This window comes from Stomoxys calcitrans, chromosome 1, assembly GCF_963082655.1.
Source record: "Stomoxys calcitrans chromosome 1, idStoCalc2.1, whole genome shotgun sequence".
NCBI lineage: Eukaryota > Metazoa > Arthropoda > Insecta > Diptera > Muscidae > Stomoxys > Stomoxys calcitrans.
This window is the reverse complement of record NC_081552.1, coordinates 207,476,160-207,548,248: the sequence shown is the minus strand read 5'-3', so window position 1 is coordinate 207,548,248 and position 72,089 is coordinate 207,476,160. Positions and strand designations below refer to the sequence as shown.

General features: G+C 38.4%; 8 protein-coding genes across 12 annotated transcripts; 1 reads left to right on the top strand and 7 right to left on the bottom strand.

The window, feature by feature from the left end:
* Positions 1 to 8,675: 8,675 nt before the first annotated feature.
* LOC131997394 (pupal cuticle protein C1B-like) lies at positions 8,676 to 9,070 on the bottom strand. Its single transcript, XM_059368368.1, has 2 exons — positions 9,059 to 9,070; positions 8,676 to 8,984 (listed from the first exon to the last, which is right to left on the bottom strand). The coding sequence occupies exons 1-2, from the start codon at positions 9,068 to 9,070 to the stop codon at positions 8,676 to 8,678; spliced, it is 321 nt and encodes a 106-aa protein (XP_059224351.1).
* A 27,869-nt stretch (positions 9,071 to 36,939) lies between these two features.
* Positions 36,940 to 37,426, bottom strand: LOC106093866 (cuticle protein 38-like). Its single transcript, XM_013261031.2, has 2 exons — positions 37,363 to 37,426; positions 36,940 to 37,287 (listed from the first exon to the last, which is right to left on the bottom strand). The coding sequence occupies exons 1-2, from the start codon at positions 37,372 to 37,374 to the stop codon at positions 36,994 to 36,996; spliced, it is 306 nt and encodes a 101-aa protein (XP_013116485.2). The 5' UTR covers positions 37,375 to 37,426; the 3' UTR covers positions 36,940 to 36,993.
* Positions 37,427 to 44,789: 7,363 nt separating this feature from the next.
* On the top strand, positions 44,790 to 45,250 carry LOC106093865 (pupal cuticle protein C1B-like). The gene is made up of 2 exons (XM_013261030.2): positions 44,790 to 44,864; positions 44,933 to 45,250. The coding sequence occupies exons 1-2, from the start codon at positions 44,853 to 44,855 to the stop codon at positions 45,248 to 45,250; spliced, it is 330 nt and encodes a 109-aa protein (XP_013116484.2). The 5' UTR covers positions 44,790 to 44,852.
* A 5,364-nt stretch (positions 45,251 to 50,614) lies between these two features.
* On the bottom strand, positions 50,615 to 51,802 carry LOC131997393 (uncharacterized). The gene has a single exon (XM_059368365.1). It carries the CDS (start codon positions 51,800 to 51,802, stop codon positions 50,615 to 50,617), a length of 1,188 nt encoding a protein of 395 aa, XP_059224348.1.
* A 2,563-nt stretch (positions 51,803 to 54,365) lies between these two features.
* LOC131997600 (MATH and LRR domain-containing protein PFE0570w-like) lies at positions 54,366 to 56,831 on the bottom strand. Of its 2 annotated transcripts, none has more exons than XM_059368594.1 (2): positions 56,186 to 56,831; positions 54,366 to 56,123 (listed from the first exon to the last, which is right to left on the bottom strand). In XM_059368594.1, exon 2 carries the CDS (start codon positions 55,944 to 55,946, stop codon positions 54,366 to 54,368), a length of 1,581 nt encoding a protein of 526 aa, XP_059224577.1. In that variant the 5' UTR covers positions 55,947 to 56,123; positions 56,186 to 56,831. The 2 variants fall into 2 exon arrangements, with proteins under 2 accessions (XP_059224577.1, XP_059224606.1); XM_059368623.1 differs by having other exon boundaries at positions 54,366 to 56,112.
* A 1,350-nt stretch (positions 56,832 to 58,181) lies between these two features.
* On the bottom strand, positions 58,182 to 59,515 carry LOC131997653 (uncharacterized). Of its 3 annotated transcripts, none has more exons than XM_059368910.1 (3): positions 58,703 to 59,515; positions 58,531 to 58,631; positions 58,182 to 58,282 (listed from the first exon to the last, which is right to left on the bottom strand). In XM_059368910.1, exons 1-3 carry the CDS (start codon positions 59,344 to 59,346, stop codon positions 58,239 to 58,241), a joined length of 789 nt encoding a protein of 262 aa, XP_059224893.1. In that variant the 5' UTR covers positions 59,347 to 59,515; the 3' UTR covers positions 58,182 to 58,238. The 3 variants fall into 3 exon arrangements, with proteins under 3 accessions (XP_059224893.1, XP_059224871.1, XP_059224845.1); XM_059368888.1 differs by having other exon boundaries at positions 58,182 to 58,631; positions 58,703 to 58,787; positions 58,845 to 59,515; XM_059368862.1 differs by having other exon boundaries at positions 58,182 to 58,631.
* Positions 59,516 to 59,539: 24 nt separating this feature from the next.
* Positions 59,540 to 61,555, bottom strand: LOC131997618 (uncharacterized). Of its 2 annotated transcripts, XM_059368726.1 has the most exons (3): positions 60,291 to 61,555; positions 60,149 to 60,233; positions 59,540 to 60,077 (listed from the first exon to the last, which is right to left on the bottom strand). In XM_059368726.1, exons 1-3 carry the CDS (start codon positions 61,471 to 61,473, stop codon positions 59,873 to 59,875), a joined length of 1,473 nt encoding a protein of 490 aa, XP_059224709.1. In that variant the 5' UTR covers positions 61,474 to 61,555; the 3' UTR covers positions 59,540 to 59,872. The 2 variants fall into 2 exon arrangements, with proteins under 2 accessions (XP_059224709.1, XP_059224665.1); XM_059368682.1 differs by having other exon boundaries at positions 60,149 to 61,555.
* A 2,927-nt stretch (positions 61,556 to 64,482) lies between these two features.
* On the bottom strand, positions 64,483 to 64,800 carry LOC106093864 (cuticle protein 38-like; the record flags this gene model as incomplete). The annotated part of the gene is made up of 1 exon (XM_013261029.2): positions 64,483 to 64,800. A coding segment is annotated over one exon (318 nt), but the record flags the coding sequence as incomplete, so codon positions are not given.
* Positions 64,801 to 72,089: the final 7,289 nt, after the last annotated feature.

The window sequence follows — 72,089 nt, the reverse complement described above, 5'->3', positions numbered from 1 at the left end:
CTTTGCCTTGGCACCTTCCTTTAGTCGAGAGTAATGCTTCAAGCCCACAATCAGTCATCAGAATAACACACGAGGAAGAGACAGTTAAACCAGACGGATGCACAGTTCATCCCCAGCCTTTAAGTAAAGTTGGTGTCTCCGATTCAGATAGCGACAGTATCAATGAAACAGTCATCGCATCGGAATCGAGAAATGAGGAAAGTGGAATGACGGTAGAAATGGGCGATGGCTCTGCTCCGGGGCACGACGAAGGAAACAGAGGAGAGGTAGCACAATCGGACGAAAGTGCAGGATGCTGGAAGGGATGGAACTGACATTCCAGGCACTTTTACGAAGGATGGAAGTGCTAAGACGCTGAAGAAAAAAAAGAGCTATCCGCTTTCAACCACTCTGGGAAGACCAAACCGGCCCTCTCCCAATGGAGACTCCAGACAGTGTCCTGCGGAGGGACACACAGTCGGAACAGGAACGATTTAAGCGCGCACGGTGCCAGAGTCTTCATGCAGGACTGTGACATCCAAAAGGATGACACAGCCATCACGAAAGTGGAAGATAGTCGCTGAGAATGGTAAGGAGCCTAACAAATCCGAAATTTCAGCAAAATCGGATAATAAATTTGGATTTTATGGGCCTAAGACCTTAAATCGGCGGATCGATCTTAAATCGGCGTCTTCGAACCTAACTTGCCTATAGACAAACAAGTAAGAAGGCGTTAAGTTCGGCCGGGCCGAACTTTGGATACCCACCACCTCGGGTATATATGTGAACCACATTTCGTCAAAATCCAGTGAAAAATGCATACCTTATGCCACATAGCAGCTCTATAGATATCATCCGATTTAGACCAAATGCTTATAAGTACAAGTCATTGTTCAACCGAGAGATCGGTCTATATGGCAGCTATTTCTAAATCTGGACCGATCTGAGCCAAATTGAAGACAAATATCGAAGGGCCCAACACAAGTCATTGTCCCAAATTTCGGCGACATCGGACAATAAATGCGCTTTTTATGGGCCCAAAACCTTAAATCGAGAGATCGGTCTATATGGCAGCTATATCCAAATCTGAACCGATCAGGGCCAAATAGAAGAAAGATGTCGAAGGGCCTAAGGCAACTCACTGTCCTAAATTTCAGCAAAATCGGATAATAAATGTGGCTTTTATGGGCCTAAGACCATAAATCGGAGGATCGGTCTATATGGCAGCTATATCCAAATTTGGACCGATCTGGGCCAAATTGACGAAGGATGTTGAAGGGCTCAACGCAACTCACTGTCCCAAATTTCAGCAAAATCGGATAATAAATGTGGCTTTTATGGGCCTAAGACCATAAATCGGAGGATCGGTCTATATGGCAGCTATATCCAAATTTGAACCGATCTGGGCCAAATTGACGAAGGATGTCGAAGGACTCAACGCAACTCACTCTCCGAAATTATAGCAAAATCGGATAATAAATGTGGCTTTTATGGGCCTAAGACCGTAAATCGGAGGATCGGTGTATATGGCAGCTATATCCAAATTTGCACTGATCTGAGCCAAATTGACGAAGGATATCGAAGGGCTCAACGCAACTCACTGTCCCAAATTTCAGCGAAATCGGATTATAAATGTGGCTTTTATGGGCTTAAGACCATAAATTGGAGGATCGGTCTATATGGCAGCTATATCCAAATCTGGACCGATCTGGGCCAAATTGACGAAGAATGTTGAAGGGCCTAACACAACTCACTGTGTCAATTTTCATCCAAATCGGTTATAAAATGTGGCTTTTATGGGCCTAAGACCCTAAATCTGAGGATCGGTCTATATGGCAGCTATATCCAAATCTGGACCGATCTGAGCCAAATTGACGAAAGATGTCGAGGGGCCTAACACAACTCACCGTCCCAAATTTCAGCAAAATCGGATAATAAATGTGGCTTTTATGGGCCTAAGACCCCAAATCGGAGGATCGGTCTATATGGGGGCTATATCAAGATATAGTCCGATATAGCCCATCTTCGAACTTAACCTGCTTATGGACAAAAAAAGAACCTGTGCAAAATTTCAGCTCAATATCTCTATTTTTAAAGGCTGTAGCGTGATTTCAACAGACAGACGGACAGACGGACGGACATGTCTAGACCGTCTTAGATTTTCACGCTGATCAAGAATATATATACTTTATAGGGTCGGAAATGGATATTTCGATGTGTTGCAAACGGAATGACAAAATGAATATACCCCCATCCTTCGGTGGTGGGTATAAAAACGAATTTTTGCAAAGTGTCAGCTCAATATCTTTATTTTTGAAAACTGTAGCGTAATTTTATTCCCACGACGAGGAAGCAGAAGACGACGACGCTTCTGACCCACTGCTGTCTATGTTCGCAAAGCACCTTGCAACTCATTCAGTGTGACTGTACTCTAGTAGTGACGTAGGGCCTAAGTAAGATTGGAAATGTAACCACTCCATGTAGCGGTTACACCTCACCGACGCCGACCGATGATAAAGGCGGTTCTGGCAAACCGAACAGAACCGGGGTCCGGGGTTCTCTTCAATCCCGACACGGAGCAGAAGCGTGCGGAGAAAGCACTCCGGGATATGCCTCTCCCATGACGAAAAAACGGCTATATAATTTTTTGATATTGGGAGGGGGGCGGACCCTCCCCTTTACCCACAAAGTACTACCCAAAAATAAAAGTGGATTGAAATGAAAGGTATTCAAGAGTAGAGTACGAATTTCATAACAAAAGTTGGGTCCAAGTACCTTGGGGGCCGCCCCAAAACTCCTTAAAATAGGTTTATTTGACGATCATAACAATATGGGACTCAAATTAATGGTATTCGAGAGTAGACTACGACTATGGTTAGGAAGTAGGAATATGATTTATAATTTATTGATAACGAAAGGGGCGGACCCCTTACCCCAAAAACACCACCCAAAATCAGAAGTGGACCGATATGGACAATATGGGTATCAAATGAAAAGTATGCGGGAGTAGATAACGAATCTGGCATACAAATTCATGTCGAAGTGAAGGGGGTCACCCCACCCACACAAAAAAGCACAAAATGGCCACATTAGCCAATCACGGATGTATGGGACTCGGTTTGTTTGTTCCGTATAGACTGAAAAACGGCAGAACCGATTTTCTCGAAATGTTCGCATATTGTGTAGATTGATCTGGAACGAAACATAGGCTATATAATTTTTCGATATTGAAAGGGGGACGGACCATCCCCCTTATACCAAACACACAATCCAAACTCAAAAGTGGACCGAGTGGTACAATATAGGTATCAAATGAAAGGTATTGGAGAGTGGAATACGAATATGGTATTGAAATTTGAGTCTAAGTACCCATCGGGCCACCCCAACCCCAAAACTCCCCCAAACAGGTATATTGAACGTTTATTTTAATATGGAGCTCAAATGAAAGGTATTCGGTAGTAGATTTCGAATTTGGCATACGAAATCAGATCGAAATATGGGGGGTCTCGACACTCCTCAAAAACGCCATTAGACCCATTATGACTACATGATTCTTGGCTGAACCAATTTTTTAAAAAATGTTCCATAGATTGTGTACGTTTGTGTGGAAGGAAACATAGGTTTTATAATTTTTAGATATCGAGGGAGGCGGACCCTCCCCCTTACCCCAAAAATGCCAACCATATCCGATGACCACAAATGAAATGTATTGGAGACCAAAAAACGAGTATGGTATTAAAAGTTGGTTCCAAGTACCCATCGGCCCCCTCCCAACCCCAAAACTCCTCTAAACAGATATATTCCGAAGTTCATGTCAATATGGGACTCAAATGACAAGTATTAGACAGTAGATTACAAATATGACATAAAACATTAGGTCCAAGTAATGGGAGGTCGCCCACCCCCAAATACCCCCAAATGGGCATGTTAGCCGGCCATGGCTATATGGGACTCAAATGAAAGATATTTGGGAGTAGATTAAGAATATGACATTAAAATTTGCGTTCAAGTCTAGGTGGCGCTTTTCCTCCTAAAGATACGTCAAATGGGTTGTTTGACCCATTATGACAATATGAGACTCAAATAAATGGTATTTTAGAGTATAAAACGAATTTGATATTCAATTATGGAGCCAAGTGTTTTGGGGTAGGTCCTAAAGCGCCCCCTAAACTGAACTTCATTTCCGTTGGTAGAAAAGAACGAATTTGCCCCAAAACACCCTCCAAATCGTTCATGTTTACCGGCCATGGCAATATGGGTCTCAAATTAAAGGGATTTGGAAGTGCAGCACGAATTTGATATCCATATTTGAGTTGAAATATCTAAGGTGCCATCCCTCCCCTAAAAAGTAATTCTCATTACCCTAATTTTTAAAAATATCAGGAATCTAGCAGGGCAAACTTCTCACACATCAATAAGTGCTTTCCGATTCAAGTTTTAACTCAATGATAAGGGTCCTTTTTTTATAGCCGAGTCCGAACGGCGTCCCACAGTGTGGCACCTCTTTGGGGAAAATTTTTTAAATGACCATGCATGGCATTGTATCTCGCAAATGTCGCCGCTTTGTCCGATGTTCTCGCCAGGACTCGAACGCGTTCAGCATCATAGGCTACAATAGCACGAATTCGATATCCGCATACAGGGCGAAGTGTTCCCACCCTAAAACGATAACGGAGAGTTAAAGAAGGCGCAGCGGAGCGGGCCCGGCTCGGCTAGTAACTCTATATAAACGAGATCTCTTATTCGATTGGCTGGTGCGAATCAGGGATCTGATATAGCTCCAATAACAAAGCAATTCTTATCCATAATCCTTTGTTTGACTGAAAAGATATACCCCAAAAGAGATACTCGACAAATGCGAATCATGGTGGAGGGTATATAACATTCGGGTTTCCGAACTTAGCACGCTTTAAATTGTTTAAGACTCTAATATGACTTTAGCAGACAGATGGACGGATATTATTTCTGGATCATCCTAGATCTCTATACATAAAAGAGCTCCGTGACTGACTGACTGATTGACTGATCAACGATCCGCGCAAATGGCTAAAGCTAGAATCATGAAACTTGGCTTGAATGTGGGTCTTGGGTCATACAGCCGTGATAAGGCGGGATTTTGTGATATTCGTACCAAATAGTACGAAATGGTGAATGTACCAGAAGTGGAAAAAACCAAATAGTACGAAATGATGATTGTTTACCAAATAGTACGAAATGATGAATAGTACAAAATGGTAAATGTTTGGAAGGGCCAGAAAAATGAATTGTTGCTCAAATTGAAGAGCGTTTTGAAAAAATAAGATTTGCTAATAAAATTTTTTCGTACATTTTGGTACCGAAAAGGACAAAAAAGTACGAAATAGCTTCTATTCCTTCACAGCGAACGGCGATAGTTAGAATTAAACAATTTGGTAAAAAATTTCGTGATCTTGAAAAAATTCAATATACGATTACAAATCATACCAGAAGTGGAAAAAACCTACTGTTGTGCTGTAATTGGTACTATTTGCAAACAGTAACACCTTGACAGTATATACCGGACAACTAGGAGATTTTCTTGAAATTCGTCTATTAGTGTAGCAAAACGTACAAAATTGAACTTTCTATACGAACTGAGCTAGGGCTCTGAAATTTGGAATACAGGTACAATTTGAGAGTGCATTCGGTCGACTAGTACTAGGTACTAAAACATGAAAAATGGTACTTAACAGATTGAGCTACAATTCTGAAAATCGGGATGCACTTACTCCTTGGCAGTATATATAGGGAAGCATTGAAATTCTAACATTTAGGTACTAAAACGTACAAAATGCTACTTTCTTTACGAATTGAGATGGAGCTCTGCAATTTGGGATGCAGGCACACCTAGGCAAAATCGGAATGCAGTAATTCTTTCACAATATATATCAGGGGATAGGGTCACAGGCTTTCAAATTTGGGTTACAGGTTCGTCTTGACAATACGTATTAGACGACAAGAATAGTTTTTGAAATTTGTACATTTAGGTGCCAAATGGTACTCTCTTTACAGAATGAGCTAGAGCTCTAAAATTTAGGATACAGGAACACCTTGGCAATATATATTAGGTGACTAAAAAGACTTATTTTGAAATTCGTATATTTAGGTACCAAATGGTACATCCTTTACGGATTGATTTACAGCACTTTAAATTGGCATACAGTTACACCTTGGTGGTAAATATTGGGCGGTAAGGAGATTTTTATACCCACCACCGAAGGATGGGGGTATATTCATTTTGTCTTTCCATTTGCAACACATCGAAGTATCCATTTCCGACCCTATAAAGTATATATATTCTTGATCAGCGTAAAAATCTAAGACGATTAAGCCATGTCCGTCCGTCAGTCTGTTGAAATCACGCTACAGTCTTTAAACATAGAGATATTGAGCTGAAACTTTGCACAGATCCTTTTTTTGTCCATAAGCAGGTTCAGTTCGAAGATGGGATACATCGGACTATATCTTGATATAGCCCCCATATAGACCGATCCGCCGATTTAAGGTCTTAGGACCATAAAAGGAATATTTATCATCCGATTTTGCTGAAATTTGGGGCAGTGTAAGGCCAGTCGACGTCCTTCTTGCAATTTGGACCAGATCGGTGTAGATTTGGATATAGCTGGCAGATAATCCGATCTCTCTACTAAAGGTCTTGGGCCCATAATAAGCCCATTTTTTGTCCGATTTCGCCGAAATTTGGGACAGTGAGTTGGGTTAGGCCCTTCGACATCCTTCTTTAATGTGGCCTAGATTTGGGTATAGCTGTCAAATAGACCGATCTCTCGACTTAAGGTTATGGGCCGATAAAATGCGCATTTATTGTCCAATTTTGCCAAGATTTGGGACAATGAGTTGTGTTAGGTCCATCGACATCTTTCTGTAATTTGGCTCAGATCGGTTCAGATTTGGACACAGATGCCATATGACTGATCTCTCGATTTAAGGTTTTGGGCCTGTAAAAGGTGTACTTATTGTACGATGTCACCGAAATTTGTGAGTTAAGTTAGGCCCCTCAACATCTTTCTGTAAAATGGACCAGATCGGTCCAGATTTCGATATAGCTGCCATATAGACCGATCTCTCGATTTAAATTTTTGGGCCCATAAAAGGCATATTTATTGCCAATTTAGCCAAAATTTGGGACAGTGAATTGCGTTAGGCCTTTCGACATCCTTCTTTAATTTGGTCTAGATCGGTCCAGATTTGGATATAGCTGTCAAATAGACCGATATCTTGATTTTAAGTTTTGGGCCCATAAAATGACCAATAGGCCGATCTCTCGATTTAAGGTCTAATGCCCATAAAAGACGTATTAATTGCCCTATTTTGACAAAATTTGGAACAGTGAGTTGTGTTAGGCCCTTCGATATACCTCTTGTGTTAGGATTTTCGACATCCATGTCGAATATGACTTAGATGGGTCCATATTTGGATATATGTAGCTACCAAAAAGACCAACATTTTGTTCTACAAAAATGAACAATGACTTGTACTTATTAGACCACTCAATGTCCGTGCCGAATTTGGTCCAAATCGGAACATATTTCACTGTAGCTGCTATGTCGGCATAAATTATTAAGTCCATTCATCCATGTCTGTTCGTCCGTCTGTTTGTCGAAAGCTCGCTAACTTTTGGAGGAGTAAAGCTAGGCTCTTGAAATTTTGCACAAATATTTTATTAGTGTAGGTCGGTTAGGATTGTAAATGGGCCAAATCGGTCCTTGTTTTGATATAACAGCCATTTAAACCGATCTAATGTCTTGACTTCTTGAGCCTCCAGAGGGCGCAAATCTTGTCCGATTTGACTGAAAATTTTCAGGTGGTGTTTTGGTATAACTTCCAACAACTGTGCTTAGTATAGTTTAAATCGGTTCATAACCTGATATAGCGGTCATATAAACCGATCTGGGGTCTTGATTTCTTCAGCTTTTAGAGGGCGCAATTCTTATCCGATTTGGCTGTAATTTTGCACGCGGTGTTTTAGTATTATTTCCAACAACTGTGCTAAGTATGATTCAAATCTGTTCCTAAAGCTGCCATATAAACCGATCTTGCATCTTGACTTCTTGAGCCGCTAGAGGGCGCAATTCTCTTCCGATTTGGCTGAAATTTTGCATGAGGTGTTTTGTTATGACATCTTATAACTGTGTCGTTGGGGATTGCAAATGGCCCATATCGGTTCAGATTTAGATATAGTTCCCGTATACAAACGACTATTGTCGTTTCGGATTTTCCAGTCAAAAATATTGACACGATCACACTTAAATTCCATCGCGTATAAAATTATATTTATTCCCTCCACCATACAGTGGGGTAGAAACGAAAAAACAAACAAGTAAAATATATGCCATTTAAGAATGGATAGAGATAACTTTTTGAAATTTAAAGTGGCTAAATCTGAGGTGTTATCCAGATCCAGGGTTTCAGTGTCATAGATTGACTTTATAGCCTTAAGGCAACGATTACCTACACTGTCATAAACTTTTCAAATCAATATTCCGATATTATGCCCTAAGTGCTAGCACTCTCACCTTAGACATATACATTTACACTTTTGCAACTTTTACAAATAGTCCACAATATCCCAGGCGATGGCTGTACCATCCAAAAAAAAGTTTTCAATTTAAATTTGCTTTGGCAATCACAGTCGTTTATTCAGATTCACATTCTCTGATTTACTTCTTCAATAAAAGGGGTGCGGCAAAATGAGTGGCTACTGGGGCGGCGGCAGCAACGACGGGAGCAGCAGCATAAGCGGCAGGGAAGGCAGCAGTATGGGCTATGGCGTGGGCATGATAGCTGGAGGCATAAGGAGCTACATAGGCGGCACGACCAACAACAGCCGCTGCTGGAGCAGCATAGGCCAAAGGAGCAGAGTAAGCCAAGGGTGCAGAGTAAGCCAAGGGAGCACTATAAGCCAAAGGAGCAATCACAGCAGGTTTGGCAGCAGCAACAGCCAAGGCAGCGAAGAAGCAAGCAGCGATCTAGAAACGAAAAGGATATCATTATTTCTCACCTTGATAAAGTTTTGAAGTACGTAGTGTTTTTAAGAACTTACGAATTTGAACATTTTGTTTGGGTTTTTGGTTGTGTTGTTGATTAGCAAAATAGAAAACTGATACCACAAGCCGCATTGAGCTAGTCTTTTATACCCAAAATACCAAACAACATTCCCCAAAGACATTCCATCTAACATACAGCCACAATTATGCATAGCACGTACGCCACAAAAGGTTGATGTACTTTCCCAATAAACCCATCCGAATATTAACTGCAAGAACTAGAAAGATCCAAGAGTGGTTAGTTTATGAATGGTACGAGTATTTGAGCATTGCTTTGGTTTTATGTTTGGCATGGCTTTGAAAATGTACTTCAATAACTAAAAACTATGTTTACTCTCTCGTCGTAAAGGATTAAATAGACAGCGGGAAGACTTCTTTTAACCCATTGATGCAGAATGGGTAAAAAAATTCCCAAAAATATAGCTGTCTTAGAAAAATTCTAGCTTAAGTTGAGAATGGCATATCCCAATGAGGGTTTCATTGGTGTAAAGTGCACGAATGAAACTAGTTAGATAAAAGGTTATATTTTATGGGATAATTAGTGTATTTGCAAAATCTTTAAGTTTCGACAAAAATTTTTCTGAAATTTCTTAGGAGGGGAATTCGATTGTATCTTGTTGCATATGATGGTTTCTGTATATACACAAGTAGGTTAGGTTAGAGTGGCAGTCCTTAGCCCATTTTAAGTCCATTGTGATACTACAATAGCGATAGACCAAAGCCTCTGGTGGGAATCGAACCCACGACCCCCGCACTGGCACTCTTAGCACGCTACCAACTCGGCTATTGGGGCCCCATTAAAACAAGTAAGGAAAGGCAAAGTCGGAAGGTGCCAACTATAGCCTTAATCTACCCCCAAAATAGAATCAATTTCGACCAAACTCTTTAGATCTTGTGGTATTCGTCGAAGCAATCGTTGTGTAAAATTTTGTTATGCTTGGTCAATAAATGCGCTTGCAGTGGCTCTGGTAGTGAACCTCTATCATCCGGGAATAGACGCTATTTTCGTCTTTTTTTACCCAACACCACTAATCTAGTCATTCCGTTTGTAACACCTCGAAATATTGATCTGCGACCCCAAAAAGTATATGTATTCTGGACCGTTTCGACGTTTTGAGTCAACCTAACCATGTCTTTCAGTTCGTCTGACCAAATCACGATAGCGATCAAACGCGTAAAGCAAGTCGCTTGAAATTTTGCAAAGATACTAAGTATTCATTTAGATCGTTCTGAAATGCAAAAGGGCCATATCGATTCAGATTATAATTAAGCTCACATATATAAACCGAACTCCCGTCTGTAACCCCATCTTCCGATTTGACTTCTTGAGCCCCTGGAAGCGATAATTTTCGTCCAGATTGTGTTCTGTTACGACTTTTAATAACTGTGCCAATAACGGTCCAAATCGGTCTATCTACCTGATATAGCTTTCATATAAACCGATCTTCCGATTTGACTTCTTGAGTAGTTACAAGCCGCAATTTTTGTCCGATTTAAGTGAAATTTTGCATCTAGTGTTCTGTTTTGGCTTCCAACAACTGTACCAAGTACGGTCGAAATTGGTCTATAACCTGATATAGCTCCCACATAAACCGATCTCCCGATTTGACTTCTTGAGCCCCTGGAAGCCGCAATTTTTTTCCGATTTGGCTGAAAATTGGCATATAGTGTTCCGTTATGATTTCTTACAACTGCGCTATGCACCGCTCAAATCAGTCTATAACCTGATATAGCTCCTATATAAACGGATTTCCCGATTTGACTTCTTGAGACCTTTCAAAAGCGCAATTTTAGTCCGATTTGGCTCAAATTTTGCACGTGGTGTTCTATTATGGCTGCTAAGAACTGTGCCAAGTGCGGTCTAAATCGGTCTATAACCTGATATAGCTCCTATATAAACCGATCTCTCGATTTGACATCTTGAGCCCCTGGATCCCGCATTTTTTGTCCGATTTTAGTGAAATTTTGAATCTAGTGTTCTGTTGTGACTTCCAGCAACTGTTCCAAGTACGGTTCAAATCGATCTATAAGCTGATATAGCCCCCATATGAACCGATTCACCGATTAAACTTCTTGAGCCCCTTAAAGCCTCAATTTACGTTTGATTTGGCTGAAATTGAAAACAAAGACTTGAGTTATGACTTCCAACATCCATGTCAAGAATGATCCGAATCGGTCTATAAACAGATATTGCGATCCCCGAATTTGACTTCTTGAGCCTCAGGTTCATCCGATTTGGCTGAAGTTTGAAGCAAAGACTTGAGTTATGACTCACAAGAGCCATGCCAAGTATGATCCGAATCGGTCTATAAACCGATATAGCCCCCATATAAACCGGTCCCGGATTTGACTTCTTGAGCCCTTAGAAGACTCAATTTTCATCCGATTTGCCTGAAATTTAGAACAAAGGCTTAGGTTATGACTTTCAGTATCCATGCCAAGTATGATTCGAATCGTTCTTTGTTCAACATTTCAGCTAAATCAAATGCAAATTGAGGCTTTTAGGGGCTCGGTGAATCGGTTTATATGGGGGCTACATCTGTTTATAGACCGATTCGGTTCATTATTAACCGATTCGGTTCAAAATTAAGGCGTCTAAGGGCGGAAGAAGTCAAATCCGGGGATCGGTTTATATGGGGGCTATATATGTTACTAGCCCGATTCGGATCATACTTGGCGTGGGCATTGGAATTTTGTAACACAAGTCCTTGTCTCAAATTTAAGCCAAATCGGATTAAAATTAAGGCTTCTAAGAAGTCAAATCCAGGGATCGGTTTATATGGGGGCTATATCCAAATCTAAACCAATATGGCCCATTTGCAATGCCCAACGACTTGCAACGGCAATAGAAAATATCTGTGCAAAATTTCAAGCGGCTAGCTTTACGCGTTCGACCGCTATCCTGATTTCGATCGACGGCCGGACGGACGTGGCCCGATCGACTTAGAATATCGAGACGATCCAGCATTATATACATTATGGGGTCGCAAATCCATATTTCGAGGTGTTACAAACGAAGTGACTAAATTAGTATTCCCCCATCCTATGGTGGTGGGTATAACAAACACTTCAAGCAAATCGTGTTAATATAGCGCCCTCTAGAACTCAAGAATTCAAGATCCCAGAACCTTTTTTAGCGGAGGTTTAACCCACTCTAATGCTGGCAAATTTTATGAGGTTTTATGCCATGTAAAAACTTCTCCCCAAAGAGATGTCGCACCGCGCCACTCCGTTCGGACTAGGCTATAAAAAGGAGGCCCCTTATCATTGAGCTTAAAAACTTGAATCGGACTCCACACATTGCAGTCCTTAGTGGAATGTTCGTGGGCAAAATTTGCTATATCAGGATATGAACCGATTTAATTCATTTTTGTCACAGTTATTGGAAGTCAAAACAAAACCCCTCATACAAAATGTTAGCCACAGCGGATAAGAATTTCGTCCTATAGAGGCGTAAGGAGTTAAGATCTGAGATAGGTTTATATGGCAGCTATATCAAAACATGGTAAAATTGAAAATCCCAACCGATCTACACTAATAGAAAGTATTTGTGCAAAATTTCAAGCGCCTTGCTTTTCTCCTTCGAAAATTAGCGTGCTTTCTTCAAACAAACGGGCGGACATGGGTCAGATGGACATCAAATGTTATGGCGATCAAGAATACATATACTTTATATTGACTTGGACCAATATTTCTATCTGTTACACATGGAATGACGGTGTTAGTATACCCCCATCCTGTGGTGGAGGCTATATCTACCTATATCTACTTCTGCTATACTGGGTGGATGGTTTTTTGTCTTGCTTATGGATATATTGCTGTTGTTGTTATATGTTGGCTTGCAAAGAGTGCCTTTCAATAACAATTTTGTACTTTGGGTCGTCGAGATTTCAAATAAGTTGTTGCAGGAAAATTAACAACTTTCGTAGTGTTTTTTTCGACCAAAGTTGTTGTTTTTCAAAATTATTTTTACTGTGGTGTGGGCTATATCAACCAATTGGTACAGAATATTTCTGCACCTAACTTCTGCTATACTTTGAATACACCTTGTATCTATAAAATTCCATTTCTTATGATGACAATCTTTACAGTTTTAATAAATCCTCCAAAAACCCCAACCTCCAAAAATCATATCAACATTCTCTTTTGCTCTTACGTTGACCCCCAATTAACGCAAATCCAGGCATAGGCGTTCTTCTCAAGTCACTTTGTCGTGCTGTTGAATTACCAGAAGCGTCTTTTTAATGTGACACTGGTAGCATTATTGTGACTTAACGACGACAAACACTTGGCCACATGCCTGGAATGCCTAATGAGGCAATGCGTTTAGGTGCGTATTTGCCCCCCACTCCCTATCCATCTCCTGCTCCTCCTCCTCCTCCTTTAGCCCCAACAGAGTTAATGCGAAGCTATCTATTAATGAACAATCATTGCCGACGTGCTCACAACAACTCCCTCCTACTCTTTGCACTTTTTTGAGACACATTCCACGAATTTCAATGCATTCCAAGTTGTTGTATTATTTATGACTTCGCTTAGCTACGCTTTCCAATAAAACGTTAAGAGAAAAACAAAAACAAAGCGAGCAAGAAAAGTAAACGTTAACACGCACCACACTAACCACCAACCATACTACCGACGAAGTACTTTTGCCGACCCTGACCTTGCTACAAATTTGCCATAAGCAAATTGAAACGGAAACGTTGTCAGAATAATTAAAAGTACTAATTACGTGTAATAAATGTCAGCTTGTAGAGGAGATGGAGAATGGAGCTGTACCAATATTGTCACTTCATGTAAAGCAGAATGAAAATGACACTTAATTTGGCCAGGGGTAATAATTGGAGATTTTTCGCAAACCTTGTGTTGACTCGGAAGCGGGGGACAGCTATAACAAAAGAATTTAAATATTTTTTATCTTATTTATAGCCGAACCGCGCCCACTCCGCTGTGCCTTCTTTAATTCTCTAATTATGGTGAGGACACTTCGCCCTGAATGCGGATATCAAATTCGTGCCATTGTAGACTGTGACGCTGAATGCGTTCGAATCCTGGCGAAAACATCGGACAAAGCGGTGTTTATCCCCTCTTAATCTTGGCGACATTTGCGAGGTACAATGCCATGCATGGTCATTTAAAAAAATTTCGCCAAAGTGGTGTCTCACTGCGGGACGCCGTTCGGACTCGGCTATAAAAAAGGTCCCTTATCAGTGAGTTTAAACTTGAATCGGAAAGCACTCATTGATGTGTGAGAATTTGCCCCTTCCCGGAACCTGGTGGCAATGTTCTTCCTTACGGTAATGTTCTCATTAGAAGAGGAATGGCACCTTAGACATTTCGACTCAAATATGAATATCAAATTCGTGCTGCATTTCCAAATCCCTTTAATTTTCCCCCCATATTGCCATGAACCGTTTGGAGGGTGTTTGGGGCTGGGGCGGCCACCGGCACTTTGCAATGTAAACAGATATCAAATTCGTTATTCGTTTGTTATTCCCAATGGAAATGAAATTCGGTTAAGGGCGTACCCCAAAACACTTGACTCCAAAATTGGATATCAAATTCGTTTTCTACTCTCAAATAGCGTTCATTTGAGTCCCATATTGTCATAATGGGTCAAATAATCCATTTGACGTACCTTTAGGAGGAAAAGCTCCACCTAAACTTGAACGCAAATTTTAATCTCATATTCATCATCTACTCCCAAATACCTTTCATTTGAGTCCCATATAGCCATGGTCGGCTAATATGCCCATTTGGGGGTATTTGGGGGTGGGCGACCTCCCATTACTTAAACCTTATGTTGTATGCCATATTAGTAATCTACTGCCCAATGCTTTTCATTTGAATCCCATATTGACATGAACTTTGAATATATCTGTTTAGAGTAGTTTTTTGGTGGGGGGGGGGGGGGGGAAGGCCGCTGGGTACATGGACCCAAATTTTAATACCATATTCGTTTTCTGGTCTCCCATACCTTTCATTTGAAACCCTTATAGTGCCCATCGGACCACTTTCGGATATGGGTGGCGTTTTTTGGGGTTAGGGGGAGCGTCCGCCTCTACCCGATATCTAAAAATTATAAAGCCTATGTTTCCCTCCAGACAATCCTACACAATCTATGAAAATTTTAAGAAAATCGGTTCAGCCATGTATCATATAGTCATAATGGGTCTAATGGCGTTTTTGAGGTGTGGCTTGACCCCCTATACTTTGATCTGATTTTGTATGCTAGATTTGAAATCTACTACCGAATACCTTTCATTTGAACCCCATATTAAAATGAACATCCAATATGTCTCTATGGGGGAGTTTTTGGGTTGGGGCGACCCGATGGGTACTTAGACCCAAATTGTAATACCATATTCGTATTCCACTCTCCAATACCTTTCATTTGATACCTTTATTGTCCCGATTGGTCCACTTTTGGTTTTGGTTTGTGTTTTTGACATAAGGGGGAGAGTCCGTCCCACTTTCGATGCCGAAAAATAATATAGCCTATGTTTCCTTCCAGATCAACCTACACAATATGAGAAAATTGCGAGAAAATCGGTTTTGTGGTTTTTCAGTCTATACGAAACAAACAAACCGAGTCCCACATATCCGTGATTAGCTCATGTGCCCATTTTTGGCATTTTTGTGGGGATGGGGTGACCCCCTATACTTCGACATGAATTTGTATGCCAGATTCGTTATCTAATCCCGCATACTTTTCATTTGATACCCATATTGTCCTTATCGGTCGACTTTTGATTTTGGGTGGGGTGTTTGGGGTAACGGTGGAGGGTCCGCCCCCTTCCGTTATCAATAAATTATAAATCATATTCCTACTTCCTAACCATAGTCGAAATCTACTTTCGAATACCTTTCATTTGAGTTCCATATTATCAAGATCGTCAATTAAACCTATTTTAAGGGGTTTTGGGGCTGGGGCGCCCCCCCCCCCCCCCCAGGTACCTGGACCCAACTTTTGTTATGAAATTTGTACTCTACTCTTGAATACCTTTCATTTGAATCCCATATTGTCCCGATGGGTCCACTTTTATTTTTGGATAGTTCTTTTGGGGTAAGGGGGAGGGTCCGCCCCCCTCCCGATATCAAAATATTATATAGCCTACGTTTCCTTCGAGACCAACATAATCGATTCGGCCGTTTTTGATTCTATACGGAACATACAAACAAATACAAATTGATTTTTATACCCTTCACCATAGGATGGTGGTATACTAATTTCGTCATTCTGTTTGTAACTCCTCGAAATATTCAAAGTTTATATATTCTTGATCGTTATGAAATTTTAAGTCGATCTAGTCATGTCCGTTCGTCTATCCGTTCATCCGTTCGTCCGTCCGTCTCTCAGTCGAAAGCACCCTAACTTTCGCAGGAGTAAACAAGACGCTTGAAATTTTGCACAAATACTTCTTATTAGTGTAGGTCGGTTGGGATTGTAAATGGGCTATATAGGTCCATGTTTTGATATAGCTGCCATACGAGGGCTGCCCGCTAGAGGGCTCAATTCTTATTCGATTTGGCTGAAATTTTGCATGAGGTATTTTATTATGACTTCCAACAACTGTGCTGTGTATGGTTTAAATCTATCCGTCCGTCCGGATAGATTTAATCCATACATAGCACAGTTAGCTGTCATATAAACCGATCTGGGGTCTTGACTTTTTGAGCGTCTGAAAGGCGCAATTCCTATCCGATTTGGCTGAAATTTTGCCCGACGTGTTTTTTTGTTATGACTTTCAACAACTGTGCAAAGTATGGTGTAAATCGGTTCATAACCTGATATAGCTGTTATATAAACCGATCTTGAATCTTGACTTCTTGAGCCACGAGGGGGCTGTTCTTATCCTATTTGGCTGAAATTTCGCATGACGTCTTTTGTTATGACTTATAATAACTGTGCCAAAAATGGTTCAAATCGATACATAACCTGATATAGCTGCCATATAAATCGATCTGGGATCTTGACTTCTTGAGCCTCCAGAGGGCGTAATAATTATCCGATTTGGCTGAAATTTTATACAACGGCTTCCTCCATGACCTTTAACATACATGTCAAATATCGTCCGAATTGGTCTGAAGCCTAATACAGCTCCCATATAAACCGATCTCTCTATTTTACTTCTTGAGCCCCTAAATGGCGCAATTCTTACTCGAATTGTCTGAAAATTTTCACAATTACTTCTACTATGGTCTTCAATATTCAATTCAGGTATGGTCCGATTCGAACCATAACTTGATATAGCTCCATTATTATAGCAGTTCTTTTCTTTTGTCCTTTGTTTGCGCAAAAAGAGATATCGGGAAAAGAACTCGACAAATGCAATCTATGGTGGAGGGTATATAAGATTCGGCCCGGCCGAACTTAGCAGGCTTTTATTTGTTATGTATAAGAAGAAAATTGGTGAGAAGTTTGCCCCTGTTCCATAGTGCAACGTCCGATTCAAGTTTAAGCTCACTGATAAGGGGCCTCCTATTTATATTAGAGTCGGAACGGCGTGCCGCTGTGCCACACCTCTTTGGAGAGAAGTTTTACATGGCATAGTACCTCACAAATGTGGCCAGCATTAGGAGGGGAAAACCACCGCTAAAAATCTTTTTCTGATGGTCTCGCCAGGATTCGAACCCAGGCGTTCAGCGTCATAGCCGGACATGCTAACCTCTGCGCTACGGTGGCCTCCAGATTGGTGGTGGGAAAACGAGTCTTCTGTGGGTTCCATAACTCAACAATCCATAGAGATACATTTTTTGACTTTTTATAGTAATGCTTGGAGGAATGGCTGTATACATCTCTCATATCAATGATTCCTCCCTAATTCAAGCTTAAGCTGAGTGATAATATATCAATGATAAGATGATCCATAATAGAATGTGTTGAATTCGGTTGCTGTCTTAGGCTACTGATGACATTCCTTGAACTGTTTTCTTTTCTTTCCCTCTTTTTGCAAAGCATAATATTATGAAATTTTATATTATTGTCTAATCCACCTAGATCACATTGAGTATATCAATCAAATTCTACCAAACATTGAGATGTTGGCAGAAATTGCAAAATATGAATATGTCGTTACTATGGTCGAAATCATACAACATAAAAAGGTTTCAAAAATGCAATGCACGTATTGTCTTCTGTACTCGTACTTGTCAACCAAAACAATATTGGCCATTATTTGAGGATATTTGCCAAATATTATTGGCAACCAACTGGCTGTTAAGAAACAATTTGTATTCTAAGGCATTGGAAAGTAGATACATTGGATTCGAATAAGACTTTACCAAATTTGTCTAACAACTTGTGGGAAACAGTAATGTTGATTAGCATGCGATCATGAGAATAAAAAGTACCATGAGATTTTATTTGAAATTGGGAAAAGAAAACACATCCCGGTAGTTGATTTAACAACTAGCCCGGATTACCAGTGTAGACTTTATAATATCTACCCTATAAATACAAAAGTGGGGCTATATCGGCGGATGTATTCAGATAGGTTATTAAAATTACTGTATCAAATTTCGAGCAAAGCAAATATGTTCAAAATGTAATAACTAAGGTTGACAAATGACCAAAAAATTACCCAAAATGTGACAAACATATAGATGGGAGCTATATCTAAATCTGAACCGATTTCGATCAAACTTGATATATATTGTGGAAGTCGTCGAGGAAAGCGTTGTACAAAATTTTGGGAAGATTGGTCAATAAATGCGCTTGCAGTGTGTCTAGGAGTTAAATCGGGCGATATATATATATATATATATATATATATATATATATATATATATATATATATATATATATATATATATATATATATATATATATATATATATATATATATATATATATATATATATATATATATATATATATATATATATATATGTATATATATATGAGAGTTATATCTTAATCTGTTCCGATTTCTATGAAATTCATCACTAATATCGAGGGTCGTAAGAAAATCCATTCCGCCAAATTCCGAAAGAATCGGTTAACAAATGACCATGTTATTGCTGTATTACTGCAAATCGGACGAACACATAAATGGGAGCTATATCCAAATCTGAACCGATTCCTATGAAATTCACCACTAATATCGAGGGTCCTAAGAAAATCCATTCCGCCAAATTCCGAAAGAATCGGTTAACAAATGACCATGTTATTGCTGTATTACTGCAAATCGGACGAACATATATATGAGAGTTATATCATAATCTGATCCGATTTCTATGAAATTCATCACTAATATCGAGGGTCGTAAGAAAATCCATTCCGCCAAATTCCGAAAGAATCGGTTAACAAATGACCATGTTATTGCTGTATTTCTGCAAATCGGACGAACACATAAATGGGAGCTATATCCAAATCTGAACCGATTCCTATGAAATTCACCACTAATATCGAGGGTCCTAAGAAAATCCATTCCGCCAAATTCCGAAAGAATCGGTTAACAAATGACCATGTTATTGCTGTATTACTGCAAATCGGACGAACATGTATATGAGAGTTATATCTTAATCTGATCCGATGTCTATGAAATTCATCACTACTATCGAGGGACATAAGAAAATTCTTCCTGCAAAATTTCGAGAGAATGGGTTAACAAATGACTATTTTATTGCTGTATTACTGCAAATCGGACGAACATATATATGGGAGCTATATCCAAATCTGAACCGATTCCTATGAAATTCACCACTAATATCGAGGGTCATAAGAAAATCCTTTCCGCCAAATTTCGAAAGAATCGGTTAACGAATGACCATGTTATTGCTGTATTACTGCAAATCGGATGAACATATATATGAGAGTTATATCTTTATCTGATCCGATTTCTATGAAATTCATGACTAATATCGAGGGTCGATAGAAAATCCTTCCTGACAAATTTCAGGAGAATCGATTAACAAATGACCATGTTATTGCTGTATTACTGCAAATCGGATGAACATATATATGAGAGTTATATCTTAATCTGATCCGATGTCTATGAAATTCATCACTACTATCGAGGGACATAAGAAAATTCTTCCTGCAAAATTTCGAGAGAATGGGTTAACAAATGACTATTTTATTGCTGTATTACTGCAAATCGGACGAACATATATATGGGAGCTATATCCAAATCTGAACCGATTTCTATGAAATACACCACTAATATCGAGGGTCATAAGAAAATCCTTCCTGCCAAATTTCGAGAGAATCGGTTAACAAATGACTATTTTATTACTGTATTACTGCAAATTGGGCGAACATATATATGGGAGCTATATCCAAATCTGAACCGATTTCTATGAAATTCATCACTAATACCGAAGGTCGTAAGAAAATCCTTCCTGCCAAATTTCGAGAGAATGGGTTAACAAATGACTATTTTATTGCTGTATTAGTGCAAATCGGACGAACATATATATGGGAGCTATATCCAAATCTGAACCGATTTCTATGAAATTCACCACTTATATCGAGGGTCGTACGAAAATGCTTCCTGCCAAATTTCAGGAGAATCGATCAACAAATGACCATGTTATTGCTGTATTACTGCAAATTGGACGAACATATATATGGGAGCTATATCCAAATCTGAACCGATTTCTATGTCGAGAGTCGTAAGAAAATCCTTCCTGCCAAATTTTGAGCAAATCGGCTAACAAATGACCATTTTATTGCTGTACTATCTGACCCGGGCCCGCTCCGCTGCGCTTTCTTATACTTTATATGGAACAAAAGTTTCTTTGGAATATTTATTTTCCGCAATTAAAGAGCTTTTAGTGAAATACCTATATTGCGATGGTCAGTAGAAAATGTATGTTTGTGGGGTATTTTGGGAAAGGGGTAGACCCCCAGAAAATTGGTCCTAAAAGTGGGTATCGATTTTTGTTCTCCCCCCAATACCTTTCATTTAAGCTCCACATTGACATGGTCGGTAAATATGCCCGATTTAGGGTTTTTTTGGGGATTGGGGTGGTCCCCCAAACACTATGCCCGGATAATATATCAGCAACGTGCTCTATTCTCATGTATCTATATAACATTTATTTGAACACCATCTTGCCATTGGCCTCAAAATTGGATATCAAATCCGTTTTCTAATCTCATTTATACTCCTCATTGCAAAAGTCAGCAAATATGTCCGGTTTGAGGTATTGGCCCTAAAGACTATAAATATTTAGTTCCACTCTCTTTAAGACCCAAATTGTCTTGGTGAGCAAATACGTCATATTTGGTGGTGGAACGTCCCCTAGATAGTTGGTCGCCAATGTTGATATCAGATTCATGCTTTACTCCCAAAGACCTTTCACTTGAGCCCCATATTGCTATGGTCGTAAATTTGTCCCCTTTGGGGATGTTTTTGGGGAAAGGCGCCCCCCAAAACACTTGGTCCCATATTTGGATATCAGATTCGAATTCTACACTCAAATACCTTTTATTTAAGCCCCATATTCCCATGGTCAGAAAATAAGTCCTGTTTGGGGGTTGGTTTGGGGATGGGGTGGACCCCCAGAAGCATGGTCCCACATTGGATATCAGATTCGTATTTTACTCGCAAATACCTTTCATTTGAGTCCCATATTACCATGGTCGGTAAATAAGTCCGATCTAGGGTGTTTTGGGGGTTGGGGTGGTCCCCCTAACACTTGGTCCGTCAATTGGATATCAGATACGTTTTCTTATCCTAAATACCTATCATTTGAGTCCCATATTGTCGTGATTGGTCTAAATATATGTTTGGCAGGTTTTAGGGTGGGGCGTCACCCCTAGGTACCCCATCCGAAATTTCGACACAAAATTTTTATTTTCAGAGTGCTATAGGAGAGGACACAAGATTTGGCTTAAATCGCACCACCCATCTTCGAGATCTGGCGTTTCTGAAAATTAGGGTAAGGGAGAGGGTCCGCTCCCCCTTCAGATATCAAAAAATGTAGTACCCTATTTTCACCTCGGGATCATTATGCACCATCTGTGAAAACTTCAAGAAAATCGGTTCAGCAGTTTCTGAGTCTATAAGGAACACACAAACATATTAACAAACAAACCTACAAACAAACACAAGTTGATTATTATATATAAGATTACTGCAAATCGGGCGAACATATATATGGGAGCTACATCCAAATCTGAACCGATTTGTTCCAATTTCAATTGGCTTCGTCTCTAGGCCGAAAAAAATTTCCGTATCTAATTTGAAGACGACCGGATGAAAATTGCGACCTATAGTTTGTACACAAATTAACATGGACAGACGAATCAGAATCAGAAAGTGATTCTGAGTCGATCGGTATACTTATCAATGGGTCTATCTCTCTTCCTTTGGGTGTTACAAACAAATGCACTAAGTTATAATACCCTGTAGTTATGATACCCACGATGCCTTCGAAAAATATAGAAAATATGGTGGCCTTGAACCATATCAAACGAACGATTATGGCATATAACTGGCCAACAAGCAATACGTGGTGACATAGCCAAACCAGGACGAAATTGCACACACAGTCCTTCAGTGGAAAATCCCAAGGGCAACGCAACAGCGACAGGCCAAAAAATATATGGAGAAGAACAATAGCAATAGACCAAATATTTTATCGGCGAATTAAGATATTCAGCAAATGATAGAGAGAAATCCAATGACATGCTGATACAACCAGAGTATATCTCCCTAATCCAAGGAGCCAGTCTATTGGATACATTTTGTAATTCCACGGGTGATACATCATCAAGGCCTGGCGACTTAAAAGAGTCGAAGCATCTTATCGCCCAAAGAATTATCGGCTCCGACACAATCTCCCTAATAACCTCCGACGAGTGCATACCAGTGACAATCTCTTCTGGCGTCACGTTGTCCGTTGGAGAACTTCCCGGGGAAAGGTGTATCAACGAGTAGTTCGAGTATTGGTCTGAGCCTTTCTCAGCTCGCCCTTACATTTCCTTAGCTCAACCCTATAGATGTCCCAATTGTGTGGTGTCCGTGTGGCTTTTGCTCTGTTGTTGAGTTTCAAGGCTGGCCGCTACTGCATCTTCAGTGCTTAACGACGGAAAAAGGAAAACAATTGCAAAAAAATAAAGGCTCTCCCGTTCCCAGTACCCTTGAGTAGTTTAAGTCCGGAAGTTTTTAGTCTCCGCGCCATTCCTCCATACACCCAAGGTCGAAGCGGCCTTGCAATGGAAATTTATCTGCAGAAACCAAACCATAGTCAGGATTCAGAATGTTCATCACTGTTGTGTTCGCCTCGTCTTCTGAGTCCGCCAGAATTTCGTCCTTACACAATTCGTACAATAATTTGGAGTTTCCCCTCACATCCAGGTGCAGTTGGGAAATCAGTGGAACCACTCTTCTATAGGACACGGGACATTTGCGCTGGGGACGATTCCTCCTTAGATGCTTCATTAGCTGCTGCTATTGAATTATCCTTCTCCGCTGACGCACAACTTGAGCCCAATCCAAACGGAAGACCCACCCATACAGGGTTTGTAGGGTCCCATCTTAACTTCCCTTCCTGCTTTGATCGAGGCAGGGAGATTTTTAGTTTTCTGCCAACCACCAGACTTTATATTCTAATTTCGTTCCGTTTGTAACACCTCTAAATATTGATTTGCGACCCCATAAAGTATATATTGTATATTCTTGATTGTCTTGACATTCCACGTCGATCTAACCATAGCCGTCCGTCTGTCCGTCTGCCTGTCCCTCCGGCTGTCGATATCACAATTGCGGTCGAACGAATAAATATATCTGCTTGAAATTGTGCACTTCTTATTGACATAGGGAATACTTACATACGCCTCAGTAGTTTGGTGGACTACTATGGAGAAAAAGTGCAACATAAAGACCGTAAAACAGGTTCAGAGAATATGTTGTCTTGGCAAAGTTGGATCGATAAGGACCACGCCCACTAGGGCACCTGTGACTATTTTAGATATGCGACCCATTAACATACAGATTAAGTGTGAGGCAACCACTGCGGCTATGAGACTTAAGGCGATGGAAGAAGGATGAAAGCAGCTTGTACCATCGCGGTATAAGCGAGGTTTCCGATCGGATACCTGAGATGAACCTTGAGGTCGAGTGCGAGACACTGCTGCCAGCGTCACAGTCTTGGATTGACGGAACCTAAGTATTGCCATCATGTTACACGGATGGATCAAAGCTAGAGGGCAGAGTGGGCCAGGGACTGAAATCTGTTTAAGACTGCCTCACCGTAATAGGGCCCTGCAGGCGAACATCCGGACGATCACGGAATGCGTGAGGTGGTATGGTGCTTACATAACGGCGTCGAGTGTAAACATCTTTACGGACATTAAATTTGCCATATGGGGCAATAACAAGCAGAATGGTAAAGTCACGAACAGTCTTGGAGTTTACGAAGGAGATTAACGCCCTTTCTGAGAATGGCGCAATCCGCATCGTTAGGTTGCCGGGCCATAGCGGAGTAAGGAGATATGTAAGAGCAGACGATTTGGCAGTGAAGGCTAGAGGACTGCTGTGAATAAACTTGGTTAACCCGAAGCCTTTCGAGTAGACTCACCCAATTTATGGGCATAGGCGAAAAACGCTGTAACACTGTGGAACAGTTAATCGGTCAGAAAGAGAAAGACAATCCTATGGGGAGATCCGGATCGTGAGAAGACAAGGCTTTTCCACATAGGACTAGCGATACTCAGCCCCTTTACGATAGCGTTAGTGGCAAGTCACATGTATTCTTATGCTCTTTGATTCACTCGTTGTTGAGACAGCAACGTATGAACATGCGAATGAGTGTACAAATCATGTTTCTGTTTTTGTTTCAAAAACAAGATTTTTTTTAATCAAAAGCATTTGATTTTTTTCCGTTTGTAACACCTCGAAATATTCGTCTAAGACACCATAAAGTTTATATATTCTTGATCGTCTCGACATCCTGTGTCGATATAGCCATGTCCGTCCGTACGTCTGTCGAAATAACGATAGCGGTCGAACGCGTAAAGCTAGCCGCATGAAATTTTGCACAGATACTTTATACTGATGTTGGTCGTGGGGGATTGCAAATGGACAATATCTGTCATACCTATCTCCCGATTTGACTTCATGAGCCCCTGGAATGTAGGACGTTGGGGACTGCTAATGAGCTCTATGGGTACAAATTTGAATATAACTCCCATATAAACCGATCTCTTCACTTATTTAGCCCCTAGAAGCCGCAATTGTTATCCGATTGGGCTGAAATTTGGCACGTAGTGTTCTGTTACGACGTCCAATAACCGTGACAAGTACAGTTGAAATCGGTCTATAACCTGATATAGCTCCCATATTACCCGATTTCCTGATTTAACATCTTGAGCTCCTGGAAGTTGCAATTTTTGTCCGATTTGGCTACAATGTTGCACGTAGTTTTCTGTTACGACTTTCAACGACAGAACCAAGTACCATCCAAATCGGTCTATAATCTGATATAGCTCCCATATAACCCGATTTCCCGATTTAACATCTTGAGCTCCTGGAAGTTGCAATTTTTGTCCGATTTGGCTTAAAGTTTGCACAAAGTGTTCTGGTATGACTTCCAACAACTGTGCCAAATATGGTCCAAATCGGTCTATAACCTGATGTAGCTCCCATATAAACCGATCTTCCGATTTGACTTCTTGAGCCCATGGAAGCCACAATATTTGTCCGATTTTGCTGAAATTTTCCATGTAGTGTTCTGTTATGACTACCAACAACTGTGCAATGTTCGGTCTGAATGGGTCTATAACCTGATATAGCTCCCAAATAAACCGATCTCCCGATTTGACTTCTTGAGCCCTTACAAGCCGCATTTTTAGTCCAATTTGGCTGAAATTTTGCATGTAGTGTTTTGTTATAACTTTCAACAACTGTGCCAAGTAGGATTTAAATCAGTGTATAACATGATATAGCTCCAATAAAAACCGATCTCCCGATTTGACTTCTTGAGCCCTTACAAGCCGCAATTTTTGTATCATTTGACTAAATTTTGCATGCGGTGTTCTGTTATGACTTCCACCAACAGCGCCAAGTACGGTCTGAATCGGTCTATAACCTGATTTAGCTCCCATATAAATCGATCTCCCGATTTGACTTCTTGAGGTCTTACAAGCCGCAATTTTTGTCCGATTTGGCTGAAATGTTGCATGTAGTGTTCTGTTATGACTATATTCGGGAAAGATGTTGGGAGTCCTGATACAACTGACTGTTCTTAGTTTCAGCGAAATCGGGTAATAAATGCGCCTGTTATCGGTCTATATGACAGCTTTATATAAATATGGTCCGATATTCACCATATTCGGTTCGGACGTCGAGGACCATAGTGCAACTTTTTATGGTCTTTAGGTCCTAAAGCTGAAGATCGGTCTCTATGGCAGGTATATCTAAATATAGCCCGATATTCGGGATAGATGTTGATACAACTCACAATGTCAAATTTCAGCGAAGTCGGGTAATAAATGCTCCTTTTATAGGCTAAGACCCAAAATCGGCATATCGGTCTATATGGCAGCTTTATCCAAAAATGTTCCGATCTGAACCATTTTTGATTCGAATATCGGCGGGCCTAATAAAACTCACTGTGACAAATTTCAGAGAAATCGGGTAATAAATGCATCTGGTATAGGCTTAAGACCTTAAACCGTCAATCGTTCTATATGGCAGCTATATCCAAATATGGTACGATCGATTGAAGAACTTAACATGCGTATAGAACAAATACGACTCTGTGTAAAATTTCATTTCAATATCTAGAGACGGTAGCATGATTAAAACTGACGGACAACACACGGACATCGTTAAATCGTCTTAGTATTTTCAACGATCCGTAATATAAATACTTTGTAAGTTCGGAAATGGATGTGTTACAAACGGAATGACTAAATATACCCCCTATCCTCTGGTGGTGGGTATAAAAATATTGAAAAACTTACTTTTGTTCAATTTTGCAAATATTTTCACCTAGCGCCGTTAGTATCGATAAAAACTACAATCGATATTCAGACAAAAAAAAAATATCGATAGTGCAATCGATATTTTGGCCGCCCTAGATAGCATGTGTAGGGCATGCGGGGAAGGTGATAGACGTTGGAGCATTTCCTTTGTCATTGCCCGGCTTTCACGTCTAACAGACACCGGCACTTCAACTTAGGGGAGTGGCATGGAAAATAATTAAGGATTTTGTAAGTAGCACTGAATTCATAACTTAGATTTTCTTTTTCGATGTTACTTTTTTGTATTTAGAGCGCACAACAAATCCGATTACTGGCTTAGGTGTACTACCTGCGCCCTCTTTTCAACCTAACCTGTTGGTTAGGTTTTTGGGGATTGCAAATGAGCCACATCTATTCAGATAAGTGAGCCTCTAGAAGTTTTTTTTTAGCCGATTTGGCTGAAATTTCGCACAGAGTGTTTTCTTATGACTTCAAACGCCAAGTAGGGTTCAGATCGGTATATAATCTGATATAACTCCTATATAAACCATTCTCCCCAGTTTACTTCTTTAGCTCATGGAAGCAGCAATTGTTAACCGATTTGGCTGAAATTGTGCTCGCAGTATTTTGTTATGACTTCCAACACTCTCAATTAGTCTTGTATGGTTCCCAGGAGCTTCAGTTTTTGTCTGATTTGGCAGAAATTTAGTACGTACGGTGGGTTCACAAGATTCAGCCCGGTCGAACTCAGCATGTTTTTACTTGTTGTTCCAAGTTTAAGATTGCTTGCCTCAACCATAGGATATGGGGGTATAATAATTTCGTCATTCTGTTGGTAACTATTCGAAATATTCGTCTGAGACCCCATAAAGTATATATATTCTTGATCGTCGCGACATTTTCTGTCGATCTAGCCATGTCCGCCCGTCTGTCCTTCCGTCCGTCTGTCTGTCAAAAGCACGCTAAAGGAGTAAAGCTAGCCGTTTGAAATTTTGTACAAATACTTCTTATTAGTGTAGGTCAGTTGGTATTGTAAATGGGACATATCGGTCCATGTTTTGATATAGCTGCCATATAAACCGATCTTTGGGTCTTGACTTCTTGAGCCTCTAGAGTGCGCAATTCTTATCCGATTGAAATGAAATTTTGCACGACGTGTTTTGTTATGATATCCAACAACTGTGCCAAGTATGGTTCAAATCGGTCCATAACCTGATATAACTGTCATATAAACCGATATTGGGTCTTGACTTCTTGAGCCTCTAGAGTGCGCAATTCTTATCCGATTTTAATGAATTTTTGCACGACGCGTTTTGTTATGATACTCAACAACTGTGCCAAATATGGTTCAAATCGGTTCATAACCTCATATAGCTGTCATATAAACCAATCTTGGGTCTTGACTTCTTGAGCCTCTAGATGGCGCAATTCCTATCCGATTGGAATGAAATTTTGCACGAAGAGTTTTGTTTTGATATCCAACAAATGTGCCAAGTATGGTTCAAATCGGTTCATAACCTCATATAGCTGTCATATAAACCGATCTTGGGTCTTGACTTCTTGAGCCTCTGGAGTGCGCAATTCTTATCCAATTGGAATGAAATTTTGCACGAAGAGTTTTGTTTTGATATCCAACAATTGTGCCAAGTATGGTTCAAATCGATTCATAACCTGATATAGCTGCCATATAAACCGATCTGGGGGCTTGGCTTCTTGAGCTTCTAGAGGGCGCAATTCCTATCCGATTTGGCTGAAATTTTTTTACTTTCAACAACTGTGTCAAATGAGGTTCAAATCGGTTCATAACCTGATATAGCTGCCATATAAACCGATCTGGGATCTTGACTTCTTGAGCCTCTAGAGGGCGCAATTATTATCCGATTTGCATGAAATTTTGTACGACCGATCAACTCATGACCATCAACATACGTGTTTATTGTGGTCTGAATCGGTCTATAGCTCGATACAGCTCCCATATAAATCGATCTCTTTATTTTACTTCTTGAGCCCCCAAAGGACGCAATTCTTATTCGAATTGGCTGACATTTTTCACAGGTCTCCAGCATATAATTTAATTGCGGTGCAAACCGGACCATATCTTGATATCGCTCTAATAGCAGACAAATATTTTCTTATATCCTGTTTTGCCTAAGAAGAGATGCCGGGAAAAGAACTCGACAAATTCGATCCATGGTGGAGGATATGTAAGATTCGGCCCGGCCGAACTTAGCACGCTTTTACTTGTTCTCTAATTGGCTATGACAGAATATTTGTTCCACTAGCCGAACGTAGAATAGCGTTCCAAGCGCCTCGGTCTTCTGCGCTCATTCTAAAATCTCTGACACCAAGTTTCGAGGTGTCTGCCACCACTTGATCTTTCCATCGGCCATTTGGTCTTCCCGGTTTGCGTGTACCACCGTGTTTAAGATTGAGTTTTCCTAAATATACCAACTGCTTTGCAACCATAACAAAAAATATTTTTCAACCAACTTAATTTGTGTATCTATTTGTTGAAAACTCTCTAAATTGCAAACATTTTTTTCACATTTCGTCTTTATTTTTCTCTGTACCTTCTTCACATGAATTTCTAACTTCACTAAGCCGTAAACACAACATGAAACGTTGCACTTTCCTGTCATTCATTATGCGCATGCATTGCATATAAGCTAAGGCGGAAGTAAAACTTTCTAACATCCGTTCAGACTTTAAGTTGCCATATCTTCTCTGCATAAACCACTGTAGAGGTAAAGTTGAGTTAAGTTGAGTTATTTAAAAACGATTTCAATAGAAATTCAAATGTGAACTTGTAAAAATCTAAATAACAAAAAAAAAAAAAAACAAAATAAAAACAACAACAGAAAGTTTTTAAACAAAACATAATCTAGGCAACATCAAAAACATTGATGATATTTTAAGTTACGAAAAGTTTCCAGAGCAAAGCAAATAATAAATAAATTTAAATACAGAAAAACTTAAGTTGAAGCCAGCTGTGGCTTGCTTTGTCTATTTGGAAAAAAATCTCTAGAGGACACTCAGCATGAGTATGTAAAGAAACTAGGAAAGTACCTCGTCTGCGCTTACCTAAAATTGCATTGTGTGATATTCAATTAGAAAAATTTACTACAATATATTTTCTGATGCATGCCTAAGAGTCCAATGCGCCATTTTTATACCCAGCACAAAAGGATAGGGATTTGCATTTTGCATTTCAAAACACCCATTTTCGACCTTATAAAAGTATGAATATTCTAGATGGTTGCAAAATTCTAATACTATCTAAATAGCAATGTACATGCGTCCTTTTTTCCTGTCTCTCTGCAGAAATCACGTTACAGCCTTTAAAAATAATGATAGGCAGCTTAAGTTCGAAGATGGTCTTTGTCGGATTATACCTCGATATAGTTCCCATATATACCAATATACCATATATAAAACAGTCGCATTTATTACCCGATTTTGCCGAAATTTTGTACTTCAACCTTTTTTTGATCCTATGAAATCTGAGCCGAGTATGGTCCGAACCGAACTATATTTGGATATAGCTGTACTATAAACCACATTTAATCACAGATTTTGTTGAAATTTGTCCAGTGAGTTGTTTTTGATTTTTATACCCTCCACCATAGGATGGGGGTATACTAATTTCGTCATTCTGTTTGTAAATCCTCGAAATGTTCGTTTAAGACCCCATGCAGTATATATATTATTGATCGACATGATATTTTAAATCGATCTAGCCATGTCCGTCCGTCTGTCCGTCCGTCCGTCCGTCTATCCATCCGTCTGTCCATCCGTCCATCTGTCCGTCCATCCGTCCGTCTGTCTGTCGAAAGCACGCTAACTTTCGAAGGAGTAAAGCTAAGCGCTTGATCCAGGGTCTTGATTCCTTGAGCCTCTGGAGGGCGCAATTCTTATCCGATTTGTCTGAAATTTTCGTTATGACGTCCAACAACTGTGCCACGTACGGTGCATAATCTGATATAGCTGCCATGTAAACCGATCTTAGATCTTGACTTTCTGACCCATTAGAAGGCGCAATTCCTATCCGATTTGGCTGAAATTTTGCATGAAGTGTTTTGTTATGACTTCCAACAACTGTGCCAAATATGTTTCAAATCGGTGCATAATCTGATATAGCTGCCATGTAAACCGATCTTGGATCTTGACTTCTTGACCCATTAGAAGGCGCAATTCTTATCCGATTGAAATTAAATTTTGGATGAAGTGTTTTGTTATGACTTCCAACAACTGTGCCAAATATGTTTCAAATCGGTCCATAACCTGATATAGCTGCCATATAAGCCGATCTGGGATGTTAATTACTTGAGCCTCAAGAGGGCGTAACTATTATCCGATTTGGCTGAAATTTTGTACAACGGCTTCTCCCATGCTTCACCTTCAATATAGCAATTCTTTTCTTTTATCTTTTGTTTGTCTAAAAATAGATACCGGGAAAGAACTCGACAAATACCATCAATGGTGGAGGGTATATAAGATTCGGCGCGGCCGAACTTGGCTCGCTCTAACTTGTTACATATAATTTTTGCCGAAGATCGTCCATTACGGACCATTTTTGGCCCAGTCGAACGTAATGCTTATTAACTAGTGTTCACAGCAAGTCTAGGACTAGCATGTACTCCGAAAGCATGCACCGAAAAAAATAAATCTCAAACATGAGATCATGAGTTCTCAAATCCTCTACTTTACTTAAATTGGCTACGACATAACAGTTGTGCCACTAGCCGAACGTAGAATAGCTTTCCACGCGCCTCTATCTTCTGCTCTCATTTTATAATCTCTGACACCAAGTTTCGAGGTGTCTCCCCCCACTAGATCTTTCCCTCGGGCTTTTGGTCTTCCCGGTTTGCGTGTAACACCGTCTTTGCTTTCAAAATACCTCTTTGCTGGAGCTTCTTCTTCCATTCTGACAAAGTTAGCTAGCCAAAGCAGCCGTTGCATTTTGATACGTGTAACTATGCTATCGTCGTCATGCAGCTTTTACAGCTCGTAGTTCATACGACGCCTATATTCTCGATTAACACAAACTAATCCATATATTTTACGAAGAATCTTTCTCTCAAACACTCCAAGTACTGCCTTGTCTGCTTTCACAAGTACCCATGCTCCAGAACCATATAACAACACGAGTAGTATTAGTGTCTTGTATAGTGTAATCTTCGTCTGTCGAGAGGTGGCTTAGTTACTAAACTGCTTACTTAGTCCAAAGTAGCATCAGTTTGCCAGTAATATCCTTCGCTTTATCTCAAAACTGGTGTCATTCGTTTCGGTTACGGCGGTGCCGCTGTAGATAAAGGTACTGACTGTCTCAAAGTTGTGGTTCCCAACTTGCTCCATTTTCTTTATCTGCTCGGTTGTGCAAGGCGTTTTGGGATTTGACACCATCCATTTCGTCTTATCTCCATTTACTGCCAGACCCATTTTCACCGACTCTCTTTCGATTCTTTCAAAGGCTGCAGTTACTACTTCCGGTGACAGACCTATGATCTCGATGTTGTCGGCATAGGCGAGTAGCATGTGTTCTCTTGAGAGCAGTGTGCCATATCTATTCACATCTGCATCTCGTATAATCTTCTCCAGCAGGTTATTACAGAGACCACACGATAAACTGTCTCCTTGTCTGAAACCTGGTTTGGTATTGAATGGTTCTGAGAGAGATCTTACTGAGGAACGTGTATCGGCAAGTGTAATCCTGCAGAGTCTTCTTCATTTTGCAGGGATACCAAACTCAGACATGGCTTGAAATACCTTTGAATGTAAAGGGGTATCGAAAGCGGCTTTGTAGTCAACAAAGGTGGTGGTAGGTGTTTATTTTTCCTTCTAGGGGTTTTCCAGGATTTGGCGCTATGTGAATATCTGGTCCATGGTGGATTTACCAGGTCTAAAGTCGTATTGATAGGGCGGGTAACCTGTCGGTTCCTGCTGTCTTGTTGTTCTTCAGTCGGGTCACCGCTACATGGACCTCATTTTGACTAGGAGGTAAACATTCTATACCACCATCAGGGATTGGTTCTGCTATATCCTCTCCGCTGCCATCGTCGGACACTAGCACTTGGGTAATATGTTGTCTGCTTATCCTTAGCATACTATCTGTGTCAGTTACCAGATGCCCTTCTTTCTCTCTGCAGGAGGATGTGCCTGCAGCAAAGCCATCGATTTCGTGTTTGATTATTTGGTAGAATTTCATTCTGATTTCTGTACATCTCAATTCGCTTACACTCACGTCTTTCCATTTGTTTTCTCTTTCTGTGGAATAGACGTTTCTCCTCTCTCCTTTTCTCCTAATAATTGTAGGTGTAGGACTGTCAACAGCTTTGTAGTCAACAAAGAGATGGTAGGTATTAATTTGTCCTTCTCGGGTGTTTTTTTCAGAATTTGGCGCAGTGTGAATATCTGGTCCAAGATGGATTTATCAGGTCTAAAGTTGCATTGGTAGGGTCCAATTATCTCATTGACTTTAGGTTTTAATCGTTCACACAGTACGCTCGAGAGTATATTGTACGCGATGTAAAGGAGACTTATTCCTCTGTTGTTGACACATTCCGTCTTGTCTCCTTTCTTGTGTAGGGGACATAGTATGCTGAGGTTCAAACCATCGAGTATGGGTTCTTCTATCCAAATTGCGCAGATAAGCTGATGCATATGCTTTATCAGCGTGTACCCTCCGGTCTTAAATAGTTCAGCGAGTAATCCGTCGGTTCCTGCTGCCTTATTGTTCAGCCAAATTCATGCCTCGTGTTATGGCAGCTATAGTATAGTTCGTCACCATTTGGTGTTGTGTTGACGCCATTCCCTGTCCACCACACTTCCTGTAAGGCGGTAATATCTGCCTTGTACTTCTCTAATACATCCGTCAGCGCGTATACTGCACCTTCTCAATAATCATGGTCCTTTTTTCGTTCGCGTGGGTCGTCCACGTTGGGGGGGTCCGTTTTTACTATTCCTTTTTTTATAGTTTTCCGGAGGCGGGTTACTGGCCCAGCGCCGCAACCGCATGAGTATGATCCCTATTTTTAACACAGGATCAAAATGCACCATCTGTGGAAATTTCAAGAAAATCGGTTCAGCCGTTTTTGAGTCTATACGGAACAGACAAACAAACAAACACAAATTGATTTTTATATACAAGAAAGACTAGCTGGACAGAGACCGCTCCGCCGCGCCTTCTTTCACTCTCTAATTTTATCTGAGCCCTATACTAGCACTTTCAGGAAAAAAGTCCTGTTTGGGGGTACTGGTACGGCCTTTCAGATATTTCGCCCCAATATGGATATCATTTTGGTGCTCTACTCCCAAATTTCTTTCATTTGAGCCTTATATTGCTATGGTCGGTAAATATGTCCGGTTGTGGGGGTATTTTTGGGGGTAAAATGTACCCCCATATATCAAATTCGTGATCTAGCATCAAATACCTTTCATTTGAGCCAAATAATGCCATTATTGGTTTAAATTTCCATTTGACGGGCTTCGCTCAACGCTCCACCCATGTGCGAGATCTCGTGTTTTTGAAAATAGGGTAAGGGGAGGGTCCGCGCATTCAAGTTTGGATGTTTGATCTACCTCATTCTTCTGGTTTTGGTGTTGGATTGGAGTATCCCAAACCTTTGCCCCGAATATGGATATCAGTTTGTCTGTTGAAATTACGCTACAGTCTTTCAAAATAGAGATATTGAGCTGAATCTTTGAATATAGCTGCCATATAGACCGATCCTCCGATTTAGGGTCTTGGGCCCATAAAAGCCACATTTATTATCCGATTTTGCTGAAATTTGGGACAGTGAGTTGTGTTAGGCCCTTCAACATAATTCGTCAATTTGGCCCAGATCGGATCAGATTTGAATATAGCTGCCATATAGACCGATCCTCCGATTTAGGGTCTTTGGCCCATAAAAGCCACATTAATTATCCGATTTTGCTGAAATTTGGGACAGTGAGTTGTGTTAGGCCCTTCGACATCATTCGTCAATTTGGCCCAGATCGGTCCAGATTTGGATATAGCTGCCATATAGACCGATCCTCCGATTTAGGGTCTTAGGCCCATAAAAGCCACATTTATTATCCGATTTTGCTGAAATTTGGGACAGTGAGTTGTGTTAGGCCCTTCAACATCATTCGTCAATTTGACCCAGATCGGGTCAGATTTGGATATAGCTGCCATATAGACCGATCCTCCGATTTAGGGTCTTAGGCCCATAAAAGACACATTTATTATCCGCTTTAGCTGAAATTTGGGACAGTGAGTTGTGTTAGGCCCTTCAACATCATTCGTCAATTTGGCTCAGATCGGTTCAGAATTGGATATCGCTGCCATATAGACCGATCTCTTGGTTTTAGGTTTTGGGCCCATAAAAGGCGCATTTATTGTCCGATATCGCTGAAATTTGGGACAGCGAGTTGTGTTAGGCTCTTCGACGTCCTTCCTCAATTTGGCCGAGATTGGTCCAGATTTGAATATAGCTTCCATATATACCGATCTCTCGATATAAGGTTTTGGACCCATAAAATGCGCATTTATTGTCCAATTTCTCCGAAATTTGGGACAGTGAGTTGAGTTAGGCTCTTCGACATTTTTCTGCAACTTAACCAAAAGACCGATATCTCGAATTAAAGTCTTGGCCCCATAAAATACGCATTTATAATCCGTTTTCACACAAATTTGACACAGTGACTTATATAAACTTTTCGACATCCGTTTCGTATATGGTTCAGATCGGTTTACTTTTAGATATAGCTACTTAAAAGACCAATATTTTGTTATACACAATTGAACAATAACTTGTACTTATTCAGTATTAGTATTTGGTCCAAATCGGAACATATTTCGTTATATTTGCTATGGGACATAACATATGCAATTTTCACCGGGTTTTTATGAAAGGTGGTTTACATATATAACCGAGGTGGTGGGTATCCAAAGTTCTGCCCGGCCGAACTTAACCGAATGGGAGAGGGCGATTGCCCTCTGACATTTGGTGTTGTTTTTATTGGGAGGAAAGGTTCGGTCCCCCCAACTCTAAGACCCAAAAGACAATTTATTTGAGTCCTTTATTGTCGCGATATACATATACTGCTGAGTGACAGGACGGCTGGACGTGACCCAGATTCTTTATATCAACATTAGATTATCCCGCTTGAACTACACGTCCGATTGAAGGATATTTAGTGGGTGGGCCAATCTCAGGGGGTTTTGGGGGTGGAAGGCCTCTCAGACACCAAGGAATACATGTGTACTCCAAAATACCTTTCATTTGATACACATATTGCCCAAATAACCCCCCAAGAGTTCTCTTGGGGGGTTATTTGGGGTTGGGGGACCCCCCCCCCCTCCCCCCGAACACTATGGGCGCAATTTGTATACCAACTTCATACTCTACCCTTAAATACCTTTCATTTGATACCCATATTGTCCCAATCGGTAAACATGTCCGTCCGAGTGTGGTTTGGGATGGGGCGTCCCCCCAGGTTATTTGAACCCAAAATGTTATACCAATTTTGGGGTACCATAAGGTGGCATACAAAATTTCGCTTAACTCGGTGCACGTATCTCCTAGATCTGGCTTTTTTGAAAACTGAGGTATGAGGGAGGGAAATTAGCACGTTTTTACGCGTTTCGATTCTATCCAACTGGTTGTTGGAACATATCCTATGTCAATGGTCGACTTTCGCTACTAAAAGACTATGACACTTAGGTTCGTATACCACTATTGAACCAACTTTGAGGTTTGAGAGATGTTGTGTACAGCATTGAGTTCCTGACATAGATTTTTCAGAGTTACTTTTCGGTATGTAGAGCACACAACAAGCCAATTGCTGGCTTAGGTGTACGGAGTTTTCGGAGTTACTTATCGGTATTTAGAGCACACAGCAAGCCGATTGCTGGCTTAGGTATACGTCCATAGTGACATGCCATATTTGCTTCTAAATAAAAACCATATTGTATTTCTCAAATCGGAAGATAATCACAGCATTTTATTCAAAATCACATTCTTTGGTTTACTTTTTCAACAACAAAGGAGCGGCAAAGGGTGCAGCAATGGGGGCAGCAGCATGTACAACTGGAGCAGCAGCATAGGCGGCAGGGAAGGCAGCAGAATGGGCAATGTGATGGGCATTGTAGCTGGAGGCATAGGGGGCAACATAGGCTGCACTTCCCACAACAGCGGCTGCAGGTGCGGTATAAGCCAAAGGTGCAGAGTAGGCCAAAGGAGCGGCGCTATAGGCCAAAGGAGCAACCACACCGGGTTGAGCAGCAACCACAGCCAAGATAGCGAAAAAGCAAACAGCGATCTATAAATAAGAAAAAAATATTACAGATTAAAATCAGTTTAATTGCTTTTCGGTTTTTTTATTTGGTCAACTTACGAATTTGAACATTTTGTTGAAGTTTGGTTGTTTTGTTTTGATGGACAATTTGAAATTGATACCAAATATGCCGTAGAATATGGGTTTTATACTAAAATTCCACGGAGTAGATTTTAAACTGCATAGTGATTTAGTTATGCATGGCATGTATTTTTAAGGTTGTTGCGGCTACCTTATTCAAACGCAAACAAAAAGAGACATTCACACAATGCGTATTTTTGAAGTGTTTAGATGGAAGTCCAACATACAGTTATGGATTCCGACACACACCTGATGTATAGAAGGTTCCCTGAAAAAACAAGAACTAATTAACCACATAGTCCCAGAGATATGTGAAGGACTTTCCTTTTGAAAGGCAACAATAAGTTATTCAAATTTAGTCATTAGTAGCTTAAAACACAGAACCAAAAGACCTTTTTTTACCCAACACCATAGGATGGGGGCTTCACTTATCTAGGCATTCCGTTTGGAGCACCTCGAAATATTGATCTGAGAACCCATAGAATATATAAATTTTTGATTGTCTCGACATTCTGAATCGATCTAGCCAAGTCCGTTCGTCTGACCATCTACCCGTCTGTCGAAATCACGATAGCGTTCGAATGAATGAAGATATCCGCTTGAAATTTTCCGCAGATACTTCTTACTTGTGTAGGTTGTTGTTGTTATAGTTGTAACAGTGTATTGTGTTCTATCTTTGGTCTGCTTGATTTTGTAGAATATCCAGATCCCACAATTCTGAGACTAAGGTGGCGTGCGGCAAGAGGGATCTGGGTTGAGACGTGTGGATCTGGCTGGACAGTTACACTGGTGATGTGTGTCGTGTGGTATCAGGTCACATTCGGGACTTACATCCTGCAAATTGGTATCAATCCTTGCTCTGTAGGAGTTGAGACAGCTGCATCTGCCGGAACGTAATTGAGCCAGAACTACTTTTGCTTGCCGGGGAGGTCAATTTCATCAGGTGCAATGGAAGGCGCAGGCCACCGTAGCGCAAAAGTTAGCATGTTCAATTATGGCGCTGCACGCCCAGGTTCGGATCCTGGCGAAAACATTAGAAAACAAGTAAAAGCGTGCCAAGTTCGGCCGAGCCGAATCTGATATACCCTCCATTTGTCTCTTTTTAGGGCAATAAAAGATAAAAGAAAATAATGGCTATGCTATTGGAGCTACATCAAGTTATGGTCTGATTCTGACCATAATCGAATTGAATATTGGAGACCACAGTAGAAGTCATTGTGTGAAATTTCAGCCAATTCGAGTCCGGATTATAATTGCGCCCTCTAGGGGCTCAAGAAGTCAAGATCCCAGACCGGCTTATATGGCAGCTATATCAGGTTATAGAACGATTTGAACCGTACTTGATACAGTCGTTAAAAATCGTATCAGAAAACTGCGTACAACATTTTAGCCAAGTCGAACAAAAATTGCGGCTTCCAGGGGCTCAAGAAGTCAAATCGGGAGATTTGTTTAAATGGGAGCTATATCAGGTTATAGACCGACTTGAACCGCATTTGGCACAGTTGCTGGAAGTCGTAACAGAACACTACAAGCTAAATTTTAGCCAAATCGTACAAAAATTGTGGCTTGTAAGGGCTCAAGAAGTCAAATCGGGAGATCGGTTTATATCTGGACCATAGTTGGCACAGTCGTTGGAAGTCATACCAGAACACTTTGTGCAAACTTTAAGCCAAATCAGACAAAAATTGCAACTTCCAGGAGCTCAAGATGTTTAATAGGGAAATCGGGTTATATGGGAGCTATGTCAGATTATGAACCGATTTGGACCGTACTTGGTTCTGTCATTGAAAGTCGCAACAAAAAACTAAGTACAACATTTAAGCCAAATCGGACAAAAACTTGCAACTTCCAGCAGCTCAAGATGTTAAATCGGGTTATATGGGAGCTATATCAGGTTATGGACCGATTTTAACGGTACTTGTCACGGTTATTGGACGTCGTAACAGAACACTACGTGCCAAATTTCAGCCCAATCGGATAACAATTGCGGCTTCTAGGGGCTAAATAAGTCAAATCGGGAGATCGGTTTATATGGGAGCTATATCCAAATTTTTACCCATACAGCTCATTAGCTGTCCCCAACGACCTACATCAATTAGAAGTATCTGTGCAAAATTTCAAGCGGCTAGCTTTACGCGTTCGACCACTATCGTGATTTCAACAGACGGGCGGACATGGCTAGATCAACTAAAAATGTCCAGACTATCAGAAACACATACATATACTTTATGGGGTCGCAGATCAATATTTCGAGGTGTTACATACGGAATGACTAGATGGTATACTAACCTAGTCATTCCGTATGTAACACCTCGAAATATTGATCTGCGACCTCATACTATGTTGCTGTGTATAAAAATGGTATGGCAGCTATGTAAGAACTTCTTCCCATAAGAGGTGCAGCAGTGCGACACTACGTTCGGACCCGGCAATAAGAAGACCCATTATCGTTGAGCCTAAACTTGAAATGGACAACACTCATTGATGTGTGAGAAGTTTGCCCCTCCAAGCATCATATTCCTGGTCGCTATTCACCAAATCTGCCACCTTGTTTGCATGAATGTTGTCCAGACCCGCTTGATTTCGAAGTTCTCTGTTTTAGCACTAAATCTCACGCTCTGGATCATGTAGATCCACCTTAAGGTTTCTGGGCGATGAACACCTATTCACAAGATGATGACTTCGATGGTCTCTGTGATAACAGCACAAAAGGGTATTGCTTAGACAGCATGTAGTTATGCCTTCGCACTGGCAGGATCTTTGACTCCTGATGGAGGTGGTCCACATTAGAACTGAGGAGACAACCAGTCTGAATATTATTCCACTGCGTTTCACAGAGCTGACGAGACCACACAGGCGCTGCATAAGCTATCACAGACCGGCCAATGGTAGTTGTACATGTTCCACAAGGTTTCTTAGCCAGCACCTCAAACAAATTTGTTGAGATTAACGTTTTACCTATCGCAGATGTCAACAATGGCTAGGCGCCTCATGCCGTGATCGTGCAATCGTCCGCATGTGATACTCTATGCAATCTGCAGAGGGTGGAATAGAGGATTAGCAGAGGTTAAACATTGCCAAACTCCCTGTTTCGCTTTACGGTGTTTCGACTTATTATCCCTCAATTACCTCAAATGACTGGCGGAACAGATGACCAAATGACCAGGCCGATAATTCGCGACCCAGCGTTTCAGGCCTGGCTGGAGGTACTTGTTGGCGATGTCCTCAAATAGTTTTGCATGGCTTACTATGGTGTCGAATGCCTTCGATAGGTCCGTCCTATCACATGGCCTGGGCTGATTGAAGTCTCAGCAAATGTGTGCGGTGATGGCATGCCAAATATTTGTTGTGCTCTGCAGTCTGTGAAATCCATGCTGAAGCTCGGCGAATAGTAATTCACCAACGATGCCTGGGAGTAATAGTCCCTCGGGCGTCTTGGCTACTGGTGAGAGAACGGAGTTCGGTCTGTACGACTCCCCCTTACTGGGGTCCTTTCCAGGCTTCAGTAGCAGAATCACTCTGGCCATCTTCCAGACATCAGATACTATAAAAGTGTTCAAAGACAGACTGAGGACAGTTGTAAGGTACTCGACTCCAGGTAGATCCAATTTCTCCAATATCAGTGTAGAGATTCCGTTGGGGACTTGGCGCCGCGGATGACATTCGTAAATTCGTCCATGGTAATTTATGATGGCTGTCCATCGGCTCATAGACCACACCGATACGGCGCATGGCTCTCCTCCTTGCCTTGTCCCTCTCCGGATGCTCCATTAGTTGACAATTGAACAACCTGGTGCATCTCTTCGGGTCAGGCACAGTTACGTCGCCACAAATGACTGAGGTCCCTACTGTCATCCCTTCTACTGAATATTACTTAGGTGCCTAAACCGGTACCTAAGTAACATTTGGCGAGATGGGTGCACCGATTTAATCGAAATTTTGTATGCCAATTTTGAGCTTGGTATAAAAAATTGGGGTCAAATAATCTGGGGGGAACGCCCCATCACAAAACCCACCCGAACGGACGTGTTTACCGATTGGTACAATATGGGTATCAAATGAAAGGTATTTAAGAGTAGAGTACAAACTTGGCATTAAAATTTCACCTTAAGTGTCAAGGGGGTCCTCCACCCCCAAAAACGCCACCCAACGGGACAATTTTCCGCTTTAGGTAATATGGGTATCAAATGGAAGGTATTTTAAAAGTAGAGTACAAATATGACGTCAAAATTTATTCCTTTGGGTCTGCGACGCCTCCCCACCCCCAAACTCATCTCAGAGTGGGGCAATTTAAGCGAAATTTGGTTTATTTATATCTAGGGGGGACGCCCCACCAACAAAAGCCGCCAAATGGAAATATAGAAATGTACAATATTTGAGACTAAAGCTCGAATCTGATTTATGGGAATCCGCTTCACTCCGAATAATACCCCCATACCGAACACATTTACCGACCATAGCAATATAAGGCTCAAATGAAAGAAGTAGAGTAGTGCACCAATATGAAATCCACATTGGGGCGGAATATCTGAAAGGCCGTACCAGCATCCTTAATCAGGACTTATTTCCTAAGCGTGCTTGTATAGGGCGCCACCTCCAAAGCCCGCTAAATGAGAATATAGTCCAATATTGTGAATATGGGGCTCAAATAAAAGATTTTTGTGACTAGAGCTGGAATCTGACATATAGGGGTCCGCCTCACCCCCAAAAATACCCCCATACCGAACACATTTACCGACCATAGCAATATAAGGCTCAAATGAAAGGTATTTGGGAGTAGAGCACCAATATGATATCCACATTGGGGCGAAATATCTGAAAGGCCGTACCAGCATCCCCAATCAGGACTTATTTCCTGAGCGTGCTAGTATAGGGCTTAGATAAAATAAGCTAGTGAAAGAAGGAGAGGGTCCTTTCCAATAACATAGTAATAACAGCCATTTTCGTTACAAAATATGAATGTGGACAGTGCACGGGAACGCATGAGTAAGAAATATTAAAGTATCGAAACTCTTTGACTCATTTGTTGGAAAAACACTTTCCTGGCTGCGGTCCTGTGTTGATCAAAATGGAAGGGAATTAGAGGTGGTGGAGGACAATGACCCAGAAGCTTTGGTCTCCCATAAAAATATTCATTGGACATTGGCCACTTTTAGACCGTATTAGTCTGCTGGTCCAGATGGTATCTTTCCTATGATGTTGCAGATGGGCTATGACTATCTGGCAGACAGGTGCGTCGCATTGTTTCGGGCGTGTATCAGGTAGTCGTATGTGCCCTTATCGTGGAGGAGGGTAAGGGTAGTATTTATACAGAAGATGGGGAAGCTGCAATGGAGTGCCGACCGATTAGTCTCTCTTCCTTCTTGTGGATTTTAACATAAGGAGTAAGCTAGGAGGAGATTACTTTTCCAGGTGTCAACATGCTTATATTAAGGGCTGATCGGCACTTCGTGGTGTCTACTGGAGAGAAATTTTTAGTTTAAGGATTTCGCGTTGGCAGCATTTCTGGATATTGAAGAGGCTTTTAACAATGTTCATGCGTCTGCATAAGGGCGGCTTTGAGAAATGCGCTTGTGGAGAATGGTATTGCTGGGTAGATAATGATTATGCTTCTGCATAGAGAAATCGCGGTCACCATCGGGGCCACTTCGGTGAAGGTGAATGCGACCAGAAGAACGCCACAGGGTGGAGTTATTTCTCCACTGCTATAGATTCTTCTGGACGACGAGATTCTCAGGAGACTTCAGACCCTAGGGGTCAAGGTATGCGCTGACGATCTGGTCATACTGCCCAACGGGAATTTCCTGGATACCCTGTCGGTGGTTTTGCTTACTGCTCTTGGGGCAACGACTTCTTGGGCTGATGAGCGCCGGGAAGACTGAGTTAGTATTGTTCACGAGAAAGAGCAAGATGCTTGATTTCAGACAGCCAAGGCTGCAGGGAACAACTTTGAGACAGTTCAGATCGGCTAGATTTCTTTGAGTTATTCTGGATTGTAAATTGATTTGAAGTCCCGCATAAGGAAGGCTTTCGCTGCTCTCTATTTGTGCCACAGGCTCATCGGTAGTAGATGGGATCTGCGGCCTGAGTTCAGACTGCCAAGGCTGCAGGGTACAACTTTGAGACTGTTCAGATCGGCTAGATTTTTTTGGGTTATTCTGGATACTAAGTTGAATTGGGGCTTGAATAGGGAGTCTAGCATAGGCTCATTGGCCGTAGATGGGATCTGCGGTCTAGGTTGATGCACGGGCTGTACTGGGATTTACACCCAATCTCACAAGCATGTCTGCTTTCTCGTTTCCTAAAATATTCTTATGTACAGCAAGCCAGCAAATCACTTGCATTGGGCTGGGCCGAACTTTGGATACCCACCACCTAGGGTATATATGTAAACCACCTTTCGTCACAATCCGGTGAAAATTTGACTTATTGAACTTATGCACCCAAATTCGGCACGGACATTGAGTGCTCTAATAAAAGTATGTCACTGTTCAATTTTGTAGAGCAAAATATTGGTCTTTTTGGCAGCTATATCCAAATATAAACCGATCTGAACCATATAGGACACGGAGGTCGAAAAGCCTAACATAAATAAGTCACTACTTCAAATTTTAAACGAAATCGGATAAAAAAAAAATAAAGCATCTATGAGCATTAGACCAGCAGATCGGTCTATATAGCAGCTATATCCAGCGTGCATCAAAGAGACATATCTGTGCCAAATTTCAGCTCAATGTCCTATTTTGGAAGGCTGTAGAGTGATTACAAAAGACGGACGGACAGACACACGGACATCGATAAATCGTCTTAGAATTTTACAACGATCCCAAATATATATTGGGTTGCCCAAAAAGTAATTGCGTATTTTTTAAAAGAAAGTAAATGCATTTTTAATAAAACTTAGAATGAACTTTAATCAAATATACTTTTCTTACACTTTTTTTCTAAAGCAAGCTAAAAGTAACAGCTGATAACTGACAGAAGAAAGAATGCAATTACAGAGTCACAAGCTGTGAAAAAATTTGTCAACGCCGACTATATGAAAAATCCGCAATTACTTTTTGGGCAATCCAATATATATACTTTGTAGGGATGGAAGAGGATATTTCGATGTGTTACAAAAGGAATGACTAAATGAATATACCCCCTATCCTATGGTGGTGGGTATAAAAATATTTCCGTTACTCAAGCAACGATTTACAATAACAACGTCAGCAAAATCCATAACTGTGTTTTATTTAACTTCCCAACATTACTGTCCAAAGGCATTTTGTGTCTTATAATTGTGCGTGTTTTTTGGGAAAGCTCAACAAAACAACCTTTAAAATACATGCCATGCATAAATAACCAAAAGGTATGTAGCTTTAATTTTTTTCAATAAAATTAAGCTATAAAAACAAACAGCCTATAGCTTACTTGGTATCAATTTCAAATTGTCCATCAAAACAAAACAACCTAATTTCAACAAAATGTTCAAATTCGTAAGTGTATTAACTGTAAAAACAAATCCCCTAATGAGTTGAATTTAAATTTGAATATTTTTCTGTAGATCGCTGTTTGCTTTTTCGCTGTCTTGGCTGTTGTTGCTGCCAAACCCGGTGTAGTTGCTCCTTTGGCTTATAGTGCTGCTCCTTTGGCTTATTCTGCACCTTTGGCTTACTCTGCACCCTTGGCGTATTCGGCTCCTTTGGCCTATGCCGCTCCTGCTGCTGCTGTTGTTGGTAGTGCTGCCTATGTTGCTCCATATGCCTCCAGCTACAATGCTCATCATGTTGCCCATTCTGCTGCCTTCCCAGCCGCATATGCTGCTGCCCCAGTTGTAGCTGCTGCCACACCCTTCGCTGCTCCTTTATTGTTGAAAAAGTAAATCAGAGAATGTGAATTTGAATAAACGACTGTGATGATTATCAATTTTAAGTAACTAAAAGAAGTTTCATTTTCATTGGAGCTAAAATGTGTGCTGAGATCCTGTGAAAATGTTTACATATTTCATGAGATTTTATGAGATGATAATGAAAATGTGGTTACTGCAATACTTAATAGGTTCTATTAACGTAGGTCGGCTGGATTTGTAAATAGGGCAAATCGGTCCACGTTAAGGTATAGCTCCCATATGAACTGATCTCCAGATTAAACTTCTTGAGCCCCTAGGGGGCGATTTGGCTGGAATTTTGCACAATGACTTCTTCTATGACTTCCAATAGATGTGTGAAGTATGGTTCGAATCGGTACAAAACCTGTTATATCAATTATTAAACATCTAACCGGTGCTTTTGGTACAGGCACATCCTGCTGCAAAGGCAAGCAAGGACATCAGGTAACAAATACCGATAGTGTGCTGAAGAAAGGGAAATATAACTTTTCTAAGCTGCTAGTATCCGACGATGGTGACCATGAGTATACCACACAACCAATCTTTGATGGAGAACAAGGCCAGGTAGCAGTAACCCAGCTGAAAAACAATAAGGCAGCTGGAACCCATGGTTTGCCGGCTGAACTGTTTATAAACGGACGTGAGAAACTGATAAGGCATAAACATCAGCTCATCTACGCAAATTGGCTAGACGAACGCAAACCCAATGATTGGATCCTCAGCGTATCATGTTCCGTACACAAGAAAGGGGACAATACAGTATGTGCCAACTACAGAGGAATAAGTCTCCTCCCCATCACATACAACATACTAACGAGCGAACTGTGTGAAAGATTTTAATCTAAAGACAACAAAATCATTGGGCCCTATCAATGCAGCTTTAGGCCTGATTAATCCACCATAAACCACATATTAACCCTACGTCAAGTCCTGGAAAAGTCTCGAGAAGCACAACAACTACCATATCTGGACAACACCTACCGTTTTTTCGTTGACTACAAAGCCGACTTCGGTAACCTCATAAGTAGTATATATAAGGGGGTTTTGGAACTTTGAGCATCGAGAGTATGAGTCATCGATGACGTCATAACCCCACCCCACCCCAAACCCCACCCCACCCCAAACCGCAAACCCCACCTCACCCCATTGATGACGTCATAACCGCACCCCACCCCACCCCATTGATGACGTCATAACCCCACCCGACCGCAACCGCAGCCGATCGTAGCGCAGGTGGCGACCGCAGGGGGGTATGACCACATACGGGCCGCCGGTTGAAATGTGTGGACGGACATTAGGGTGCAGATCGCAGGGCGCAGGGCGCAGATCGCAGGGCGCAGATCGCAGGGCGCAGTGGCAGATTTCGATGATGACTCATCGCCCAACTTCAACTAGTGTTGGAGGGTGGGTGATGTAGATTGCTGACCGCAGGCTATAGTTTGGTTTGAGTGTGAGAGTTTATGATTAATGTTGAATGTTGTGTGACCACCACACTGGAGTGTGATGAAATAATTGTGGTCAGTGTAGTTCTATTTTTTCCCAGGAAGAACAAGAGTAAAAAATTATTTGTACTAGGGTGTTATGTAAACATGTTTTCAGTGGATAACATATAATACCTGCTATGCTTACTCATAATTTAAAATTTCAATCATTGTGGTGAAGAAAATAACAAAGCTCAAACTCAAAAGTGTTGCGATAATAAAAATTGAAAAGTTTTCTGTTCTAGGATGATTTAGTGATTGACTTATATTTATAAATATTTGCTATACCACACATATTACTAAACGCAATTGCGGTAAAGGAAATTAAAAAAATTCAAGTTGAAATTAATAATTGGTTTCAAGTTTTTATGGTAGGGTGTTATGGTGGTTAATATATATTTATAAAATATACTGTACCACATATGCCTGCAACAGTTTTTGTACTAGGGTGTTATGTAAACATGTTTTCAGTGGATAACATATAATACCTGCTATGCTTACTCATAATTTAAAATTTCAATCATTTATATTTATAAATATTTGCTATACCACACATATTACTAAACGCAATTGCGGTAAAGGAAATTAAAAAAATTCAAGTTGAAGTTAATTTAAATCATGGTGGTGAAGAAAATAACAAAGCTCAAACTCAAAAGTGCTGCTATAACATAAATTGAAAAGTTTTCTGTACTAGGGTGGTATAGTGGTTAACGTATGCAAATGCAATGCAACAATGTAAATGTGCCCATGAACATTCCATTAAGGAAGAGGGGCGAACAGGGTGGTTAACTTATATTTATTAATATTTGCTATACCACACATATTACTAAACCCAATTGCGGTAAAGGAAATTAAAAAAATTCAAGTTGAAGTTAAGAATTGATTACACTTTTATTGCAAAGAATGCGATAGTATAAATTGTAGAGTTTTTGTAATAGGATGTAACGATTATATTTAATTATACAACTACAAATATTTATATTTTCTATCGAGTTCAGCTTGCAGTCCCATGTATGAATTCCATGTGTTGTTTGTATAAATGAAGTATATACATTTTTATATATCCTTAATTCTTCAATCATCTCTTCAAAAAATTGTTTATGTTCCTTATCAATGTAGGAGTTGTATTCTTTTAATAGATATTTTATATTCGTTGATAATATCATTTTCTTTGAGAAGTTACCCCAACAAAATGAAAAAAGGAACTAATGTATACTTACATTACATAGCCTTATATATCCTAAATAAAGAAAAAACGATATGTTTTTATTTTATTTGCTTTATTTTAAAAAAACATTAATAAATTGACTTAATAAAATAACATTTTTTTCAGCACATCTATAATTAGGGTGTTGTTTATGATAACTACAAATTTTCATATGCAAATTATTTTTATAAAGATTACATATGTTTGAACAGTTAGCATCATCTAAATTTATTATATTTATATCTTCTTCTATTAATTGCTTTATCCATTTTTGTTTTTCACATCCTTTCACAAATATTGTTAGATTTTCTTGTTTTTTTATAAATTTATTTAAATAATCGTTAAATTCTTTAAAAATTATGTTACCATCATTCCATCTCAACCCATGAAAATGTTTCGTAAGCCAGTTATTTGTAATCTTTTCCTTTAATGATAAGGAAGAAAATTTGCAAGGGGGGTATATAATAAACTTTTTAATTGTCTGATTATGTTCAAAAATACAAATTTCCTTCGCAATAAATTTATTATTTAAGAAAAAACCTTGAACATCTATAATTATGAAATTGTTTTTAGACATTTTTACTCATCGGTTGTTAAAATTACAATGATTGTTTTTAACTGTATTGTAAATATTTTTATAATTTTTAATTATTTTCGCAGCAGCTGCCTCTCCCTTTCTTTTATCCATATCATAGAATATACAATTACATGTATCTGGACCACATTGTGCGTTATCATTTGACCAAACACAGCAGTCATAGTGGTTACCAAATTTACTTTCTTTACATTTTAAACTATCCACAAATTCCAGATGAGATTTTATATTAATTAATTTATTTTTATCTTCTTCGGAAACGATATTGGTAAATGTTTTTAAAAAATTATATATTTCTTTAATCATATTGCTTTTTTTCTTATTCCGGTGAGAACTACTGTATACTCATGTGTAACGTTTGCAAATAATCATTAACATCAAGCGTCCTGATATTTATACCATTTTCTTCCCTTTCAAATAATGGGTTAAATTCATTCGTACTTTGATTATATTTGTAATTATACTCAAATTTATTAGCATTATACTCAAAACAATAAATGTTGAGTTTGCGGTATGTGTAGTTACTGTAATAGCTACATATGAGTCTAATTTCTACATTTTCATATTTTAAGTTGAAATGACGGTAGAATACTGTAGAACTTTGAATGATCCCACCAATATTAGTTTCCTTTTCTATTAAGTCTTTTCTAAATACTTCAATGGCTTCATCAATAGTAAAAATTTTAGGTCTATCCGTTTGACTATTTCTCGGTGTTGTTGTTGTTGTTAGTGACTCATCGATTGTTGCATTATTTAATAATTGAATTGATAAATATACTCTTGCTCCTGTATTATTTGATAGTTTTATTCGAAATTCTATACGTTTACTAGTGTCACCATCAAAAATAGCATTTTGATTGGTATTATATCTATCATATTGATGATTTTGATTACATCTATTGTAAGGTATTGGATAGTATTGTTGTTGTTGTTGTTGAATACTAGGATATATTCTATATATGATAATTAAAACAACAACGTATATTAATTTATTTAAATACATACTACTATTCAATTCAATGTATATAAGAGAACTAATTGCTGTTTTCTAACTTATTTCCATTTTATATGTTTGAGTATAGTTCTCAATATCAGTTATTACAATATTTTCTAAATGTTTTTTGAGATCTTGAACTCGAACTTTCTCAATTTCACCATTACTTAAAATTCGTTCTTGTTCAATTTCACGATATTCAAAACAACTTATTTTTAGTTGACGTAACATGTAGTTACTATCATAAGTACAACGGATTGGTATATTTAAATCTTCATATTGTAAATTAAAATGACGATAAAAAGGTTCTGCAGCATCCAGTATACCACCAATATCTGCTTCTTTTGTAATTAACCTTTTGCGAAATGCTTCTATAGCTTCATCGACAGTAAAATATTTTTCTTCACTTTCTATAGGAATTATTGTAGTGGTGCTAGTTGATAAGTCTGCATCATCTGTTTCATTTTTTATATAAAAATCATCTCTGTTTTCTAATATTTCACTTTCTTTCATCATAACAAATGAAATATTTACTTTAAGAATATCTTTGTTTGGTAGTGTTAAATTAAATTCAACGGTTTTTGAATTTAAGTCGATTGTAGGATCAGATGTAATGGATAACGCTGAATCAGTTGTGGAATCAAATACAACTGGCAATGATAATGAATTATGAATTGTTACATGAAGTATAACAAAACAAAGTAATACCCAATATAATTTCATTATGTTAATTTATTATTTTCTTATATCTACACTATTGGAGGTGTGTTGGAGAGATACTAATTAATGTAGTATAAATACCCAACCTTATATATTCTATAAATGTAAAGCAAACACGAAATAAAAATTCTCTTTCTCTTCTCGACATTAATTCTCCCTCTCCCTCTTTATATTTATAATAATTCTACCTCTCCCTCTCCCTCTTTATATTTAAACAATAATTCTACCTCTCCCTCTTTACATTTAAACAACTCACCTATATATTAATTTTACATTATTAATAAAAAAAATCATTTTGTTTGTGTTTGTTTTTGCTTTTTATTTATTTTATGATTTCTATAGATAAAAAATATAGTTACATTTACAATAATTTTCTTACTTCATTTGTTAGAGGTATATATTCAAACATTTTATCATGAATAATTAAACAGTATAGAGATGTGTTCGGTGATATATTTTTAGATGTTTCCAATTCAATTCGTATATCGATGGGGCCAGTTTTTACTGTTTCATTTTGATGTGTTACATCAAGAACAATAATCGGTGCTTCACCCTTGAATTTTTCGCGCGTTAATAGAGGTTGCGGTTCACGTGTATAATAGCTTTGTTGAAATTTTATATACATATCATAAAGTAGGGCGAAACGGTTCCTATCAAACTTGAGGTTAAGATCATCATATGGATATGTATCAGAATTCAAATGAACCTTAATGTTTGTTATATCACAGTGAATAAATTTTTTTTCACTACTTTTGAATCCTAAAAGAAGAAAACGTGGTCGCTCATTTTCATTTGCAAGCTTAACATTCCATAAAACTTTTGTATTCGATGGAACTGCAGGATAATAATACATATCCCATGTTCTAAATGATATATTTAGTGGTTGACGGTTATTAATTACTTTAAGCATTTGCAGCTTGTATACATCAGCAAGTTGAATATGTGGAACTTTCCATGTAATATTTAAAATTGATAGTTTACAGGTTTCACTGGAAATGATAGATTTCAATACATTCGTATCATCTTTTGATCGCAATAAAATTAATTCATGTTTAGCATTAACTATAATTTTATCAAAATCTTCAGCAAATCCAAGAAGCATTTTCAGTGGAACACAAAAATTAAAATATCCACTCACAAGAGTAAGATCATCTGTATTAAATGGAGCCCATCCTGCGTTGACTAGATTTCGACTTTCGCTTTCATTTAATGATACATAATTTTTTATTTCTGTTGCTATACCCAAATGACGTGTACGATCAATTTCTATACCATTAAGTTCATATCTTATCTCATCAAATAAGTGTGCTATGCAATTGTTTAATAACTTTATCGATGCTGATACTGTAGAGTCCGCTTTTGTTGCAAAACCTTCAATGTATAAAAAACTCTCACCAGGAACGACATACAGGTCTTGGTTTTGAATGGAAATCCTAATTTCATCATTATTTTGAAATGATTGTAAATATGATATATAGCTGTGATACTCCTTTCTTATTATAGCATTATCAAATTGTGGTTTTTGTAAAACATTAATAATGTTACTCATTTTTAAACTCAACCCTTTATTATTTTAGTGTGAAACCCAAACTTTCCAGGAACTCTTGGTTAGTTTTACTTAAAATATTTCTCTTTTTCCTTTTTAATCCTTTATGTTTCCTGTTGTGGTGATGTGATATTTTAGTTGTGTATCCCTTCAAAGTTGATGGTTGAGTGATTGTTATATCCGCAAATACCTCCTTTTTGTTAAATATTATCATTCTTTAGATGGTTTCAAGTGTAATCTAATTGAAATTTTTTCCCCACGAAAGTTTATCAATTTTCCAGATTGATCAACAACTTTCAAAACAATGGTATTTATTGTGTTTGTATTAACAGGTAGATATATAACGTTAGTAGGATTTTCCGTGATTTTATATCCTGGGCTAACGACGAGTGAAAACTGATGAAGAGTGTGCGCTGACTTGTTGTTTATATAGGATCCTGTTACAATATTACACTCAATAACTATAGTGTTTACTTTTGTAATTTCTATCACTTTATCAGAATAGTGATCAACATTCGATTCAAGTACTCTTTTACTAAAACCTAATAATGAACCAATAGTGTTTTCTTTATCAAAATAAATTGGATCAAGCGTACTCTTCAGATATGTTTGAAGTGTATTGTAATTTGCTTTCATAATAAGATTTCCATTTTTTTTATTAAGCTTGCGATATTCATCCGTTATTAACTCAGATATATTCGAAAATTCATATGATCCAAGAGGAATAGTTATTTCATGTCCACCTATATGAAATTTATTGTTCTCTTCATCAACATTTGGTATTGAGTGATATGTATCAAAACTTATTAAACCGCAAACATAGCTTTGTTTCAAAATTATTGGTGGAAAGTAGTTGGCGACAAGTACTGATTTTTCATCATTTAAGGTTAATGTTATCGACATCTCTACGGTTGACGTTAGAATAAATGATTTATGTAATTGATTATTCTTTTATTGTGAAATATTATTAGCATTTATCCAAGAGTTATGCTCTGAAGAAAATCCTAACCATTTTACATAAAGTCTATTTCCTCTCCTTCTAATCACTTTTTCCACTAAATATGTGTGTGGAAATTTGGTTTTTGATAGCTCATATTCATAGAAACCACCTTCTATATCCCTTCCTTGATAGTCCTTAAGTATATATGTATTAGGATTTGTATTTTTAATAGATTTAACTGTAAATATTTCGGTAGTCCAATTTGGTGTATATCCTTTTTCAAAATGTTGTTTATATTTACTTATTCGCACATTATCATTGATTTTAAACTTTGGTCTTTTAAATACCTTGAGGTTGTTGTAGACTGAATCTAAAAGTGATTTCTCATTTAAGGAATTCACATCATTCGGCGACATTTTTATAGTTCGATGAAATGTGTTATTATATATATTAACTAGGTTTTTATATATATCAATCCATTTATAATTTCCACGAAAACTAAACTCTTTCCACATTTTTCCTTTCAGTGTTCTATTAAATCGTTCTATGATTGATGCTTTTAGAGTGCTGTATGTTGAATAATGATTTATATGATTTGTTTGCATAAGTTGAGAAAAATTGTTATTAAAAAACTCCTTTCCATCATCAGTTTGTAAATTTTTGGGTTTTCGACTACTTTGATTGAAAACTTTCTGCATAGCCTTTACTACACTTTGAGCTGTTTTATTTTTTATTGCTTCAACCCAAGCTTTTTTCGAGAATGTATCTATAACGGTTAAAAGATATCGATATCCGCTGTTAAAGTTCACATAACTACCCATTTCAACAAGATCCGCTTGCCACAAATCATCGATACCCTTCATAACCACTCGTCTCCTTCCAAAATTTTTTCGTGCTTGCTTGTGTAGTTCATTAACAATTTCTCTCTTATCCTGGTTAAGCTCCATATTGATGTTGTCGATTGAAGTAAAAATTGTTTTGTTTTGATGTTATATACCCTCTACTATATCTTATTTTTGATTTTAAATATTTAATTAAAATATTTATTTTTTCTAGTATATCCAATACTTTGAAAAAGAAAATCTTCGATGGAATCAAATCGGATATTTATTATTTTTAAAGTATCTTCAATAATTTTTTTCGTATCTTCAATATTATGATTTTTCAAAATATTCAAATTGGTACTCAAGTTGTTGTTAAATTGATCAATCACACTTTTTAGTTTAGTTAAATCACTGTTTATAGCTTCAATATGTTTTTTATTTTCTAGAACAATTTTTTCCACTTCAACCCATTTGAAAATATATTCTTTCATTTTTTCTATATGTATGTCTTCTTTTAGTTTGTTCTGTAATTCTTCGAATCTTCTAAGTATTTCATCTTGCTGATTTTTGATTTTATTTTCGATTTTATCTATTTTTTTTTTCAAAAATATTTTTGTTACAGCATCATCAGGATCAGAGGGAGCACTTAAATTAGTTATTTTCTTCCCATGAAAGTTTAAAGCATTGTTGTGAATAGTAATTCCAAGTGATCTACCTAAACTCAATTTTAGCATTGCATTGTTGACTTGGTTTTTACTTCCGCTCTCTCCAAATTTATTGATTGTATACATTTTTGATTTTTTTATTTAATAATATGTGCTTCTCGCAATTCTTCAACAATTGAAATAATTTCGTTTTTGTGATTGTTGTGACCAACACCTTCAGATGAAAGGAGCAATCTTAATCTGTCAACCAATTCGTTAGGGTCATCCCAATATATATAATTTGGTTTGTGATTGTCTAATGATTTCAAACTCAATCCATTACCTTTGGATATCCTATTTGAATTCACATCAAATAACCGTTTTATTATAAATTGATATTTATAAGCTTGAGTTCCCTTAATTTGTTCTCCTGGTAAATAATTTCTTTTATGAGCATTTGTTTTCATCAAAATATCCTTATATTGATTTAAATCCTTCTTTGTATAATGTTGAGGTTTAATGTGAAACATGAGTTGAAATAGTCCGGGAGACATTTTCCAAATAGATTCCCCAATTTGAATAGAGTTACATCCATTAAATTTTAATTGATTTTTTCCAAAATACATATTTCCATTTGTATCTATATGAAATCCATAAACTTTATCTAATTGTCTATTATCGATAAGTGTTTGTAGAACGTTGGGTAATGAAGATGCTACATTTATGTCTGATAGATTATCACTACTCAATTTTATTCGCTTTCTATCAATATTTAATTGCGTAACAGCTTTTCGTTTATTCAATTTTGATGAGATATCATTATTCAATTTTATACGTTTTCTATCAAGATTTAATTGTGAAACACCTTTCCGTTTATTCAAGTTTAATTGGTTGTTATTAATCAATTTTAAACGTTTTCTATCAGTATTTAATTGTGAGGGTCTTTTTCGTTTATTTATATTTATGATTTTGTTGTTAGTTAATTTTATACGTTTTTTATTAGTATTTAACTGAAATTCACATTTTCGTTTTGAAAATAGATGTGATTTTTTCATCCGCTTATTATCGTTATCGTCAAATAAACTGAGATTGTTATCATTAGATCGTTTTAATTTTTCTCTAAGCTCATTCCGATTCACTCCACATTTTTCTAGTGTATAATCTTTTCTCTTTAAATCAACTGGAATATTATAATTTTTTCTTATCCTTTTATTAGTGTTATTTTCATCTGATGAAAATTTTCGTTTTTGTGAAAATTTCTCTATATCCATCTGTTCTATTTCTGAATTATCTTCTTTATGTGTAGAATTTACTATATTCGGAAATATTGTTGATGAATGTTGATTATTATATCTTTCATTATCATTACTTGAGGTAATATCTCTCATTTGAAGTCCATTGCTAGACATATAGTCATCATCATCATTATAAATGTCTGATATAAAGCTATCATCATCATCATCATCATCCTTATTGTTTTTATCAAGTTTTCCATCGTCTTCATATTGTTTATTATAATCATAAATATTTTTATCATTATATTTATTAGAATACTGATTACTTTCTTTTTTGTTCTCATCTAGTTTTCCTATAATATCCTTCAAAGGTTTGGTTATTGGTTGAAATGTATCTTCTAATAGATTATCCCTATCTATTTGATTAAGTTTAATGTTTTTTAACTTTTCTTTCAATACTGCTCGTGTTTTTACAATTTCCTTCAACAAATTGTGTCTCTTCATGATTGGATAATTTATTTTTTATTTTTTTTTGGTTATGTATCCATCTGCTTCCGATCTGCTTTACATCTGCTACCGATCTGCTTTATATCAGCTACCGATCTGCTTTATATCTGCTACCGATCTGCTTTCTTTCTGTCACCAATCTGCTCTCTATTCTGTTTATAATCTACATTATATCTGTTATCAATCTGATTTATATTATAACTGAATAAAACAATTGAATCCTTTGCGATATCGACCTTTATCAATGGGATCATCCTTGCTCACAATAAGAAATCCATATTTATCTTTCCAACATTCACTACAAAGCTTTAAAAAATCTTTAAATGTCATGTCACCCAAGACATGATCATTATATATATGTTTAATATTCATTTCATCTTGCTTAAATATGATAATCATGTTTGCATTATCACGTATTAAGTGTTTAGGAATCCTTGTATATGTTTGACATAAATAAAAACAATCAATGTGTTTATGTCTTCCCATACAAAAATAATCCCTTATAGTATTTTGTTTATCGCAAATTACATCATCAAATACCATTATAGAATGCATATTTGCTTTGGCTGGACTTATAACTTTTTCATTTTCAGAGAATGTGAATAGGTTTATTCCTTTGATTGGAGTAATCAATTTTTTTAAATATTGATATTTTGGTTGATATAAAGATTTAGAATATATATATATATTCCTGAATTTGAGGCCATTAGGGCTTTCTATGAGACTAATCATAACATTTGTTTTACCACAATTTGATGGGCCTACTATAAGGGCACGTATAGAATTTGGTAATAAAGTACTATGTACAATCCTTTTTTTCTGTGAACAGACATTATCAATGTTTTTCACAGCAATCTGTTTAGTTTGTTCTATTAAACGCATATTGCTAACTAAACTTTTTCAATATAAATTTCAGTATATATATACAAAAACTCTTATTTTCATTTAAATCGTGTACCCTATCACTACATAATCAAAAAAAATTATGGTTATTAATTACAAGATTTATAATAAATGTAAACAGTCTGTTACTGGATTTGGATTGGTAAACAACTTAATTAATAATCTTCCGTTTGAAGTGCATTTACCTGGATATCAATTTTGTGGACCAGGAACTAAGTTAGCACAACGTTTAGCACAAGGAGACAAAGGAATAAATTTATTGGATTCAGCTTGTAGAGAACACGATATTGCATACTCACAAAATAAAGATATTCATTCTCATCATCAAGCTGATAAAGTTTTAATAGAAAAAGCTTGGCAAAGAGTTAAATCAACAGATAGCAATTGGAAAGAACGAGCAAACGCTTGGTTAGTAACAAACTTACTTAAAGCAAAAGTTAAATTCGGACTCGGTATGACAACAAAAAGAAAAATGAAGAAAAAGCAATGTAAGCAAAAATTATTTGCATCGACAGTTAAGAATACTTTAAAAGTATTAAAAGATAAGAAACCTAACAATATATATGATGCTGTAAAAATTGCAAAAAACGTTGTACATTCAAGTTTTAAAAATAAAAAGAAGAGTAATATTGGTGTACCAAGAGTCATTCGAGTACCAAAAATTGGTGGATTTCTACCAATAGTTCCAATTTTAACTGCGTTATCAGCCCTTGGAGGTTTAGCAACTGGAGGATCGGCTATTGTAAAAGCAGTTAAGGATATCAAAAATGGGAAAGAACAATTAGCTGAAGCTACTCGTCATAACAGATATATGGAATCAATTGCTATGGGAAAAGGATTATATCTTAAACCTTATAAAAAAGGATATGGACTTTACTATAAACCAGCTCCAAAAAACTTCTAAGTAGATTACCCAATCGACCATTGACGGATATCGATTTGGTTAAGTACTGCAAGCCATTGAAACACTTTAGAGGGGTTTTTATGCGTGACTCATTACCAAACAAACCACTACGACAAGAATGTGGAATAGTTAATTTAGATACAACTAATGGGCCAGGAACACATTGGGTTGCCTATTACAAAAATTACAACTATAAGGAATATTTTGATAGTTTTGGTAATTTACAACCACCGTTGGAAATTATTAATTATTTAAAACCACCTATCGAATACAATTATAAACAAAAACAAAAATTTAATACTTACAATTGTGGTCATTTATGTATACAATTTCTCTTTAATAAATATAATATCTTGTGAAAAAAACAAAACAAACAAAACCATTTTTTTCTTTTAATTATTTTTTTATTTTATAGTGTACCCAAGCATAGGTGTCAACACCATTTTCTCTTATAAATCTCTTATCATCTAAATAATTTAAAACTAATTTATGTATATGTTGTGTGTACAATTGATGAATTTTTGATCTAAAAACATACATAGAATCATAATAATTAATTTGTTCAAAAAGACATTTTTTAAAATCGTTGGTTGAAAGTTTTGCTGTAACACAATGTTTTACACCTTTTATTTTCTTTATTTCTTCATCTACTTTATCAATCTTAATTGAATACATTTTTGAACGTAAACCTATCTAATTTATGTTTAAAATTCTTAAATTTAAGTATTTTATCTTTATCTGATGGCATTGTTGTCACCATCTTTTTACACTCACGTTTGTGTTTCTCTAGTCTACTACTTGAAGAAACATGAGTTAAGCAGGTGTTACAAAAATGAATCCTATTTTTATTCTTTGTTATAGAACTTCGCAACAATCTAAAAATATATATATTTTTTTAATAAATTAGTATTGTATTGTAATCAAAATAATATCTTATTATTTTTACCTTGATATATTTTTTATCCAGATGTAATGAAATTTATCATCCTCTTCTATTAGGAGAAGATTGATGTGAGTTGATTTCTCAGCTTCTGTAAAATAGTAAGGACCTATAATCTTAGCATCCTCTAAACCGAACACATTTATACTTATATCAGGATTCTGCAACTCAAAGACTCTGATTTTATTTATGGTAAGGGGAAATTCCATGTTTTCAAAATTTAATATTATATTATTTTCCAATGTTATAATGTGTGCCTTAATGTCCGTTACTTTGTAGTTGCTACATTTATGTGGTTTCTTTTCCTTTGGAAGTGGATTTAATGCTGATATTATTGCCCATTTAAAACAATAGACATCATTGTTTTGCACATTGATGCAAGCCTTTTTATTCCTTATTTTGGGAGGAAGATTTATGTATTGAGATCCTCTCAAACATGTATATTTGTTGATGTTGATCTCTAGATGTTTTATTTCGATTAAAGTCCATCCACTATCTCGTTCTTGGAATTCACTCATTTTTTTAATTATTTCATTACAATTTTCAATATAATGATTTAAAATTTCTTCCAGTGTACTTGAGGGAGATAGTACCAACATTTTTGTGTGATGTGTAAATAAACTAATTTCATCTTCCGCTTTCTCTTTCATCAAAATATAATTACAATGTAGTGTACAATTATATTTAATAGATTCATGCTTTTGCAACGCCTTTTGAATTATATTGATTACTTTTTCTTGAATTGATTTGAAAAAGTTTTCGGGTATCAAGTTATTGATCTCACTATTTTTTATTTTATAACTTTCTATTCGATTTTGAAAGCTAGATCCAAATGGATTATAATCACTTACATATATATTATTTGCAACTGAAAATCGTTTAGAACATTGAACAATCCCTCCTCTAATACCCTCAACAATAAAATTATACTTTTCAAAGTCAGTTAATAATTCTAGTTCTATTCCAGTTGTTTTTAACATTGCACTCCAAGACAAACCAGGTGCTGTATAATATTGACATGGATCTAAATTATAAATTTTTTTACATACTTTTCTAAAATTTTCAAACACATCGCATAATAACAAAACATCAACTTTCAAATAAAGTAATAAGTAATCTTTTAAATTGTTACATTTAAATGTATTCCATACATTTTTAGCGTGTGTATAGTCATCCTCAATAAATTGAGAATGGAATATCTAATTTATGTTTAAAATTCTTAAATTTAAGTATTTTATCTTTATCTGATGGCATTGTTGTCACCATCTTTTTACACTCACGTTTGTGTTTCTCTAGTCTACTACTTGAAGAAACATGAGTTAAGCAGGTGTTACAAAAATGAATCCTATTTTTATTCTTTGTTATAGAACTTCGCAACAATCTAAAAATATATATATTTTTTTAATAAATTAGTATTGTATTGTAATCAAAATAATATCTTATTATTTTTACCTTGATATATTTTTTATCCAGATGTAATGAAATTTATCATCCTCTTCTATTAGGAGAAGATTGATGTGAGTTGATTTCTCAGCTTCTGTAAAATAGTAAGGACCTATAATCTTAGCATCCTCTAAACCGAACACATTTATACTTATATCAGGATTCTGCAACTCAAAGACTCTGATTTTATTTATGGTAAGGGGAAATTCCATGTTTTCAAAATTTAATATTATATTATTTTCCAATGTTATAATGTGTGCCTTAATGTCCGTTACTTTGTAGTTGCTACATTTATGTGGTTTCTTTTCCTTTGGAAGTGGATTTAATGCTGATATTATTGCCCATTTAAAACAATAGACATCATTGTTTTGCACATTGATGCAAGCCTTTTTATTCCTTATTTTGGGAGGAAGATTTATGTATTGAGATCCTCTCAAACATGTATATTTGTTGATGTTGATCTCTAGATGTTTTATTTCGATTAAAGTCCATCCACTATCTCGTTCTTGGAATTCACTCATTTTTTTAATTATTTCATTACAATTTTCAATATAATGATTTAAAATTTCTTCCAGTGTACTTGAGGGAGATAGTACCAACATTTTTGTGTGATGTGTAAATAAACTAATTTCATCTTCCGCTTTCTCTTTCATCAAAATATAATTACAATGTAGTGTACAATTATATTTAATAGATTCATGCTTTTGCAACGCCTTTTGAATTATATTGATTACTTTTTCTTGAATTGATTTGAAAAAGTTTTCGGGTATCAAGTTATTGATCTCACTATTTTTTATTTTATAACTTTCTATTCGATTTTGAAAGCTAGATCCAAAGCAAGACACATCCTTATCTAACCATTTTACACACTTATCGATGTGTGTGTTAGTGCTGATATGATTCTTCCACTGATTTTTTGGAATAGCTAAATTGCAATTTTCACAGTATACCGTTTTTTCCTCTTTTTTTTCATTGTGGTCCATTGACTTCATATGCTTTAAAAGCTCTGGATAAGTACTAAAATTCTGATTACATTTCACACACTCAATTGAATGTTGTAAACGCAAATGACGATTCAAAGATTGATTATGTTCGTAAGTTTTCTCACAAATATTACATACAAATTCTCTCATTTTTATAACAATAATTTTGAATTTGATTAAATAAATGATTTTTAATATAATGATTACAATATGAAACCGTTTGCCCTTTTTATACGAAAACAAATATAATTTTTTACTCTTGTTCTTCCTGGGAAAAAATAGAACTACACTGACCACAATTATTTCATCACACTCCAGTGTGGTGGTCACACAACATTCAACATTAATCATAAACTCTCACACTCAAACCAAACTATAGCCTGCGGTCAGCAATCTACATCACCCACCCTCCAACACTAGTTGAAGTTGGGCGATGAGTCATCATCGATATCTGCCACTGCGCCCTGCGATCTGCGCCCTGCGATCTGCGCCCTGCGATCTGCGCCCTGCGATCTGCACCCTAATGTCCGTCCACACATTTCAACCGGCGGCCCGTATGTGGTCATACCCCCCTGCGGTCGCCACCTGCGCTACGATCGGCTGCGGTTGCGGTCGGGTGGGGTTATGACGTCATCAATGGGGTGGGGTGGGGTGCGGTTATGACGTCATCAATGGGGTGAGGTGGGGTTTGCGGTTTGGGGTGGGGTGGGGTTTGGGGTGGGGTGGGGTTATGACGTCATCGATGACTCATACTCTCGATGCTCAAAGTTCCAAAACCCCCTTATATATACTACTCTCATACTTTCTAAGGCATTTCAAGTCATGTCTGAGTTTAGTATCTCTGCCAAACTAAATGCGACTTTGCTATAGAGCTGGCAAACTATCGATAATCACAACATTTGATATTTACGATATTTTTAACAATAAATATCGATAGTATCGATACTATCTTTCAGTTCCCATTACCTATATTTCAAACGAAAATGAGAAGTAAAAAGGCGTTAAGTTCGGCAGGACTTTGAATACCCTCCAACTCGGGCATATATGTAAACCACCTTTCGTCCGGTGAAAAATGCAAAATGTATGCCCCCATAGCAGCTCTACCGAAATATGGTCCGATTTGGACCAAATTAGGTATGATCATTGTTAAATTTTGTAGAGCAAAATATTGGTCTTTTTGGTAGTTACTTCCAAATATAGACCGATCTGAACCATAAACGACACGGATGTCGAAAAGCCTAACATAAGACTTCAAACCAAAAGGTGGGTCTATATGACAGCTATATCGAAATCCGAACCGATCTGGGCCAAATTTAAGAGGGATGTGAAAAGCCCTAACACAATTCACTGTCATAATTTCGGCGACATCGGAAAATTAAATTCGTCTTTTATGGGCCCACAATTTTGTCTTTTATGGGCCCACAACCGATCTATGCCAAATTGCAGAACGATGGCGAAGAGCCTAACACAACACACTGTCACGAATTTCGGCGAAATCGGACAATAAATGCGCCTTTAACGGGTCCAAAACCTTAAATATGGAGATCGGTCTATATGGCAGCTATAATCAAATCTGGACTGATCTGGGCCAAATTAAAGAAAGATGTCGAAGGGCCTAACACAACTCACTGTACCAAATTTCACCAAAATCGGATAACAAATGTGGCTTCTATGTGCCTAAGACCCTATATCGGCGGATCGGTCTATATGGCAGCTATATCCAAATCTGAACCGATCTGGGTCAAATTGAAGAAGGATGTCGACTGGCCTAACACAACTCACTGTCCCAAATTTCGGCAAAATCGGATAATAAATGTGGCTTTTTATCGGTATATAACCAGATATAGCTCCCATATCAACCGATCTCCCGATTTGACTTCTTGAGCCCTTACAAGCCGTAATTTTTGTCCGATTTGGTTGAAATTTTGCATGTAGTGTTCTGTTATAACTTCCAACAACTGTGCTAAGTACGGTCGGAATTGGTCTTTAACCTGATATAGCGCCCATATAAACCGATCTCACGATTTGACTTCTTGAGCCGTTACAAACCGCAACTTTTGTCCGATTTGGCTGAAATTTTGTGTGAAGTGTTCTGCTATGACTTCCAACAACTGAGTCAAATACGATCCAAATCGGTCTATAAGCTGATATAGCTCCTACATAAACCGATATCCAGATTTGACTTCTTGAGTCCTTATACGCCTTAATTTTTCTCCGATTTGGCTGAAATTTTTCGAGTAGTGTACAATTATGACTTTCAACAACTGAGTCAAATACGGTCGAAATCGGTCTATAAACTGATAAAGCTCCCATATAAACCCATTTCCCGATTTGACTTCTTGAGCTCTTACAAGCCGCAATTTTTGTCCCACTTGGCTGAAATTTTGCATGAAGTGTTCTATCATGACTTCCAACAACTGTGCTAAATACGATCCAAATCGGTCTTTAACCTGTTATAGCTCCCATATAAACCGATCTCCCGAAGTTTGTTCGGTTCGTAGAAGCTTTAATACGTTATGGTTTGACGAAACGGTCGCTATTTCCCGTTTACTTTTGGCTCTGAGCTCTTCCAACGCTGTCGGCTTGATGGCATAGAACAATGACTTGTTGTAGCCTCAAAGAAAATAGTCCAGAGGCTTCAAGTCGCTTGAACGAGGCGGCCAATTGGCTGGGTTATTTCTTGAGATAAAACGTTCATCAAACTTATTCTTCAATAAATCGATGGTAAAGTGGGCTGTGTGCCTTGTGGCCACGTCCTATTAAAACCATACCTAGTCCAGGTCCATATCTTGCAATTCAGAGCAAAAATTAACGGTGAGCATGGTGCGTTACCTTTGTTTATACACTGTAAGGTGAATATTTGCATTGTCGACGAAGAAGTATGGCCCATTGACGCCGCCGGCATGCTAACCAAACAATGATTCTTTGTTGTGAATAAAGTGTTGATTTGTGAAGCAAATGTGGGTTTTCACCTTACCAATAACGCATATCTTGCTTATTAATGAACCCATTAAGCCAAAACGAGATTTTTCCCTGAAGATGATTAACGCTCTTAAAGTAGAGGTTGCCGTCTTCGAATTTCGGTAGTACATTTTTATGATTTGCACACTTTATTCGCTCGTGTACTTTACCATAGTGAAAATATTGAGTTTACTAAAAAAATTGACACTGACAGTTTGAGTGCCTGCACAAATTAAATTCTTAGTTGTGAAGTCGCTATTGGAAAACCCTTTACCTTATCTCAGTGAAACTTCTTGATTAACAGCTAAATTAATGGCTATCACAAATCAAAACAACATTGCCTATGTTTTAGTATTTCGAAATCATTAAGGCCATTTATTTATATTCACTTTCTCTGATTTACTTTTTCAACAAGAGGGGGGCGGCGAAGGGTGTTGCTACAGGGGCAGCAGCATGCACAACTGGAGCAGCAGCATAGGCGGCAGGGAAGGCAGCAGAATGGGCAACGTGATGGGCATTGTAGCTGGAGGCATAGGGAGCAACATAGGCTGCGCTTCCCACCACAGCAGCTGCTGGTGCGGTATAAGCCAAAGGAGCCGAATAAGCCAAAGGTGCAGAGTAGGCCAAAGGAGCGGCGCTATAAGCCAAAGGAGCAACCACACCGGGTTTAGCAGCAACCACAGCCAAGATGGCGAAAAAGCAAACAGCGATCTGTAAAATTATATCCAAATTTTCAAATCAACTCAATAGGCGTTCATTGTTTTTATCAACTTACGAATTTGAACATTTTGTTGGAAGTTTGGGGTGTGTATTTGATGGACAATATAAAATTGATACCAAATAGATTTTAGTGACTGCTTTTTATACCAAACCGACCATTGGTAATATTTTAAACTACAAAGCAAATTAAGTATGCATGATGTGTTCCACAAACTTAACTTCAAAGTTAAGAGTTAAAAATGGCATAACGTACTTGCACTTCTGTTTAAGTCATATTTTTTACTAAATGACATACTAAAGAGGTACTGCAGTAGATTTGGAGTATAATGCCGGAGTATGGTCCAAATCCAGTAAAATAACAACGAAACTTCCAGGGGCACAAGAAGTCAAATCGGGAGATCGGTTTATATGGGAGCTATATCAGGTTCTTGACTGATTTGGACCACACTTCGCACAGTTGTTGAAAGTCATAACAGAACACTACGTGCAAAATTTCAGTCAAATTGGACTAAAATTACCACTTCCAGAGGCTTAGGAAGTCAAATCGGGTGATGGGTTTATAAGGGAGCTATATCAGGTTATAAGCCGATTTGGACTGTACTTGGCTCAGTTGTTAGGAGTCATAAGAAAATACTACGTGCAAACATTCAGCCAAATCGGATAAAAAATTGAGGCTTCCAGAGGCTCAAGAAGTCAAAACGGGAGATCGGTTTATATGGGAGCTATATCAGGTTCTTGACCGACTTGAACCGTACTTGACACAGTTGTTGATAGTCATGGCAGAACACTATGTGCAAAATTTCAGTCAAATCGGACACAAATTGTGGCTTCCATGAGTTCAAGAAGTCAAATCGGTAGATCGGTTTACATGGGAGCTATATCAGGTTCTTGACCGATTTGGACTACACTTCGCACAGTTGTTGGAAGTCATAACAAAACACTACGTGCAAAATTTCAGCCAAATCGGACATAAATTGTGGCTTCCAGACGCTCAGAAGTCAAATCGGGAGATCGGTTTGTATGGGAGCTATATCCAAATCTGAACCGATATGGCCCATTTGCAATCCCCAACGACCTACATCAATACAAAGTATCTGTGCAAAATTTCAAGCAGCTAGCTGTACGCATTCGACCGCTATCGTGATTTCGACAGACTGACTGAGAGACGGACATGGCTAATTCGAATCAGAATTTCGAGACGATCAAAAATATATATACTTCATGGGGTCCAAGATCAGTATTTCGAGGTGTTACAAACGGGTAAGTATAGCCCCATCCTTTGGTGGTGGGTATAACAAAGAGTATTTTTATACCCACCACCGAAGGATGGGGGTATATTCATTTTGTCATTCCGTTTGCAACACATCGAAATATCCATTTCCGACCCTATAAAGTATATATATTCTTGATCAGCGTAAAAATCTAAGACGATCTAGCCATGTCCGTCCGTCTGTCTGTTGAAATCACGCTACAGTCTTTAAAAATAGAGATATTGAGCTGAAATTTTGCACAGATTCTTTTTTTGTCCATAAGCAGGTTAAGTTCGAAGATGGGCTATATCGGACTATATCTTGATATAGCCCCCATATAGACCGATCCGCCGATTTAGGGTCTTTGGCCCATAAAAGCCACATTTATTATCCCATTTTGTTGAAATTTGGGACAGTGAGTTGTGTTAGGCCCTTCGACATTCTTTGTTAATTTGGCTCCGATCGGTCCAGATTTGGATATAGCTGCCATATAGACCGATTCTCCGATTTAGGGTCTAAGGCCCATAAAAGCCACATTTATGGTCCGATTTCGCTGAAATTTGGGACAGTGAGTTGTCTTAGGCCCTTTTACATGTTTCTTCAATTTGGTCCAGATCGGTTCAGATTTGGATATAGCTGCCATATAGACCGATTTCTTGATTTATGGTTTTGGGCCCATAAAATGCTCATTTATTGCCCGATGTCGCCGAAATTTGGAACAGTGAGTTAAGTTAAGCCCCTTGATATACTTCTGCAATATCGCGCAGATCGGTCCAGATTTGGATATAGCTGCCATATAGACCGATATCTAGGTTTAAGGTTTTGGGGCCATAAAAGACGCATTTATTGTCCGATCTCTTTGAAATTTGAGACAGTGAGTTTGGTTAGGCTCTTCGACGTCCAGATTTGAATATAAAGGGTGATTTTTTTGAGGTTAGGATTTTCATGCATTAGTATTTGACAGATCACGTGGGATTTCAGACATGGTGTCAAAGAGAAAGATGCTCAGTATGCTTTGACATTTCATCATGAATAGACTTACTAACGAGCAACGCTTGCAAATCATTGAATTTTATTACCAAAATCAGTGTTCGGTTCGAAATGTGTTCAAATTTTGACAAATTTTGTTCAGCGATGAGGCTCATTTCTGGTTGAATGGCTACGTAAATAAGCAAAATTGCCGCATTTGGAGTGAAGAGCAACCAGAAGCCGTTCAAGAACTGCCCATGCATCCCGAAAAATGCACTGTTTGGTGTGGTTTGTACGCTGGTGGAATCATTGGACCGTATTTTTTCAAAGATGCTGTTGGACGCAACGTTACGGTGAATGAACACATTTCGAACCGAACACTGATTTTGGTAATAAAATTCAATGATTTGCAAGCGTTGCTCGTTAGTAAGTCTATTCATGATGAAATGTCAAAGCATACTGAGCATCTTTCTCTTTGACACCATGTCTGAAATCCCACGTGATCTGTCAAATACTAATGCATGAAAATCCTAACCTCAAAAAAATCACCCTTTAGCTGCCATATAGACCGATCTCTGGATTTAAGGTTTAGGGCCCATAAAGGAGGCATTTATTGTCCGATTTCGCCGAAATTTGGGACAGTGCTTAGTGTTAGGCTCTTCGACATGTTTATGCAACTTGGCCCAAATCGGTCCAGATTTGGATATAGCTGCCATGTAGACCGATATCTCGATTTAAAGTCTTGGCCCCATAAAAGGCGCATTTATAATCCGATTTCACTGAAATTTGACACAGTGACTTATGTTAGTTCAGATCGGTATGAGGTATATGAGTATAAGGTATGAAATTTTCACCGAATTTTGATGAAAGGTGGTTTACATATATACCCGAGGTGGTGGGTATCCAAAGTTCGGCCCGGCCGAACTTAACGCCTTTTTACTTCTTTTGCAACGCATCCCCTCTATTTTTTTCCTTTCTTCATCAAGCTCCTGTAGGTGAGCAAGCTTGATCCGGTCCAAAGGACTGATCGCCGCGGGAACTGGGTGGCCATTGGTTATTTAAAGGCGCCAATAACTCACCTTGTCATATCGAGCATCGTAGACACCCAGTGTTTGTGCAAGAGCCGGTGCCTCCCGACTTCTTACAGAGACTCTCCACTCGATACCGCTGATTGTCCACGACTGCAGTTACAGCTACTCAGGATGGAGCATTCCTCTATCCGCAACCTGTGGCCGCGCACGGTAGCTCGCAGTTAAGCTTCCCGTGACAGCTGGAACACCACACAGATCGGACCTCAATATTTCAGCGTGTGGTGCTGTAAGCACCACATGAATGTGGCATGGCATGAATGTATATGACATTTTGCTGTTAAAACATGAATTGTACACACATTTCTTAACGAAAACGCCCAAATCCCCACTAAATGGGGGTATTTTCTAGGATTTGGCGCAGTATGAATATCGGGTCTATGGTGGATTTTCCAGGTCTAAAGCCACATTGATAGGGCCCAGTTATCTCTATGACTTTAGGTTTTAATCTTTCACACAGTACCCTGAAAAGTGTCTTGTATGCGTTACGGTGGAGACTTATTCCTGTGTAGTTGGCACATTCCGTCTTGTCTTCCTTTTTTTGTGGGGGACATGGCATGCTGAGGTTCTAATCATCGGGTATGCATTCATTTTAGCCAGATCGCACAGACGAGCTGACGCATACGCCTTTTCAGCGCTGCGCTTCCGGTTTTAAATTTTTCAGCGGGCAACCCAATGGCTCCTGCTGCCTTGTTGTTCTTCAGCCGGGTCACTGCTATTTGGACTTTATTCTGACTAGGGGGTACACATTCGATGCCATCATCAGGGATTATTACTGCGATATCTTCTTTGTCGGACACTAGCAGTTGGCTAAAGTGTTCTTTCCATATCCTATCCTCAGCACGCTATCTGTATCAGTAACCAGATTTCCCTTTTTTTTCTCTGCAGGAGAATGTGCCTGCACCAAAGCCATTGGTCTGATGTTTAATTCTTTGGTAGAATTTTCCGACTTCATTCTACATCTTAATTGGCTCACACTCACGTCTTTCCAGATTCTTTTTCTCTCTGGGGGATAGACGTTTTTCCTCTTTTCTTTTTTCCCGATATCTCTGCTTCATTGGACGCGTTGCTGCTAATTACCAAGTTGTTCTATATGCCACAGTAGTATTTCGACACTCTAGGTCGTACCATGGGTGTCTTGGGATAGGCTTCTGGTACCCAAGTACGGATGTCGCTGCCTTTTTCATGGTGTGGACAATGGATTGCCACTGCGCCGTCATATTATCGGAACAAGGTGTGCTTTCAACAAACAGCTGAGTCAGTCGAGGGGATTATGCCATTGTCATCTGTTGTGTTTGCAGCTTTTCAACGTGCAGCTTCTGTGCAGTGTCAGATCATACTTTTCTCGCCATACTCAAACGGGTGTGAACCTTTGCTGCAGCAAGGTAATGATCCGAGTCCAGATTCCCCTCAACTCATTATCGGACGTTATTTCGTGGTGGCTAAAATTTTCCGACTGTTGGACCAAAGATATTTTCCTTTACTATCATTGCATTAACATCTAGAACAATTCTAATATCATAGGCGGGGCAGTGATCATTTTTTCTCTCTACGCTTTCGTAGCAAATATCCTTGGTCTGCCCGTCCGTCCAAGAAGAAAAATAAGGCTGATGTTGAAAAATTTGGCTTTTATGCGGATTGTGGTTAGCCTCCCATCCACCATAGTAAATCTGAGGACAAGATGTCTCAATCTTCGATTAACCACAAATCAACAGTCCAATGCATGCCTCGATTCATGGCAGCTATACGTAGTATAGTTCGTCAACGTTTGGAGTTGTTGTGCCGCCACTTCCGGTCCATCGTACTTCCTGTAAGGCGGTAATATCTGCCCTGTACTTGTCCAATACATTCTCCAGCACGTATACTGCACCGAACATTCCAGAAGCAGATACGCAGAACATGCTCCTTTTTATACCCACCACCATAAGATGGGGGTATACTAATCTAGTCAACACCTCGAAATATTCGTCTAAGACGCCACATATATTCATCGTCGTCTCGATATTCTGAGTCGAGCTAGTCCGACAGTCCCTCCGTCTGTCGAAATCACGATATCCATCGAACGCGTAAAGCTAGCCGCTTGAAATTTTGCACAGATACTTAATATCGATATAGGCCGTTGGGGATTGCCAATTGGCCCTATCGGTTCAGATTTAGATATAGCTTCCATATAAACCGATCTCCTGATTTGACTTATTGAGCCCTTGGAAGCCGCATTTTTTGTCCGATTTGACTGAAATTTTGCATGCGGTGTCCGGTTACGACTTCCAACAACTGTTTTGAGTACGGTATGAATCGTTCTATAACCTGATATAGCTCCTATATAAACCGATCTCCCGATTTGACTTATTGAGCCCTTACATGCCTCAAATTTTGATCGATTTGGCTGAAATTTTCAACGTAGAGTTCACTTCAGACTTCCAATAACTGTACCAAGTACGGTGCAAATCGTTTTATAACCTAATATAGCTCTCATGTAAACCGATCTCCCAAATTGATTTCTTGAGCCCTTACAAGCCGCATTTTGTGTCCGATTTGGGTGAAATTTTGCATGTAGTGTTCTGTTATGACTTTAAACAACTGTACCAAATACGGTTCAAATCTACCGATTTGACTGAGTGAGCCTTTACAAGCCGCAGTTTTAGTTCGATTTGGCTGAAATTTTGCATGCGGTGTCCGGTTACGACTTCCAACAACTGTTTTGAGTACGGTATGAATCGTTCTATAACCTGATATAGCTCCTATATGAACCGATCGCCCGATTTGACTTCTTGAGCCCCTGTAATCCTTAATTTTTGTTCGATTTGGCTGAAATTTAGCTTGCGGTGTTCTGTTATGACTTGCAACAACTGTGTCTGGTACAGTATGAATCGGTCTATAACCTGATATAGCTTCTATATAAACCGATTTTCCGATTTGACTTCTTGAGCCCCTGGAACCCTCAAGTTATTCCGATTCGGCTAAAATTTTGCACATTTTTGTCCGATTGGGCTGTAATTTTTCACATATCGTTAAGGAATGGCTTCCAAAAACTGTACCAAATATGGTCTAAATTAGTCCATAACATGATATAGCCACCATATACACTGATCTCCCTGTTGGACTTCTTTAGCCACTAGAGGGCGCAATTTTTATCCGGTTTGGCTGAAATTTTACATGAGGTGTTTTGTTATGGCTAACAATAATTTTGCTAACTATGGTTCAAATCGGTCCATACCCTGATATAGCTTCCATATAAACAGATTTGGTATCTTGAATTCTTAAGCCTGTAGGGGACACTATTACTATACGATTTGGCTGAAATTGGTACAACGGCTTCTCCCATGACCTTCAACATATGTGTCAAATATGTTCTGAATCGGTCTATAGCCTGATACAGCTCCCACATAAACCGATTTCACCATTTTACTTCTTGAGCCCATTAAGGCCACAATTCTTATCCCAATTGCCATCCTCCATGCCAATTTCGTGAGCATGCAATAACAAATGGGAGGTATATCTAAATCTGAAATATTGCGACCTATGCTTTGTACACAAATTAACATGGACAGATGGACAGATAGACAAATGTTACAGAAAGAAAGTAATTCTGAGTCCTTCAGTACGCTTCTCAATGGGTCTATCTCGCTTCCTTCTGGGTGTTACAACGCTGTCCTGCGTTGAAGGCTGTCCTGGACAATTGGGACCCTTCTAGGTTACCTTTACACCTCATGTCTGGTATCATCCTCTTAAATCTAATTCTCCATTGCTCCATTTTCTGTTCCAACTAGTCACATAAAATGTGACCTTATATTTTAAGTTTCATGGTTTTTTTGCCACTAGAACCAGATAATACTTCAGCTTTATGCAAATCCACCAAAAATACTTCTTTAACGTGTCACTTACCAAGAAATATGACAAACAGAAATGCAAGGTGTTATGCTATAACTACCTCTAACATTTGAAGTAAAGTTCGAAGAACATGTCATGCATACTTAAT

Excerpts from the sequence above, each read along its gene's own strand:
- LOC131997393 (XM_059368365.1), bottom strand. The coding sequence starts at position 51,802 with ATGAGTAACATTATTAATGTTTTACAAAAACCACAATTTGATAATGCT.
- LOC131997600 (XM_059368594.1), bottom strand. The coding sequence starts at position 55,946 with ATGAAGAGACACAATTTGTTGAAGGAAATTGTAAAAACACGAGCAGTA.
- LOC131997653 (XM_059368862.1), bottom strand. The coding sequence starts at position 59,346 with ATGAAAGAGAAAGCGGAAGATGAAATTAGTTTATTTACACATCACACA. Across the intron at positions 58,632-58,702 it reads TGGATAAAAAATATATCAAG|ATTGTTGCGAAGTTCTATAA; the intron begins GTAAAAATAATA and ends ATATATTTTTAG.
- LOC131997618 (XM_059368682.1), bottom strand. The coding sequence starts at position 61,473 with ATGATTAATGTTGAATGTTGTGTGACCACCACACTGGAGTGTGATGAA. Across the intron at positions 60,078-60,148 it reads TGGATAAAAAATATATCAAG|ATTGTTGCGAAGTTCTATAA; the intron begins GTAAAAATAATA and ends ATATATTTTTAG.